The sequence below is a fragment of the Jaculus jaculus genome, chromosome 7 (genome assembly GCF_020740685.1).
Source record: "Jaculus jaculus isolate mJacJac1 chromosome 7, mJacJac1.mat.Y.cur, whole genome shotgun sequence".
Taxonomy (NCBI): domain Eukaryota; kingdom Metazoa; phylum Chordata; class Mammalia; order Rodentia; family Dipodidae; genus Jaculus; species Jaculus jaculus.
The window spans coordinates 132,690,250-132,762,338 of NC_059108.1; positions in this window are offsets into that span (position 1 = coordinate 132,690,250).

Consider the following 72,089-nt stretch of genomic DNA (forward strand, 5'->3'; position numbering starts at 1 on the left):
TGTTACCAAGAAGCCCACTCATTTGTGTATCTGTTGTATTGCCTTCCTGATTTTATATGTTTTTTACCTATTTATTTATTTGAAAGAGAGAGAGAGAGGGAGAGAGAGAGAAAAAAAAAAAAAAAAGCATGGATACACAAAGGACTCCAGCTGTTGCAAATGAACTTCCAGGCATATGTGCCACCTTGTACATCTGACTGATGTCCGTACGGGGGAATTGAACCTGGGTCCTTTGGCTCCACAGGCAAGCACCTTAACCATGAAGCCATCTCCCCAGAAATCTTCCTGGATTTTTTTTTTTTTTTGGAGAGAGAGAATTAAATCATTTACATAAATTATAATCCAAAGGGATCTGAGTGTGGAAAATTTTGAAATAGACTAGTGGGTAAGGTAATAGTTAAAAACCATGAAATTAATCATATTTGCTTGGATTCTTTCATCAAGTAAGTCTTAAATCAATTAATTATAATTTAGGAAAGTTTCAAACTAGTAAGCTTTCAGTATGAAAATTGTCTTGGAGTAATTATGAAGAAAATTCTCCCAATTTAAAAAGTAGGTTTGGGCTGGAGAGACGGCTTAGCGGTTAAGCACTTGCCTGTGAAGCCTAAGGACCCTGGTTCAAGGCTCGATTCCCCAGGATCCACAAGCAGGCACATGCATCTGGAGTTTGTCTGCAGTGGCTGGAGGCCCTGGCGCCCATTCATTCTTTCTTTCTTTCTCTCCATCTGCCTCTTTCTCTCTCTATTGTTCTCAAATAAATAAATAAATAAAAACAAAAAGTCGGTTCACAAAGTATTTTACAGGTTCCTTAGCTGGTTGATAACCATTTTAAAGCAATAAGAAACAATAAAACTCCATGGGTCACAAATGTGTATTTTATTTGATTATTAGTTGAGGGAGCTCATTCCACTCTCTTCCATATTTGGATGGGTCTCTTGTGTGAGCCTGCACCCATAAAAGCCTGGAAAAACATTCAATTTCCCAAACGTCATCAATTTGTAAACCCTAATCAGATATAGTCAAACTTGCTGTCTCATCTACTGTCTGTAGGAGAAATAGCAGAAAGCTAGCTTCTTGTAGGCAATTTCAGTTAGAAATTGAGGCCCAGAGGGAACCAGGAGATGTCACCCCAAATGCCAACATTCCTTGGCACAAATGGAACTCCTGGCCGGAATGCGACTCATGTCTAATCAAGACTCATCTACAACCAGCTGCAGTGCCCCCTCTACCCACAGTCTAGCATACTGTCTAGGTGGGTTGGCTCTGGGCTCTGCCCTCCAGATGTACAAACTAAGTGGGTCTTCCCCTTACGTACCTGAATCTGATGAAAGAGTACGTTTTCTACACTATACAGGCTGACCTCTTCCTCTTGCTCCTTGTGTCTGCTTCACTCTGCTATTGCTATTGCGAGTCTGGCCTCTTCCCACATCCAGCCTGGCTGGGTGGAGGGGAGAGCATGATCCTGTTTCTTGGTCTCTGGGAACTTTTGTACTTGCCTTTGCTTTATAATGGGGGACAACTTTTAATTTTAATTGCATGTATGGTTTTCTTCTGGCCTCTAAATCTACCACTTGTGTATTTCCTGTATATACCAAATCAACCACATAGATGCTTTCACTCACTCTATGCCTGTTACCTGTGAAACTTCTCTACAGTCAGGGTAGCCATGGGTACTAGACTCTTCACTATACATTTCTCATCTGAATTTCTTTGTCTTTGCTTTGATATTTTCCCCTCTGTTATTCTTTCTTAAACTCCCATGATTTGCTCTATTCTTTCCACAGGTAAGCACAAGGCCGATGCTATGTGTGTTTCTTCTAAATCTCCCCACATATACACCTAAGTTCTACCTTCCATGTGCTTGCGATTTTACTCCAGTTTTTTTTCTTTAACAACTTCAATTTCTTTACTATCCTCCACAAGCTTGTGGCTTAAATCCAGTATTTCCTTAAAAACTTCAATTTCCCTTAAATGAACCTTATGAAATATGTAGTGTTTCCCACATGAGTGTGTGTTTCCCACTTGTCGCATGTTTATGGTTCTGATGTAGCCTTCTTCGTGGATCCAAATTTCCCTTAAGTAAATCCCAAAATTTGTGATTTCTCCCTCAATAAACTTACTAATTAATAATTTGTCCTTCTGGGCTATATTGTCATCAATTTTTTGTTGTTGTTAAAACTAGCAACAGGACCACACTGGAGAGATGGCTTAGCAGTTAAGATGCTTGTCTGAGAAGCCTAAAGACCCTTGTTTGATCCTCCAGACGCACAAGGAGATGTAAGTGCACAAGGTCACACATGGACACAAGGCCAATCTATTGGGCTGGCCTCAAAAATAAAAATAAAAATAAAACTGATATAAAATTTGGGTTCATAAACTTCAGGATTTGGGTTCATAAACTTCAGGAGCCTCTACTGAACCCCAAAATCTGTCATCGTGCTTCTTTCTGGATTGACTAAAAGCCACACTCTCTTTGGTTCTCATTTTTTTAAATCATGAATAGGTATTATACCCAGTTACTGGGTCAAGTAGTGTAAATGTTTAAGAGAAAACAAACACACAGCCCTCTGTGAAGAATCACTTAACTATCATTCCTTGAAATTAACATCACCAAAAGATATGTCACTTGCATGAATATAACGCTCATGCAAACAAAAAAATAACTTGCTTTTCTACCCAACCCTTGATAACCTCAATGAAAATGAATGTTTTATGAAGGCCAAATGTATTTTAGCTCTGTTTTGAAGTGAAAAATCTACCATGAAACTAACATTCACAGGTAGCGGTAGCTAATATCCACAGTAATGATGCTGGTGAGTTTAAATCACTAGGTACATTTGGAATGTTAATTGAAAGCAGTAACTAGTAAAATATCTGATTGAGCTGATAAAACATTAACTGTTTAAGCAAGTAATTAAGCGAGTGTAATCAGCAAAACTCTGTTTCAAGAGTGAATGGCCTTCACAAAAGAAACAAATGTACAGTTGTATATTATCTTAAAATGTTTTGGAGCCACATTTCCCTTTTATTTATTTTTGGCTTTATTCTTACCAAACTCATGATGCTAGCAAAGCAACAAGCGCTTGATTCTGTCCCCACTGTTTTTCTCTTTCCTGAAGTCATGATGCTCTCAGGACAACTCTAGTCATCTCCACAGAAATTAACTATGATGTCATTGAAGATCATGACATTAAGAGAGAAACAGGCAGCAAGAAATAGTACATAACAGAAAAGATGTTTTATTATTAAAATATGTACTGTACATATACCCTTCCCTATGTAAGAATGAGATCAAGTAAGAGTCACCAGAGACAAGATGAGTATATTGAATTTTCAGATAAATTTGAGTGTTAAATTATCATGATTCATTTAAGTCTAGATGGCTTTCTAGACGATAATATCAGAAGGATAATGCATGTATTTCATATTTTCTTATTAAGCAGTGCTTATCAAAAATCTTGATTACAACCGTAACAAAATGAAACATTTTGACATTTCTAAACCTCAGCTTCCAATGAGAACACCTTGATAGTTCTGACAAAAGAAAAACCCACATGCTGCTTGAATTGTACTGGGATGAGGTCTCAGCCCTATGGACACCCAGATAAATCTCACTCACAACTGGAGTTGAGGACCTCTGGTCTGTATCATCAGACTTACAGCATACTATCATCCTTGGAATCATTTCTTTCTTCTCATGGAATCTCCAGACGGAATTTTAGAGCAATCCATAATTTTTGAGCATGATGTACCATCTGTCTTTATATCCAGATCATATTCAGATTTTAATGTTGAAAAATAGAGCATCTGATATAAAATGTAGTGTAAAAAGATGCCCAAGTATGATCTTGGATCTTAAAGGGAAAACTTGTTAATTGCCTAAGAATTCTGGAAGTGGAGCCACTCACTGGTCTGGAGACTCCTGCAAATAGTTTTCCTTAGTGGTTTTCAAATTGCCAACTGCATGCAGCATAAGCTGGGCTTCTTTATGACCACGTGAGGGCCTTCCTTAGGAAGTTCCAAAGAGGTATCTGATAAAGGAGGTTTAAGAAAAATTATGAAATGGGAGCACAGCTGAATATTGTTGTGTCACAAATTCCCCTGAATTAAGTATTTTATCATGAAGAGATGAAGGAGGCTCTGATTTAGGAAGTCATGTCTGGGAGACCTGAAACCTAAAGCTCACACAATCACTCCCCAAGGCCATGTTACTTAGAAACTGAGTGATTGCATGGGGGAGAGGATTCTGTAGATTCAGTAGGCTAATAACAAGTCTGGGAAAATGTTGCAAGTCCCCACACCAGGGCTAGATATGAAGGAGAAGCCATTGCTTAGAGACAGACCAGACTCTCTGACCTCCCTGCATGTTCAGTGAGCTCCAGAGATGCAGCTTTCCTGAGTCCTTATATATGTTGCCTTGCCATACCTCACAGCAGATGGAGGAAATAAGAACCTCTTCATCCAGCACAAACACACATTAGGGCCATCAAATGAGGTCCAGAGTTTCTGTATGAAGTATACAATGTACATCTCCAAGGATATTAGACCACTAGGGACACAAAACTTATGTCATGAGGACCATGTGTTACAAAACAGCCTAAGCCTCTCCCTAGTCCAGGTGACCAGTTTTATTTCACAATGGTTCCAACTCTTGGCAAACCTCAAAACTGTGGTCACAAGCAACCAAGTAACCACAGGGCAGAGGCTTTCCTTCTCCACTAGGAACTCTAACCATGGTTATCCCACAACCTAAGATGCAGCTAGCAGTGTGTGCACCCAGGCACCCTGTTCCTCATAAAGCAAGTGACATTATAACAGTAAAACTGAACCGTCATTCTCTCACACACTCCCTCACTTCTTGCTGTGTGAACTCCAATCAACAGAAACCAAATTTTGCTATATATGTGGAATTTATTTATTTATTTTAAAATATTTGCATAATTTCCCTATAACTAATTACTTATATTAAATTTAAATACATTTGTTTTCTATAATATAGCAATGAAGGCTTTTTGAATGTAGCTTTTAAAATTAAAATCTGTTGATCATTAAGAAATAAAGATGGATAAATTGATAGATAAATATGTATGTACGTATATGAATTAGTATCGATAAACCTGGAGTAAACAGATATGTTAGTCCACTTCTGTAATCCCAATGCTCACCGGGGAAGTGAGTCAGGGGATCAAATATTCAAGTTTATTCTTCAATTTATAGTGAATGTGGGAAGTTTGAGGCCAATGTGGATTATATCAAAAACTACTGACTGCTTCTGGAAAAAGATTTCTTTAAAAAATCGAAATTCAAGGTACAGGGCAAGACCAAATCCTTATTACTAGTGCTGATTTACCACTAGTTACATCAAATAGGGTTAGATGGTATGGTGGTTTTATTCAGGTGTCCCCCATAAACTTAGGTGTTTTGAATGCTAGGTTTCCCAACTGATGGCAATTGGAAATGAAAGCCTCTTGAAGACAGTGTTGGAGGTAGTCTTATGGGTGTTATACCAAGTCTCCCCTTTCCATTGTTTGGCACACTCTCCTGTTGCTATTGTCCACCTTATGATGACCAGGGGGTGATGTCCACCCTCTGCACAAGCCACCCTTTTTCTCTGACATCATGGGCTTCTACCAGAAATGCAAACCTGACTGCAACAGTAATGTTGGTACGGAGGAGTGGGATTGCTGCTAGACACCTGACTCGGTGGCTTTGGCCTTTTGGAGCTGATTTCCAAGAGGTATGTGGAAGGATTTGATACCTTGGTCTAAGAAACACCTTGCAGTGCTGTAAATACAGCTTGATGGACTATTCTGGTCAGAGTTGAAAGAACTGAATGCAGTAAGAACTATGGGCTATGAGGTTTGGCTTATGAAGGTAAGAAAAAGCTTTGCTTGGACTAGATTAGAAGCAGTTTGTATAAGAGACTTGCTGTTATGCCCATGCCCTGAGTACTTGTTCAGGGTTTCAGGACATAGAAATTGACTGGTGAGTGCAGAGGGATATGTCACAGAAAGAAATATTTAGGCCAAAACTTCTACCTGTTTATCAGCATTTGAAAGATTACAACCATTGAGATTGGGCCAGTTTACCAGCACTGGGACAACAGAAAGAATGTAGACTCTTTAGAAGGGGCCTGATTGGTCAAGGAGTGGCCTGTTCTTCAAAGTCTGCTTTATTCCCCACTGGATTAACAAATTGGCACCCTACTTGGTATTTTAGAGTATAATAAATATGGGAAAGAGAGGGTCATTGAATTTGCAATGTGGTTTTGTGTTTTGGAAATGACAATGGGCAGTGTGAAGCAGGTTTGTTGGATGACTGCATGGAGACCCAATGGAGCTGTGAGGATGAACCATGGATTTCAGTGGAGACCAGTGGAGATGCTGGGTCCACGAGAAGGCTAATAAGGAAAGCTGTCGGGTCCAGATGAAATTTTCCAGGACTGGGAGTATCCTAGCTGGAGGGGCATAATTGGAACTCCAGAGATTTATTGTTGGTTAGAATTATCAGACTTGGAGACTTTTCACTGACTAGGGTTTTTGGACTTACAGCTACAGAGTATGATGTTTGCCTTGTTTAAATCTTGCATTTGTTGAATATTTCTTGGCTGTGCCCAATACTATATTTTGCAGTGTGAATGTTCATTCTGTATCATTATGGGTTTTGGGGGGAGTTTTTTGGTATGATAACTCAGTTAAAAGATAGTGGACTATGGGATTATTTGAACATCACTGGGACTGATTAAAAACTATGGGGACATTTAAAGTTGGACTGAATGCATTTCATTTTACATCATGGATAGTTATCAGTTTATGGGGGCTAAGGACAAAATGTTGTGGTTTAATTCAGTTGTCCCCCATAAACTTAGGTTTCTGAATAGGTGCTGCAGGTGATGACAATTGCAAATTAAAGAAGGTGTATTGTTGGGGTGGGCTTATGGGTGTTATACCCAGTCTCCTCTTGCCAGTGTTTGGCAAACTCTCCTGCTTTCCACTTTATGTTGGTCAGGAAGTGATGTCTTGCTTTTGTCATCATTTTCCACTGCCATCAAGGAGCTTCCCATCAAAGCTGTGAGCGAAAATAAACCCCTTTATCCCAAAAGTTACCCTTGGTCAGGTGATTTCTGCCAGCAATGCCAACCTGACTACAACAGATGGAATCACCCTCAGTAAAGAGACTCATTACAAGGAATGCGTTATTTCTACAGTAACAATTTAAAGATTGTTTATTTTTATTTATTTATTAGAGAGAGAATAGGTGTTCCAGGGCCACATATAGCCACTGCAAATGACCTCCAGATGCGTGTGTCACCTTGAGCATCTGGATTACATGAAACCTGGAGAATTGAACCTGGGTCCTTTGGCTTCACAAGGAAGTGCCTTAACCACTAAGCCATCTTTCCTGCCCTCATTGTGATAATTTAAAATTATTATGTAGCCTGATAATCTAGACTATCCTGATTTTATTGAGGTCCCCGTGTGTGTGTGTGTGTGTGTGTGAAAATAAGGGCACATGCATCCTACAATGTGCATTTTGGAGGCCAGAGAATGACCTGGGTTGTAGTTCCTCATCTTCCAACTCCTTTAAAGTAGGAGTTTTTAATGTTTACCACTGTGTTTGCCAAGCTCTATGACTGACAGGCTTCTGGAGGATTGTCCTTGTACCTTCCATGTTGCTGCATGAGGCTGGGATTGCAGAGTATTGCACTATTGCCTCTGGTTGTATGTGATATCTGGAGATCTGAAATTAGGTATTCATGCTTGTGTGGCAAACACTCCATTGAGCCTTCTCCCCTAAACTGGAATCATATTTTGTACTTAAGAAAATTTTGTTGGGCCTTGAGAGGCTCAGACACAAGGCCTAGTGGAACTTCCTGAGCCTAGCTAAAGTTTGGTGACCTGCCTCTGTCCAGCTATGACTCAGCAGGGCAACAAATTGCCTCTGGCCTGCTACTTCTGCAAAAACAGTTAGAGTTCCTGCATGTGCTTAGAACCAATCATTTACAGAGTTGCAATATTCTATTGGCCCTTATACCACATCCTTTCCTGAGATCCCCGTCTTCGTTCTCAATGCTATATAAACACCTGCCAATTACAATAAAGTGAGATCCTACTTCAATAAGTCTCCTGACTCAGTTTGTTTCTCTCTGGTGACTAGAAGGGGGTCTGGGATGTCAACACTCACCATCCTGCTCAGCCCCAAGGAGAGATCGGTGGGACCAGCTCTCCTACAGCCCTACCTGCCAGTGAGCCCGGAAGACTGGCGCCCAATGTGGGGCATCTCTCTGATGGAAGAACACTGATGGGACAATCAGTCTGCGGGTGAGTGTACCCTCATAAATTATGGTGCAGTCCTCATCCAACCCAAATCCATCAAGCTACCCTGAGCCCTTGTATCCATCCCTAGACCCCTTTGGAAGCACTACTTGGCCCTCTAAGCATCCTACACCCCAGATCTCCCTACAAATCCTTTTCAGACAAATGCTTTTCAGAACCCCTCTGCACCTCCACCCTACTACAGGGATGGCATCCCCGGGTGAGAAACAACCAACCTCTTCCCTGTCAACATTAACCCCAGAGATAATTGCCCCACCACTTGGTACCCCTGGGAGGCTTATGATCTAAAGTACCTTAAAAAGGCTGTGTTGGAAGATGGACCTAATTCCCTCTGGGTGGAGACCATCCTCCAGGGTTTGGCTCATCATCAGTGTACCACCCAAGATTGGAAAAACCTTGCTAAAGCAGTTCTTTCTTGTCCCCCGTACATAAACTGGTGCACCTTCTTTAAGGATGAGTGTCGTACTCAGGCTGAGCGGAATCAGGCCACTCAGCCCCCAGTTCCAATCACCTTTGGCATGCTCTCAGGCACTGCTGATGCATTTTCCATGGTCCTCCAACAAGCTGCCATCCCTGATCCATACCAGGATCAGGTGCAGGCTTTGGGAATGGCCACATGGAGGAAACTGGAGGAAGGCCCAGCTGAGCCCCCCATCACAGGAATCACACAACAAGCTAGTGAAGACTTGGCTACCTTAATAGAGAGGGTTGAAAAAAGTCTACAAAGAAATTTCCCCCCTGGCCCCCCTGCAAGACCAGTTCATTAAAATACTGGCCTGGGAAGGCATGACAAGTGACAATAAGTTGGTCTGCACTGAGCTAAAAGATCACTCTATGAGTAAATGGATTGTAGCCACCAGAGACGTGGGATCCAGCTCCCATCGGGTGAGGGCCATGGTGTCGGCCTTTCAGAGCACACACCATGAGGATATGGCCGCACTGGTCTGTGCCCTCAAACAGACCTCAGGGGAAAAGGGGAGATCTTGTTTTGGGCGTGACTTTAAAAGGGAGTGCACCAATCAGGCCCAAAATACCTCAACAGTCCCTTTGGCCTCTAATGTGCCACTACTCCCTGCCCCAGGTACAAGAAAGGTGTTCATTGGGCCAAGGATTGCAAATGCAAGTTCAGCCTTCAGAGTGAGCCTTTAAACTCCCCCAGGGGTTATCCCCAGCCCCATTACACACTGGACCGTGCCTCTGATTCGAGGACTAAGGCCAAAAATGACAATGGAGCTGACTGCACTGTCTGTCTTGAGGAAACAATTATGGCTTCTATGCCTCAGTGTGATACTAATTAGAAAGGAGGAAGTCCCTCCTACATGGCAGTTAGTCCCTGGTCCCCCTTTACTTGGTGTAGGTGGACAGTCAGTGTCCTGGGAAGTGGCCAACTGGCAGCCCTGGACTGATCTTGATGGCAACCATCGGGAGGTGCACCCTCTAGTGGTTTCTGGCCTAATGGCCAACCTCCTAGGTCAGGATATACTTGGGGAAGCAGAGGCTTATGTCACCACTGAAAATATAGGAAGCAATCCTCGAGGATTCCACCCTAATCATCTTTGGCAAATTGATGTCACACACTATTCTCCATTTGGAAAGCTTAAATATATTTTTCTTTCAGTTGACACCTTTTCCCGTGCCTGCTGGGTGTTGGCACATGCCTGGGAGAAATCTAAACATGTTATTAGCCGTGTGCTTCAATGCTTTGCCACCCTTGGATTACCTGATCAGATCAAAACAGATAATGGCCCCTGGTTTGTAATCAAGGCTTTCGTAAATTTTCTACAGTTCTGGAGAATCTCATACTCCACAGGCATCCCATGTAACCCCTGGGGTCAAGCAATTGTTAAAAGATATATTCAGACTCTCAAGTCTCAATTACAAAAACAAAAGGGGGAATCCTTACCCCCACACAACCAACTAAAAAAGGCATTATTTACCATAAATATTTTAAATTTTTCTAAAGAAGATAAACAATCATCCCCTTTTCAAAAACATTGGTCCTCATCTGTTACCCACAGTTCTATCTGAGTAAATGGAGGGAGCCATTGACTGGGGCCTGGAGAGGACCAGACCCGATCCTCACAGCAGGGAGAGGGTTTGGATGTGTCTTCCTTCAATAAAAATGCTAGTTCTACACCAATAGATCGGGAATCACTCAGGACTAGTTCAAAAGGTTTCAAGAGGACCTGGAGAGGAGGCAGTGGGACCTCCAGGACAACCCACTGTGAACGGGCTTACATGGCTTCTTTCCCTACCTCCTCCCTCTACTTGGGCCCCTCCTTCTCCTTCTCCTTCTCCTTCTCCTTCTCCTTCTCCTTCTCCTTCTCCTTCTCCTTCTCCTTCTCCTTCTCCTTCTCCTTCTCCTTCTCCTTCTCCTTCTCCTTCTCCTTCTCCTTCTCCTTCTCCTTCTCCTTCTCCTTCTCCTCCTCCTCCTCCTCCTCCTCCTCCTCCTCCTCCTCCTCCTCCTCTTCCTCCTCCTTCTCCTTCTCCTTCTCCTTCTCCTCACTGTCAGGCCTTGTGTAATTAACAAAATCACACAATTCATTCACCAACGGCTACAGGCAATAAAACTCCATCAGGTTGAGATGCATTACCACAGGCTGGACACTCAGGAATTAAGTTCCTCAGATGACCTACTGCCACCTCCTCTGCTCTCCTTGTGGCTGATGAAGGGTAAGATCTCAAACTGACTGAGACAACCTAAGACATTCCTTGGAGTGGGTTCTCAGGGAGCTACACACATGGTACCCAGTGACAGGTAAGATCCTCAGAGGGGGATAACCTAATACAGGGCCATGGTGACTAATGGTCTTACAAAAACAGAAGGGGGAGTTGTTGGGCCTTGAGAGGCCCAGACACGAGGCCTAGTGGGACTTCCTGTGCCTAGCTAAAGTTTGGCATCCTGTCTCTGGCCAGCTATGACTCAGCAGGGCGACAAATTGCCTCTGGCCTGCTACTTCTGCAAAAAAAGTTAGCATTCCTGGGCACGCTTAGAACCAATCATTTAAAAAGTCATGATATGCTATTGGCCCTTACATCTCAGCCTTTCCTGAGATCCCTGTCTTCATTCTCAATGCTATATAAACACCTGCCTGTTACAATGAAGTGAGATCCTGCTTCAGTAAGTCTCCCGACTCAGTGTGTTTCTCTCCCATGACTAGAAGGGGATCTGGGTCATTGACACTCACCAACCCGCTCAGCCCTGAGGAGACATCAGCGGGACCGGCTCTCCTACAGCCCTACCTGCTGGAGGACCCCACAAAATTTCATTTCCAAGATCTGAAAAATATGCTCTTCCTCATTTATTTTGCTCAAGCCTCTTCCTATCCCTATTAGAAAAGGAAAATAAAGTTATCTTTCCAGTTATATTTCCATAGAGCCTAGAACTGTGCTTCATATTAACCATGCAGGCCATGCAGAAGAAATTTAAGATAGAAATCTTGATTTCTAAACACCTGCATTTTCCAATCTCTATATCAGTACTTATGAAGAATGAAAAAGAGTAGGAAAAGATTTAGAGATGTGCATGGAGGGTACCCATTATTCACCTTCATTCTCCTTGAGCCTTATTCTAGACAGAATACATATTTTTTCTACGTTCTGCAGATCCCTTTTTAAAACAACTTTCAAAAAACTGTTTTAAATAGATTAAAGTAGCAAAGGTAGTGTAAATCTACTACTGAAATCAATTATTGTCAAATCTAACCTAGAGGGAGTGCATTTTTCGCCCTCATAATAACAGAAGAAAAAGAGCTATGGATCAGATTTCCTATTAGTGAAAATAAACACTTTAATAAACTGCTCAGAATCTCACTGGTATTATAAATGACAGCTGCCATTAGATTTGGTCTCCATAGTAGTACGCAGTCACAGAAACTCATTCACGTTAATGGGGCTTAAATTAAAGTCATTGAATGGCTTTCCTTTGAAAATGTAGCAGTTTGAAATGTTTTAAATTTCTGTTTAATAATCTTGTCAGTTTTGAGCAATGGTGAATAGTTCACATGCTGTCCCTTCTCACATTTATTACACACAACACAACCAAGAAAATTCTTGGCTCTAATCTTATGAAGTAAATGAAGCAAAAACTCCTGGCACTAGGTAACCTAGCAACACAACTTCTGAAATATCCAAGTGAAGTATAAATGATTACCCAGCTAATTTTATTATCCAAATCATTTCTGTAATTTCAGATAAAATAATTAAGTTTTTAAAAGTTATCTTTTTTTTACACACTGTTCATGTGAACCTGTTTTTGTGTTTCTACATTAATACACCTAACAGTTTATCAACCTTGATTAAGGAACAGTGGGTATTAAATTTGATAGAAAAATATAACAAATAAGAGAATTATCATTAATGACTTGAGTCCTAATTTCCATGTTCTAATTATTATGTTAATATTTTATTGAAGCACTTGTAAGAATCATATCATTAATATTCATTTCCTCCTTAATAATTAGAGTGCATGCAGAAATATATTATATTTACCATAGTATTATGATAAAAATTTGACATATTGAAAATAGATATTGGTCACAAAATTGTCATAGGAATAGGCAAAAATTTCAATGTTTATCTGAATTGGTCAAAAGCTTTACAAAATATCATCCTAGTAGTTAATATTATAGAACCACATTCAGATAATTGAACTCATTAAATTAAGCATTCCTGATGCTGATCAACAAACCTCAAAGTTTGCTCAAAGAATGTATAAAGCTTTCCACAATAATTGTAGTTGTTAGTTATGTACTTCATTATCAAATAACCTAAGTGCATATGATTTAAACTGTACTGAATTAGAGAGAACTGAACTAGTGAAGGAGAAAATTAGAAACTTTCAATTAAAACTGAGTGCTTCTATAACTAGCACTGTTGGAGGAAATGACCACCCTAATCTCAGGTATGGAAGAGAAGGTCCAAGGCTGTCAGAAGCTAAAATATTGACTTGAACTATGTTTGTTTCACTATATTTTAAACTATTTTATCTAGTAGGTTTAGCAATTGACATGATGATAATAATAGTTATTATTATTATTATTAAAATATATAAATATTATATTTCCTGTTTTTCTTGCAACAAGTGTATACACACAGATCTAGGGAAGTTTTGTGGTCAAAGACAAATTCTATAGCAATAGTATATGGATACACCATTCATAACTAAGCTATTATGAATGTATAATCAAATTTATTTCTTACATTTTAAGTTTATAAGGATTTTTCCTTCTTATAATTGTTCTTCATAGTATCTAATCATGAAATATACTTTGGCTTTATCCTCTGACGGGACTGGTAGATTAATACAGTGCTGTCAAACTGTCCCTCTTCACTCCAATTAGGTCCTTGTTGATATAACCTCATTGATTTAATGTGATGCAACTTTTGACAAAAAGATGTCATCAGTTTCAAATTCACTCATCGAGGTAGTCAGCATGACTTTGAAATTCAACAAAAATTTGACTTTTATACAAAATTTGCATTTATGAATGTAAAAACTAGCAGCAGAGGATGCACAGTACAGCACTGTACTCACGTACACAATTTCTAAGGGAGGGTGAAAGGGGGAGTCAGGCTGCACAGCTTTTCATTCTTTGTGGAATCGGTCTAGCCACACCCCTCCACTCAGCCTCTACTGTCAACCCTAGTCTACACTGCGTGCCTGACTGCGCGGCAATGCCAAGAAGTCACACAGTCAGCTTTGCAAATGCTTCTCTTACCAGGTGGTCCTTTGCAGATTTGGACTCTTGTGAAATGGCCTGAGAGCCAAGCTTAGGAAGTCCCAGGGTTGTGGTATTTCTACCTCGACAGCACGTTTTTCAATTCCAGGGGTCATGTTACTCTTCTATTCTGCTAAATCTATTAGCTTTATGGGAATATTTCCTGATAGGGTGCTGCATGTTCTGCCCTTGGTGTTCCAGGAACAGAACAGGAAAATTTGTTTCTGCTTCAGCTGTATTCTACCTCTGAGCAGCCAGGAAACCATGACTCACATCAGAGGAAAAATGAGCATTTAATTTACACTATAATACAGTCTTAAATTCCCCATGATGCACTTCATTTTATTCTTTTCTCCATTGGATGAAGTGACACAAGTCTCATATTTAGAATGAAAAGCTAGAATATATTCTGTTAAGGCTGACAAAGCACAGAGGCAAAAATATAATTCAGAAATGTCTTCTATTAAAATGAGCCTTCACATTGACAGAGCACTATTGTACACCACATAATACAACCGCTTTTATGTATCATGTTAATAGAGTACCTTAAAACCTGACAATTTACATTGACATCCTTTATTAACTTTGCAGTTAACAATTTGATAACAACACACTCCTTGAATCACAGGGTATGCTGGTAGTCTATTTTCCCATCAGCACACAAGGAAATAATTTTTCACTGCACCATTTATTATATTTCAAACTTTTCAGTAAATACCCAAATGTATGATATGATAACAGTCTACATTTGTTGAACAAGTACTGCTATATGGAATCATTTTTCTCATTGACACTCAAAACATGGATATATTTATGGATCAAATATAAAATGTTGCTGGAAAACAGTTGTTGATTTGTATAAGCTCGATAAGCTCTAAAATTTTATCTGCTTATTTTCTGTGACAGAAGTCAGTATTTGATTCACATAGTAAACATTACATTGTGATTTTAATGTTAATATTCTTATGTTTATTTATTTATGAGAGAGAGAGAAAGACAGAAAGAGAGTGAAAGAGAATAGACATGCTTGGGCCTCTACCCAATGCAAAAGAACTCCAGATGTGTGTGTCACCTTGATCATCTGGCTTTAAAAGGGTACTGTGGACTCAAATCTGGCTCCTTTGACTTTGCAGGCAAGTGCCTTAATCACTAGTCCATCTCTCCAGCCATGTTTTTTTTTTTTTTAATTTTTCATTACACTGAGTTTATCACATTTAATTTATTGGAAATGACATCAAAAGAAATGGCTAGTAAAATAAAAAGCAACTTTAGGTCGTGTTTACTTTTTATTTGATTTATGTGATTTTTAAAGCAGGTATGATGCAGATATAGATATCACGTGTTATTTTATTCAAGGTGGCTTTGTATAGTTTTGTTTGATTGAGGCAAGTTTTCAGTATTCCAGGTTGAACTGGAATTTACTCCATAGCCCAGGCTAGGTTTGTATGAACTCACAGTGAGCCTGTCAACTATTGATATTATAAGTGTGAGCCACTACAGCCAGCCTAAGTTCTCTTCATGATTCTACCAAAACTTTCATTAATTTATCAACAGAAAATAAATATAAATCTTATGTTTAATAATGTATTTCCCACAAAGAACTCTATCCTATAAACTACAAAACTGCCTTGATAAAATAATAATGTCCATAACAATAGATAGATAGATAGATAGATAGATAGATAGATAGATAGATAGATAAATTTGGTGATCCTACAAAAACATCCAGTTCACTAAGATCTAGTTCAGTACCTAGTAGAGCACAAATTCTTTCAAATTCAGTACATTTCAACACATTAGTCATTAAAGAAGTTGCTGCAAAACTAGCATATCTAATTGTTTTGCTCTGCAATTAATTTAAGGCTGCATATTCAGGCATGGGGGAGGACAGAATAATGATCTCTGTTGTGGAGCTGCACAATGAGAACTCGGGGAAATGAAAGATCCCATGAAATGAGGGTCTAGAAATAGACTGCAGTAAATCATTTCTGTTTGGTGAGTCTTCACATACATTTTTATCTTATTGTCTGAGAGTCTCATTTTAAAACTCAAGTTCTTAATGCGGGGTTTCCTTCTTCCTGTTCTGCCTACTTTCCAGAACTCTGTCTGCTTCTTCTCAGTGGCCTTTCCTCACCAATCAAGGACATAGGACTCTTCACATACCACACTAGTCTACAGAGGAAAATATTTGATCTTACTTTTTATTGGGTAGGCATATTTCTTTTATATTCCACTCACTCCTTACTCATCAGAGAAACATTAATTTATTATTCTGATGAGCATAAAGCCTAGTTCAATGGAAAGTTACTGAAAGTCTGTGTTTACTGGAGGTGTGCTCATCTTTGACTTGTGAGCTATCTGGATTAGTGGCACAGTTTATTCCTAGTCTGTATCCTGTAATTATCACCAACTGTAAATTATCAGGCATTGAAATGGTTGGCTCTCACATATAACAATTTCTGATTTTTTTACCAGTCTGGCATTATTCAAAGTTAAGTTAAAGGACCAAATATTCATCAACTCTACTCATGCAGCACGTACATGCCACTTCTTAATTGCCTGTTCTCAGATTTTATTCATGGAGGTGGTCCTTTTCCTAAGTGCAGAGTGAGTGCTATGCAAGGCTGTCCTGATGCAACTGGCACTCACCTCAGAGCATAAGGGCATTGCTAGAGGTGTGGCTGTGGAGACACCCAGCGCTGCTTTGTGGATGGGGTAGCTGGGATGGGCCTCCTCAGTTGGTAGTAGGGAGGTACAAGGGCCCACATGCTCTCTGCCCTCACTGGTGTGGCAGTGAATATACAGTGAGTATAGCAGCAGTGGGAGCTGGCAGGCTCCAGAATCCATTCGCCATCTGACCACCTTGAACTGGGCCCAGGTGCTTAAGTAAGCCCATTTTGGTCAAAGAAGCTTTTCTTACCAGTGGCCAATGGCTAAATGAAGACTCATGTATCATAAGACAAGTATTCAGTGCAAAGTGAGGCATGTACCTCACTGTCTTCAAGGCTCAAAGAACATTCTGGAAAAGGCATAGGAAGGAAGGCAACCTCTGTAAATACCGTAAAAAGCTGACATGACATGACTTTTGAATTCAGGCAATCACATGAGTGGCTGACATTACAATACCTTCAAAAGATTGGGTCTGTCTCCCCACAGTGGGCATTACTGCACTACTTTCATAAAATTGGACTTGTTAATATTCCATCATGGGATGGAGGGGGTTCATGAAGCCCTACCTCATTGAGAGATATTGGTAGTTAATGATTGCGGAGAAAGGGTAAAATTTTTTGATTGGTGTAGCCACTGTTATTGTACTCATGCTCCATAAAATACCCCCTGTCACACACACACACAAACACACACACACACACACACACACACACACACACACGTGCGTGCAAGTGTGGGTGCGCACAGGCATGCACGCCCATATAAAGCACGCTAATTAAATTTTGTGGCTTACAAAAAAAAATGACAGTTGAGACGAAGAAGAGATTCAATACAAGTGGGAAATTAAGAGAGGATAATGGGAATGAATATGATCAAAACACATCATTAACCTGTATTTAATTGTTAATAAATACATTCATTAAGAAAGAAAATGAAAATACTAAGTGAGATAACCTAAGTCCATACAGAAAAAAGTAGCATGCTGTCTCTCATACGTATTAGCTAACCTTTATTGTTTGTATATGTGTAGATGAACGGGTGTAAGAAGAGTATAGGCTAATAGGAGGCCACAAAAGAAGAACAAGAGGTGACCAGAAGGGCCAAAAATGCAAAAGGAAACAAGATCCAAGAAGGCAGAATGCTAAGTTGGAGGAGGGAAAGTAGAGCAGTAAGGGGAAGGGGCGACCTTGTTTGAAAACACCATAATGAAGTCTCATTATTTGTATGCAAGTAACACGTATCAGGGAAAGAAAGAAGAAACACAGAACAAAAAAAGAAGGAAGGAAGAAGAGAAAACTAAAGAAAAAAAGAAAACAACGACTGTTTTCCCTGCTCTGGACAGAAGGGGGAGACAGTGAGGTGAATGAAATTCCTGATTTAGGGAAGCTAACAAGTCGCTTCTATCCTACAATTTTAACTTTCATTACGAAACACATTACATTTGTGACCATTATGGGCATATTTTTAAAATAATTGGAAGTGCCAGTTATATTATTATATATCATAGATTTTCATGTGGAGTATATTATTAAACTACTAACATTAAACAATAGAATGTATTAAGGTATTGATATATTAATAAAATATTGATATCACCATTATTAAAATAAATATATTGTTTTACCATGTTTAAGTGATTATAATTATTATATATTTATATATTATATATTAAACTTGTTTATGTTAATATATTTTATCTAGCTGTATATTATCAACATCTTTGAAAGATAAGAAAACATTTGCTGTGCTGGTTAAATTATTTTGGCAAATCATTATGACCAAATCATTACGACCAAGGATATATAAAAAACATTTCCACTTTAATGAAAGCAGTGAGGTGTATCCTTACATTTTTACATTAACAGTCATTGAAGCATCTGCATCATTTTCTCCCCCGTTGGGACATTATGGATATATTTGGTGGTTTGGATGTGAATGTATGCCCCCTTAGCCTCAGGGAATTTTGATTTTACTTGCATTTACCCCAGTATCCTACTGGAGGAAGTTTCACAAGAGAGTGGATCTTTTAGGTTTAGCCCTATTGTGTGTAAAGAGCCCATTTGAGCTCTGGCTTTTGGTTTTTGCTGGTGTTCCTTTCTCCCTCTCTTCCGTGGATGCTGAAGTAAGCTAGCTTCCTCCACCATTGGTGGTGTTTTCCCTGGAATCTGTAAGCCTGAAATCAACTTTTTTTTAAAATTTTTTTATTTATTTATTTGAGAGCGACAGACACAGAGAGGAAGACAGATAGAGGGAGAGAGAGAGAATGGGCGCGCCAGGGCTTCCAGCCTCTGCAAACGAACTCCAGACGCGTGCGCCCCCTTGTGCATCTGGCTAACGTGGGACCTGGGGATCCGAGCCTCCAACCGGGGTCCTTAGGGTTCACAGGCAAGCGCTTAACCGCTAAGCCATCTCTCCAGCCCCTGAAATCAACTTTTTTTCTCCCACAAGCTGCTTCAAATCAGATATTTGTTCCAGTAATGAGAAGGTAATTGCAACAATATACAAATGCAACACACATACTGTAGAAGTCATAACGACTGACATTTTTTTAAAGGAACAAGTCTGACATCAGTAGAATTGAACATAGTGTCTACTGTTTGTTTTGAACCACTGTGGCCAACATATGAATGATGAACATTTTCTTCAAAATTACAATGTTATTCATAGGTTAATCTTTTCTTTTACCATCCCTCCACAAGACTGAAACACCAGTCTCCTCCAAGAAACATCTGCCAACACTTAATTGTCATCTTTCAGGCTATGTTCTATGTATTTTATACATACATATGCATTACCATAGAATAATATTGATACAGTCTTGGATTAGTGTCCAGAGGGCATCTGTGGAGATGTCCACTCTCTTGTGTCCCTGAGCAAAGAAATGAACCAGGAACATGTGTATGGTGATAGAAATAGATATAGTTATTAGGACAGGGAAAGGCATTCATGAGAATGAAAGTAGCTGGGAAAGGTTAGAAGCTCCAGTGGCACCCAGCTGCCAGCATGGTATGCCCTTGTAGATCTATTCAATGCCCACCTTCCCCTGTTTTCCTATACCGGTGAGTTTATCTCTTGAGGGCTCTGCCCTATACATATGGTACTATGGGGGACAGGTTTCCAGTATTCATTGACATTAATTTTCTTCATATTTTAATCTCGATGCTTCCTTTTCATGTTATGCTCTCCTGACACAATACTTAAGTATTGAGCTAAATTTTTATTTAGTTTTTTAATATGTGTACACAGTGCTTTCCTTCCTATATGACTAATTCAATTTTTTAAAAATTTCATTCTCCATGGCAGGCATAGAGAATATCTTGAGTATGTGAGAGCTAATGTGGCTTTTTTCATAGCTACAGGATACCTTTCAACTTTCACCACTGCACTGCCTTCTGAAAACATGTAAAAATAGACTTGTAGGCTTGTAAGTCATGGTCTTCTTTACTTACGAGTTTCTGCAGTGGGTAAGAGTGCAAGCTTACTTAAATAAATGCTCTAATGTTTGATATTTGATATTCTATTATTTTGATTTCTACTAACATAGCAACTACAAAAGGAAATATGTTCTTTTCTTACATTTTTTTGATATTTTTGCATCATTGTCCCACAAACTGATTTTAGAGGCATTATTGAAATTCCTTTTGGCTTGCCTATATTTTCTTGATATTTCAAATGTTTTGTCATCTTTGGGAAAACAAATTTTTGATTTATTTAAATCATTAATATATTCTCCTGATACACAGCTTTACTCTGACTAACTTGTCTTTTGTATTATGTAAACTTAATAATTCAAGTTAGTGAATTTATGATATTTAATTTTATGTTTTGTTTACAATAGCTTTTCCTACCAAAAGTTATATATATATATATTTTTTTTTCTCTTAATATATTTATGGTTCAGCTCTTATTCCATATTGGATTGTAACAAGCAGTGTACACATCTGGTTTTATTCCTTTCACATAAATACCAAAATTTCAAATATTTCTGAGATTATTAAGTGACTAAACAATTCTCCCATCATAAAGATTATTTTTACTCATTGAAAAACTTTTATACACCCCCAACACACACATCTTGACTAATTAATCATGTGAATTATTCAAGTTGCATACAATTTGGCCACTTTCTTAGCAATTCATTGGATTGGTAAATCTGAAGTATTTTGTTGCATAATAGGGAAAGCTTTTACAATGTCTCTGATGACTTATGCTTCCTTGATAACATAATATGCATTTGTGGATTATTTTGTTGAAGTTATGTTTATAATATTTCAGTAATTGGTCCATAACTTATGGTTAGACTATGTCTTATAGCTTTTGTAGTATCTCACTGATTTTAATTTATCATTTTTTTCTTAATGGTTAAGAATTTAAAAGTGTAATTTTAGTTGGGTTTATGTTTATTCCAGCTCTGTAGTGTCACTGATATACTGGAGAAATGGACTCAGTAGGGGTAGCTTTGCATGGACAACTGCAGTGATTCTGTGCAGAGCTCCTGTGATTCTCAGGTTACCTTCTTGCTCTAGGACAGTCATTCCTGTGCCTTCAGTTCAGCCTTATAGAAAAGTTATTCCCCATCCTTTGTTTCAAAACCCAGGTAATCGCCAGTTTCTTCTTCCCTTTTCTTTGATCGGCCTCTCCCTGTTCCTTCAGTTGCGCTCTCTTTGAGGGGTTTCTAAGGAAAGGTCAAGGAAGCAGAACTAAGGGCAAAAGCAAAGTCTTCTCTTGTTCATTGTCACCCAAGATTGGGTTATCTGTGGCACAGCAAATCTGAATTCTGGAGTTTTCTTCCGTGACAGGGTTCCCTGACATGGACTGTCACACTCTCCAGAATGTCACACAGCCATTTAGGATGCAGAAGATGCCTCCTCCTGGCTGGGTCCTAACGACTAGTTTGATACTTGTAGATACCTTACTCATCCAGTGTCCTCCATGAAAGAGATAAATTTCAATTCAAGTAAAACCTGGCTTCTAATCTTTGGTCTGCTCAGTATATACAGAAATTCATGAACCTGACCCCACCAGTTTCTAGAAGTAGGCGCAGGTGTCTGACTCTAGAGTTCTGCAGTGTACAGGATGTTTAACCAAGCTTCAGAATCTGGAGTAGACCAACTCTCTCCAAAGGGGTTCTCATTACGGATCATATCTCACCAACCTACTGAGCTGCAGTCATGAGGTATTAAGCCTGGCGACAGGCTAAACCATTCAGGAGTGTTCACAGTACCTTGATACATTCTGTGGCAATGGCCTAGCAACCATTCCCCTGCTAGCCAGGAGATGCTGTAGTCCCAAAGCAATAGTAAAGCTATCTTTATACAAGCCTTGCAAAATGACTTGGAGAACTTCCAACCTCCCTCTATATCCTAAGCAGTGTTTATAAGGCAGGAGTTACTTTTTTCCCTGAGACCTCAATATCACTTTCTCTCAACTCTCAACATCTGTGTCTATTTAATTTTAGGCAATATATTTTTTATTAGCATTATAATGTATTCTGTGGTTGTTTGTTTTTTTTCAGGTTTTGTCTTTGTGGGCAATTTTGTTAATGTATAGCAGAAGGCTATATATTTTCTATAAATTTTGTTTGGATGTATATAGTACTATTTTGGGTTGAGAAAAATAATTGTCACTTCTAACTATTTTACATGAAAAAAATATTTAGAATTTGTTATACTTGTATGTTTCTGTTAAGTTTCAGATATATGTGTATTTATATAGTATTAGGTGGGGGGTTTAAATCAGGTGTCCCCATAAACTTATGTGTTCTGAATGCTTGATCCCTAGCTGATGGAAATTTGGGAATTGGAGCTTCTTGGAGGAGACATGTTGTCAGGGGTGAGCTTATTGGTGTTATAGCCAGCTTCCTGTTGCCAGTGTCTGGCACACTGTCCTGCGGCTGTTGTCCATCTGATGTTGGCCAAGAGCTGATGTCAAGCCTCTATTCATGCCATGTTTTCCCCTGCCATATAGGAGTTTCCCCTAGAGTCTGTAAGAAAAAATACACCCTTTCATCCTATCAGGTGCTTTTTGTTGGTTGCTTTCTGCCAGCAGTGTGACGCTAACTGCAACATATTGATTTTTGATCAATAGTTACACATGATGATGTCATTCAACCTGACAAGCTTAATGTCAACTAGCAAACAATGTTTGCTTTGCTTTCTGGTTTTGCTTATTATTTTTCTGTGTTTTCATATAGTTGGAGAAATTACTGGAAGTATGTGATAGTGAGTAAATATCTGTATGTCTTTATCAGGTATAGCATCTGAATATAGCATAACACTTTTTTTCTAACCCTCAAGTTTTGTTGTACTACTCTACATATAACACACACACACACACACACACACACACACAACTATGATGTATTTACATGATTGCTTATTTCATTCCTTTTCTTATCAATAGGTTCAGGTTTTTGTCTAGGTAGAGTTCATCATATAATAATTTATTGTGTTCAATAGAGCTGAACATTTCCATCTTGTAAATGTACAATCTATTGTCTAAATGACATCCGTAATGTTGTGCAAGCATAGCCATTGTCTGTATCTAATAATTTGAGATTGCATCTATGGTCAGTAAACTTCTGGGGTCTGCATACCTTAAATGTTTTTATTTTGCTTACTTTGTGGTTGTTGTCAATAAAGTTAAAGTTATTTCCATCACAAATTATAAACTATTGCTCTACTGACCTCATGCTGGCAATACCGTGGGTGAGAGCTTGTCTTAGCTCAAATACATGTCAAAACGTTGTAGAAAGTAGCATATGAAAAACATATTTTTTTCCTAAAAATTCTAAACATTCAAAGTCTGGTGTTAGGGGAACAGCATTGTTTGATCATATAGAAGACAGAGAGATATGGCCGCTCCACCTTCTTATAGTCATATTAATACTTTCCTTGAGTCCCAAACTTCATGAACTCATGTAAGCCTATTTGCTTTTCAAAGGATATCCATACAGATATAAGAAGTCCACATTAGATTTTTCAGTTTCTTCCCATGTCTCTTCTCTCTACCACTCTGCAAATAAATAAATAAACACATTTTTTAAAAAGAATAACCAATATGTGAAATGATCAACATGGAAATATAATATTAATGTGGCATTTAAGGCATTCTGAGTATTTAATTCAAGAACATGCCATGTGTTATGAAGCTCTTCCCAAAGAATTGAATGCATTTATAGGTATGCATATGAGAAGAACATTCCAGTAAATTAAAAAAAAATTATTTTATCTATTAGAGAGAGAGAGTGAGAGAATGGACATGCCAAGGCATCCAGCCACTGCAAATGAGCTCCAGATGCATGGGCCATTTTGTGCAGCTGGTTTACATGGGTACTGAGGAATGGAACCTGGGTCCTTTGGCTTTGTAGGCAAATTCCTTAACTGATAAGCCCTCTTCCCCAGCCCATTTTAGTAATAAATAAATAAGTGAACATAAACTGGAATGCCAAGAAGTGATGCCTATTGTTCTCTGGTGTCTTAAGTTCATTGCTATGGCAAAATAACATAAACATGATAGTTGTATCAACAGATATTAGTTCTTACCATTGAGAAGGCTGGAAATCAGGAATTTCTGTGATAATATTACCAGGTTTTTGGTGATAAGCCATAGCTTTAGTGGCAGATAGGTATTTTCTTGTTGTTTTCACACAGCAGGGACAACTAACTCAATCAATCATTCCATTTAAAATCACTTGGCTCGACTGAGCTGTATGAGCAAAAGGACCTGAGCTCAGGTCGTCTGCACCCACATAAGCTGGGTGTAGCGGCCTAAGCCTATAGGTAGGCAGGGATAAGCAGATCCCTGAGGTAAGCTGGTTAGATAGACTAGCCAAACTGGTGATCTCTGGGCACAATCAATGAGAAGTAGAGCAACTGAGGTAGAAACTGCTTGCCTTTGCATGCATTAACACACACATGTACATGCATGCACTCAAGCACACATGTACACATGCAACAATCCATCCACCCAATCACATGAAAACATGAATATACACTTGAATGCACATCATATATATACACAGACACAGAAAAGAACACACAGGGATACTATCAATCCTCAATCTCTGGGAAGTTCAAACCCTCATAACAATGGAGTACTAATGTAAAGTGGTGTTAGGATGGATTAAGTAGAAAGATGCCTGGTTGTGCAGGACTCATATGTACTATAAATAATTTCTGTTTTCACTATGGAGCCATTAGCTGAGTTTTGAATAGGAAATTTATATTGTGAGGATTATATTGTCAGGACTGAGGATAAATTAGAGAGGGAGAAACCTACAGGCAATTAATTCATAAGAGGTAATATTGCAATATTTCAAGAAAAAATTCATACAAGCCATAGGCAGAGATTGATTATGAAAATGGGGAAACCTAAGGCTTCAGAAGATAATAAAAAAAAAACATAATCAAAATAAGTGATGGAGCGCTGAAGAGATGACTTAGCAGCTAAGGTGCATGCCTGAGTAGCCTAAGGATCCAGGTTGATTTCACCAGGACCCATGTAAGCCAGATGCACAAGATGGCATATGCATCTGAAGCTCATTTGCATTGACTAGAGTCCCTGACTCACCCATTCTCTGTCTCTATCTTCCTCTCAAATAAATAAGTAAAATAAATATCCAAAAGAAGTAATGAATGGGAAATAAGTGGAGTGAAAGGATTGGTAAACAGAATAGCATACATGGGAAAACTGAGAGGACCTCACAGTCTATCACTAATGAAACAGGGAGACAGCCCATTGTTCCTTAGAAAAATATGCACAGTTCTGGGCCATGTATAGGAAGTACCTAAAGTTAATAAGGTAGTTGCAATAATTTGGTACGAATGAATAAATATCATCTGTGAACTTTCCATTTTTCAAATCCAGAAAGTACAAAAACAAACAAACAAAAGACACAGAGATTCTGTGTTTCAGCACTCTTCCTTTCAACAAAAACAGATTGTAATAACTAAAGTGTGCCTCCTGTGTGTAAATTATTCTAGTCCTAATAAACTAGTTTATAAAACTAAAGAAGAATAAAGTTTGAGGGAAGTTTTTATCAAAATTAGATGATTGTGGAATAGGACCAGAGTTATGCAATTTTAGATTTCAATGCAGAAACAAAATTGGGTAAGTAAATGTTTAAGGGTGTTCATGAAGGTAAGTTTACAGCCAGGCATGGTGACTCATATCTTTAATTCCAGCATTCAGGAGGCTAAGGCAGGATGATCATCATGAGTTTGAGGCCACCCTGAGACTACATAGTGAATTCCAGATTAGCCTGGGCTAGAATGAGACCCTACCTTGAAAAACATAAAATAAAGGTAACTTGAGCTGGTAAATTGGGGGCAACAAAAGGTAAACTGTGTTGAGATTACAAACATGGAGGTCATCGGTAAAATTCATAAGGATAGTTATTGTTCATGGACAATGAGAAACACAGACTTGTTGTAATTGAGTTAAGAACTGATTGAGTAATATAAAAAGAATGAATTGAAATTTATAAAAGAAAAGCAGCAACAAAATTTGTGCAGACTATTGGTTACGTTGACATGATGGTGAGCAGACACTTTGTCCTTCCTCCAGTAAAACTTATTTCAGGAGCAGTGGGGGAAATGGGAGCACATATGAAATAGTAAATATGAGGGAGAAGCTTAATGGAAATTTAAAGGTATGTATGAAATTTTCTAACTTCTGTGTGGAGGGATTGGAAAGCTGGAATAAAGAAGAGGTCAGGCACTATGTTCTAAAGATAGGTTAGAAGAAATCTTGTAAATCTGTGTTGGTCATCTTCCTGTAAAAGTAAAAGGGAAAAACAGAAAATAAAAAATTAATAAAATATATTAACACAAATCTGTCTGCATCATTGGAGGAAAAAGGTCAATGGAATAATATAGTAAAGTGTAGAAAAAATAACTGTATCAAAAATATAATTTAAATTCTTCATTTGAATATGGGAATGCAAGAAAGATATTTTTTCATTCACACAAAATACAAAACTCATCATGTAAAAATCATAGTTTGCAAATCATAGTTGCATGTCTTTGGAGAACATAATCATAAAAAGGAAAAATTTTAACAAGGCACAGTCATAACAATAATTTAAAGTGTATATTCTGTAACATTTAATGCACTAACTTATTACATTGTCTCTTCAAAATCCTGAGTCATGAAAGACTAATATAGTAAAGTACATATAGTACTTTATACAGTACATAAAGTCATATAGGTAAGTACAGGAGAACCTAGTGATTTATTTCTTCTAAAAACAGTGACATACACATACCTAAATACTATGTTTTTTTTTCTGCCATATTCTATTTTTGTGGTAAGTATGAAGGTGCATATGTCTATTAAATAAACAAAGTTTCAGAAAATGATGTTCATGTTTTCAATATATGCAGCACATTAGTATTTAAAATCCTAATATGCTAATATCATTGATTTTGATACACTTAATTTCACAAACTATAATGGATTATGGCAATCAAGATTAAGTGAAGATCAAAGACAATTATTGTTTCTTTAATTTATTTTTTATTTCTTTAGTTGAGAGCAACAGACAGAGAGAGAAACAGGCAGATTGGGGGGGGGGGAGAAAATGGGCACGCCAGGGCCTCCAGACACTGCAAATGAACTCCAGACGCGTGCACCCCCTTGTGCATCTTGCTAACGTGGGTCTTGGGTCTTGGGGAATTGAGCCTTGAACCAGGGTCCTTAGGCTCCACAGGCAAGAGGATCATCACTGAGCCATTTCTCCAGCCCCGACAATGATTGGTTTATATCCTAAAATAATATTTATTGGAGAAGTAGAAAATAATTAATACAGATTCTGAAATAATTGTATGCATTTTTTGAGGTAGTGTCTCAGTTTAGTCCAAGCTGACAGGAAATTCACTTTGCAGTCTCAGGGTATACTGAAACTCATAGTGATTCTCCTATCTTTGCCTTCCAGTTGCTGAGATTACACCCAGTAATAGGCTTTTATAAGTTAGCTAATAATGTGCCTGAAAATGCAGTAAGAATTCAAATAAAAATACCACAATATGGCTCAAATACAACAAGAATGAAACAATAAGGGAGAAAATCAGAAGGCATGGGCAGTTTAGTGAGATCTTGTCTCAACAGATGAAATGTGACTGAAAAAAAACAAAACAAAACAACGACTGGACATATACCTCCGTGGTGGAGCACTTGTCTGCAGGCACAAGGCCTGCTATTGTGATTTAGAGCCTTGACCACTGTAATCTGAAGGCATGTTTTGTGTATTTTTGCTGTGAATTTATTTACTTCTAAGTCTTATTGAATATAACATCACAAATTCATCAGCTATGCGAACAGGAGCCTAAGAATTTATTTTTTCCCCCTAGAAAATTTTTATCTCATCACTTGGAATTCCTTGCTTGACTTCTTTCCTAGTCCCATCTCAGACGTTCATAAATTCTTTGGTGGTGTGAGAGATGTCCCCCATAAACTTACGTGTTTTGAATACTTGGTCCTCAGCTGGTGGCAGTGTGGGGAGTAGATTCTTGCTAAATAATGCATGTTTCTGGAGTTTAGCTTAGGGTCGTATAGCCAGTCTCCCCTAGCCGGAGCGTGGCTCTCTCTCATGCTCTTACTGCAGCCTGATGCGGCAGCGGTGGCGTCCTCCCTTTGCTTACACCATGCTTTCACATATGTCATAGTCTTCTTCACATTGCTGGAATGAACCTCCAAACCAGGCAGAGTTTATGGGAGGAATGGGATTTATTGAAGCTAGGGGAAGTTCCATAGTGGTGGTAGAAGTTGGCCCCCTTTCACAGGTCCACACGGAGAGAGATAGCACCACCAGCACCACGGGCAAGCACGTTGAGGAACCCCAGGAAGAGCTCAAGCACGCTGCATTCCTTAGTCAGGAATTAGTTCTGAGTCCAGTAACACCTGAGGGCTGGACCCTAGGATCTGCCCACGGTGACACCTCTTCCAGCCAGGAGACAAGATATATTTAACAAACCGAATCTATTGGGGAACATTCATTCAAACTACCACACCCTGTCACAGTGAAGTTTCCCCTCGAGACTGTGGGCCAAATAAACCCTTTCCTCCTTTCACTTGCTTTTGGATCAGGTGTTTGCTCCAGCAGTGTTAAGGTAACTCAAAGTACCAACCCTGGATAGTTCCTGAACTTGGCTAATTCTGGCTAATCTTTCCTAGCTAGACAGCTGCTTATTTGATGAGCTGGATGAACTACATACTGCCTCTGGAAAGGTAGAGTCCCTTTCTCTGTCCTTTGGATTGTCATGATGAAGCAAAGATCTCCATAGAATATAGAACTGATAAATATAGACAGATTTGTCCAAAGCTGATGAAGGGCAACCTTCTTCTGAGATTCATTAGATTACTTTATTATTTTTAGCATTAAAATGGTTGCCCTGGAAACATATTATTATGGTATATATTCTCATTTGTAATGGAAATATAAATTCAGTAACCTTGAATATGTGAAACTCAGTTTTATGTCAGAGCTGTGCACATTCCCATATTCAAAACATATTTAAAATAAAATTACATAGTTTCTTTTCATTTTATATGATTTCAATAAAATCAAACAATATGTAACTCAGATTACAAAAGGTCAGAGGCATGTTATCAGAAGGAACCCATATATAGTAAACCTTAAGGAAGAGGTGTTTTACATGTCTTACTTGAATTGCAATATTTTCTACTAGGAAATTCCATATTTCAGTACACTTGGCACTTATAAATAGTTGTTTTATTGTTGCATATGTAGTTCTTCTATTATTGGATTTATTTTTCCCCTTAGTTGATTAGTAATATTTTTCAGTGAGGGAAAAATCCCATGATTTTTTTTTTTATTTTTGAAGGAAATCATATTTAGTATATTCTGAGTGAACAAATTATCTTTCTGTACATCGGAAAATAATGGTAATAGAAACAAAATATGTTTAAAAATTACATTGAACTGAAAGTAATATGGAAATGTTTCTTGTAATACCCTTAAAATATATACATTATTTGGCCAAGTTTGCTGTTTGGGTGCTATAAATTGACTGAAAATGAATGATCTTGAAGAATTTAATATGACAAACTTTTAGAACAAGTATATTTGGAAGCAAATATATTTTAAAGTTTCTGTTTGGACAATGAAATATCTGATGATTCAAGAACTTGATTTATTATTCTACTTGAAAGAAAAACAAACCAGCAAATACACCCAGAATCATTTTCTGGGGTCATAAACCATGAAATAATTTTCAAATGCAATGCCAATACTTAATGCTTTGATATCATCCAATCAGTTCTTTTCTATAGAAATTCACAGTAGTGATTCTGGGAAAAGATGGCCACATGTGCTTTAGAGATCAACAATGTGGAGGCTTCTGTAAGAGCTGAGAGCCAAGGCATGCATTCTTGTCTTGGTGCCAGATACTGACTGGTAAAGACATGCACAGTCTTGCACATTGGTTTTCCTTATGTGTTGACCACAAGTCTAACCTCATCTGTGGGGTGCTTCTAAAAGTCATCTTTAGGAAGCCAAACATGACAAACTCCATCCACATACTGTAGACACTGGGTTCATTTGTTTAGTAGTTGTGGTTTCTCCCAGTATAGGAACAAATATCTAAGTTCTATTCTTTCTGTGGATTGTCTGTAGTTGCTTTTGTCCTTTGTTTCAGACCAGGGTAGATTTATCTTTCATTTTCTATCAACATATACTGTAGGTCTGTAAAAGAAATTTGTTGATGGAAACTGCTCATAAGTCGAAGAGAACCTGGGTGGATGTGTGTGCAGATTTTTACTTGCTCCAATGGAGACTCTAGGTTAAAGACATGCTTATGGTTAACCTTAGAGATTATCAAAAACTGTGTACTTCCATTAAAATTTGAATTTCTATTATGAGCAACCTATGCTATTATGTTGTGTATATGACATTAGAAGTGTGTACAAGGTTAGAGAATGTACTGAATATTTTGTATGCTCTGATTGGACAATGATTACCTAAAATTCTTCACTTAAATGACATATAATCTATGATTTTACCCCATACTCATTTCATTTTCTAAAAAAAATATAATAAAGAGAAATTCAATGGAAAACTTATTCAGTAGAAAATCATTAGAGTTATATCTCAAAATCATGGGAAAAATTATCCTTCACTGAGTGTGCAGACAGAAAGCTGTGAATATAATAAGAAATATTGATCCACTTATTCTAACACACAGACTATATAGGAAAGAAAAAATATCATTACCTAGCAGGGAATAATCATATTGAAGGAGTTAAACCTTAATAGTGAGCAAGTCCAGAGGTATCACTGCTAGTTTCTGTAACCAGCATTGGTGACCAGGAGTTTCTCTACTTTGGCAGACTGAGGAAAAATGTTTCTCAGCCTGGAAGGGTCTAGATGGGACAATAAGCATAGAGGAAGGGTTGCAAAAATCTGCTGTATCCAGTCCTTTTGTCTTTCTCCATCCTTCATGTCATAATGTTGATGGGCTTGTATCAGTAATGACTGTGTGGTCATGATTATAGCATTTGTTTTTTGTCAAGAAGACAGTGTCCCTACATTCCCTGTGCCTTTTACATTTTTTTTCTGCTCCATCTTCTATAAAATTCCCTCAGGCTTGGGAGGTAAGGTAGATATTTCATTTCTTGTTGAGCTTTTGACAGCTTCTTATTTTGTAATTTGAGGCATCTTGGGTCTCCTAACTGTTTACCACCATCTCCATAGAAAACCTCTCTCTAGCTGTAAGAACAGAACTACATAATTCCTAGGCCTACCTCCATAATGCTCCCCACTCTTTATCTAGTTCTTGTTATTGTGATGTCTTAGGTTTTCCTCTTATTTCCTGTCATCTGTAAAAAGAAGGTTATTAACCTAAAAGGGAGAAGAGCATTGCTTAGTCAATATGATTAAACATACACAATTAGAAGGATTTTTGATAAGGAATAACATTTTTCTTTAGCCAAAGGGCAATGGTACCTCACTAATGGGGTTGAAGAAGTTCAAACCTTGGAGTTTTGACTGGATTCTGGATACTAGGCATGGGTTTCCACCCACTGAGAAGAACAAAAAGAAAGACATAATAAAGTAGAAGATGGAATAACTTGAAAGAAGGTCTTCAGGGGATGGAGGGTAAAGGAGAGGCTGGATAAAAAGAAGCAAAGGAGGGAAACATGTTTAAATTACTGCATGTCCACATATTAACATAATCAATAAAAAAAAAAATCTGCTTCTAGCTTCTAGTTGAAAATGGAGTAAGGACAAGGGATCAAACGCAGAGACAGAGATAGTCTGTGTTCAGGTTTTCCAAAGGATTCAAACCAATAGAAACAAAGACACTTCAAGGAACTGGTTTATGTGAGGGCAGGTCCAATTCAATTTTTGTAGGAAAGGTTTCAGGTTGATTTTTCTTTTCCTTGTTCATAAGGTCTTGTCCCTAAACAAATGAAACTCTTACACCTTATTAAGCACCATCTAGTTAGGGCCCCATGATTCTACAGTTTCAGCACATTTATAAGATTCCCCCATAGTCATCCCTAGAGTTCTGCTCTAACTGAATGACTGTTTACTCTTGCCTAATCAAGTTGATGCACTAAATTTAAACACTTCTGACATGTTTCCATTTTGATAAATAACTATGTTATTTAAATATGGTAAAGCAACCACAATTTACCAATTGAAAACAAAGTCTGGATCATGAATAAAATAAACTAATTAAATAAGTTTATACAAACTTAACATACATTGAATAGTTACATGATGTGTGAATATGAAAATGTCAGGCTCACATATCTCATTATCATTCAAATAAATATATTTTCTTCTATGTAAACATATTCAGAGACAGGAATATTAAAATGTTGCATACAGAATAACATAAGAAAAGAAAAGCTCAATAGCAATTACTTTTTGATATAAGTTCAAAATGTATCATAGATAGGTAGGGAAACTAAAATATCTCAGAAAGTGTTCCTACCCATTCAATTTGTTTAGTACAATGCTAATGAAAATTCTTACTAAAGGAGTCAGGTAGCCTGGTTCTAAAATGCCAGTTGGTAGGGACTAGAGAGATGGCTTAGTGGTAAAGGCTCTTGCCTGTGAATACTAAGGACCCAGGTTTGATTCTCCAGGACCCACCTAAACCAGATGCACAAGAGGGCACATGCCTCTGGAGTTCATTTGCAATGACTGGAGGCCCTGGTGGTCACTGTTTCTCTGTGTCCCTCTTTCTGTCTCTAATAAATAAATAAATAATAAAAATAAATCAGATAAAATAAAATAAAATAAAATGCCAGGTGAATGCTATGGTCAGTTACTTCTGTAAGCACAGAGAAGGAATGGAGATGCAGAGAAGGACCATCTTCTCCAGACAGCTACTGATGTTTTCAGCAGATGTCAGACTGAGGGCAACATGAACATAAAAGCAGAGAAATGGAACAGAGTCACCCTCCCAGGAGAGTACCACACTTACGTGTGACAGAACACAGGTATTCACAGGACCAATAAAAACGACTCCTGTTTAACTTCTGGTGCTAATGGAATTTGTTATCCACCTGGAAATAAGTGAACACCAGACCTAAAATGCAATCCCACGTGCTCAAATGGTAAAATAAAAATAAAGTAAAAACATAAACCTTAATAGAATTAGAGATCTTTCAGATAGGCTCACATACTCCAACTACAGGTGAAAGATTTTATGAGAGACAACCCATGCAAACACTGTGACACTGATGTTGAAGAAGTCTCCTCAACAGAAATATCAAGTGCATTGAAGAATCCTGCATGTAGTTGTCCACCCTGTGTGTAACTTAAACTTGCAAACAATGTAATGCGTCAGCGAAGATAAGTTCTTCAGGAAATATGCATATCTGCATGCATGTGTGAATTTGTGTGTGTGTGTGTGTGTGTAATAAGCAAAGAAAGAACAGGGAGTACAAGGAAATAATACAAGGTACTGTTTTGTGTTGGGAAAAAAGTTCCAAGGTACAATGGATGTTCAGTTCATTAAGTCTGGCAGTTAATATTCTAGTTGCTGTACTTTAACCTTCTGAATAGCATAAACATATGTGCATGCAACATTCTCTTGTTTTATTGAGTTATAAGATATATACTGTGAGATACACAGAGCATGAATATGAAATCTGAAGAATCTTGGCAACTGCATATATCTGGATGTTCCACAACTGTATGAATGTATATACATTTGCATCATTGCAAGGCCTTATCATTTTCCTTCCCAATACACTATAACCCACCCACCCCAGGCAAATAATGTTCTGATTCCCCCTCCTGCCCAGATTAGCCACAGATTTCTAGAAATTCATGTAAATGGAATCATCTGTGCTCTTCTACCTCCCGGCTCCTTTAGTTCAGCATGGTATTTTTGAGGCTCAAACCCCTATGGTCTGTTGCCTTTCCTGTCTGGTAAGTGTTCTGTTGTATAAAATCCAAACTTTGTTTACCCCTTCTCTTATTAATGGAGAGTTTGCTTCAAATTTTGGGCTAAATGTTTTGGGTTGTTTCCAGTTTGGTTCTCAAATGAAAATGCTATGAACATGTTTATCTTTATGAGAAATAATTAGACAAGCTTCCCAAGTGGTTACAGCTATATTTATCTGAGCCACAATATCAAGTGTGAGAGTAAGAATGAAACTAAACATGTCTTCAAGGTTCTAAGAATTAACACACAGAAGGTGGCTTTTGCCATTTATTTCTTAGGAAAAAGGAAAAGATTTGTTTTTGAATTTTCACATTAATTTGCAATTCCTAACATTTGAATGGAAACCTAGAAGATTCAATGGAATACACATTCATAGTGTTCAAAGCAGAGCTCAAGACAGTGAAGAAACTGGATTACTGATGGATATCCTCCAAACAGATATATTTGATTAAAAAAGCACCATATATTTCAAGATTGTCTATATAAACATGTATCATGTCATAAAAATTACCCGTATGGGACATGTATTATTTATGGCCTTACCTAACATGTACAAGGCCCTGGATTCAATTCCTATCACTGCAAAAAAAATGCACTCTGAATTCTGATTCTAAAATAGTTTCTTGAGATCATAGCTAAGTCTGTATCTCCAAATAACCTCACTTACCTAGAAATTAGGAGGTAGAACTTTGACAGGTTTTCATGAGGCACAGTTCAACCTATTACAATATGTGAGTGGTATCAGTTTCTATCCACTTAAATATACTTTCATTAAGAACACATACACACACACACAGAGACACATGCTGGAGAAATGTCTTAGCCGTTAAGGTGCTTGCCTGCAAATCTGAAGGACACATGTTCAACTCTCCTGATGCTATGTAAGCAACATGCACAAAGGTGAGGCAAGTGCAAGGCTGAAAATACACACAAGTGTCATATACATATACACACCATATCTACCTATTATCTATCTATCTATCTATCTATCTATCTATCTATCTATATATATATAGCTGTCTTTGACCTGGCTATGTACCTGAACTTCCTAGGCAGCAGGTTTTACACCCTTTTTACATGCCTCCATCCTCCCAAGGACTAGGGTACACTATAATCCCTGGGTTATTGTTTTTCTTGTTTTGATATGTCCAGAAAAATACTTGAAAATCAATAAATATTAACTATAAAAATGTTTTCAAGTGTATTTAGTATTCAATGATATAGCAGTGATTTCTATTGTCATAGTTTATATTCTTGTCAGTATAAACACTTTATTCTCTTAGATTAACATGCTTAAATCTATTTGCTTAAAAATCATGTGTATGTCATCTTTAGCCTTCATGTTCTAAGTAAGAGTTTTAGATTTATCCTCAACTTCTCAATTTTTCACACACACACTCACACACACACACACACACACACACACACACATACACACACTTATCAAAGTCATATACTGTCATCAGTATAAAAGGAAATAATAAGTTGAAATAATTACCTCAAATTTTTAATAATACTTCACTCTTTTATCCTAGCAGTGATCATCAGTCCACCTAACAAAGGACCAACCATCATGATGTCCCTTTCATTAAGCTCCTTTTGTCACAAAACATATTGCGTGGTGTGCTCTGTTGATTTATTTCTTCCTTCTTTTGAAAAGTTCTGTTTCATTTCAGTAAAAGATAATAGTGAGTTTTCTGTAACATTCCATTCCTGTTGTTAGGTAATTATTCTGTCTGGAAAAAATATATAATAGATTTTTTTATTCATAAAGAGCTATTCAACCCTTTACTTTTCACTATGGAAATCGATGGTCTAGGGAAAAAATGGGGAAATTTTTAGGCAAAATGAACACATTTCTAGCTATCTGGTTCTCTGCTATATTTCAAAAATCTAACCCATGAAATTAGTTAAGGAAAAAATACACCCAAGTTTTATGAGAGAATGAAAGAACATTTCTAGCTTACCACAGTTGAAACAGAATGAATGATAAAATAATGTCCTGTAAATTACATCTTTATTCTAATGTATAGCTATTGTCCTATGTGAGATGAATCAGTTTATATGATGGGTTAGTTATAATGTGCTTCTTTGTGATAAATAAGAAAACAATGGAAATAATAGTAAGCCTAGTTTTCTAGTATATGTAATTTCCTTTCAATTCATCTAAATGACTAAGTAAATTCCAATCATAAAAGCTCTATGTAAAATGATGGAATATGCATGTTTAATTTCATATGAAAATTAACATTAAATATTACTTAAATTATTTAAGTAAATTATGTTTGCATAAACATCCCCAAAGTGCTAAGGTGATACTATTTACTTTCAATCTGTTTTTAAAAGTTATCATTGTAGGTAATTGGATAGTCAGGATATTCTAAAGGAAAACAATGTACAGGATGAGTATATATTGCATAGGTAATTAATTTCTTTGGCTTACAGGAAATGAGCTGGGTGATTTAACAATGGCTGTCTGCCTGCAGAGGAAGAGGAGATCCCAGTGGTTGTTCAGTTAAGAAAGCTGGATGCCCAATCTGGTGTTCTAGTCCTGATGGATTCTTGGAGAGCTGATGCACTTGATATTATATTATATTTATATCATATATATTATATTTTATTGCAGGTGTGGCGGATTGAATGTGAAATGTCCCCATAGCCTTGTGTGTTAGCGATGAAACCTCGGATTTAATCCCAGCTAGGAGAGCCTCTGGGAGTTGGAAACTTGCTGGAAGAGATGTGTAACTAGGGGAAGACTCTGGGATTTTATCATCTGGGCCCTCTTGCCATTGCTAAAGAGTTCATTCGTGTTATTTCCTCCCTGCTGGTGTGTAACACGACAGGATGCCCAACTGTCTACTCATGCTACACTGTTCTCTCTTGCCATTTCTTTATCAAAAATATAAGTTGAAATAAAGCCTTTCCTTGATTCTGATCCGGTGGTTGTTCCTGGCACTGAGAAGGTGACTGATGGAGCAGGAAGGGCAGATGACTCACCAGCGAGGAGCGCTGGTTGACAAGCAATGGACCTGTGCTTTCTCCTCAGAGCAGGAGCCCACCAGGCCCTTATTCCTCTCCAAGTAGAGGCATTGCCTATGCTTTTTGACAAAATGGAGCCAGCAGCATTACTTGTCCCCAATTCTTTCATTCTTGGGCACCAAAAGGGTCATCAAGGCCTTTTTAAAGATGTGAGAGTTATCTGTCTTCAGAGGCACTATTCCACATAAAGGCACATTTTCTGTTTTTAGGTAAACCCTTGCAAGGATGCCTCATCAAATCGAGGCAGGTAAGAAGGGCCCCAGCCATCAGTACCAACAAGAAGATAATATTTAAATCATTTTTTATTTACAAGGGAATTTCGTTCTGAGAAATTATTTGATATTTCCATAGAACTAATTATGATCTGCATCAGCACTATTTAATTTATGTAGTGTCACCAACAGTGACGGTTCAGAAGGTTGAAAGAGCAATGGATAAAGGTACCCTTCAGGGGAACACAGTGAAAACAGTTTACGTCAAGTTTGACTTCTGTAGAAGAGCCAGCACATACATTTCCAGAAAACCTCACATCTGGTGAAACCCTATTATCTTTAAAGGGGGACAGAAGAAAAATGAAGCCAAGAGGGTTGTTAAAGGAAAGATTTAAAACGATCTTGGTTACTGCAGATCCTAGTTACAGGAGCAGGACACTTGAAGAGCAATCAATAGATGCAGGATAATGAAATCACTGGGCTTATATGTTCACAGAAAGTAGCAAATGAGAACAAAATTCCCTAATTGTGTATGCAATCATTTAATTTTTTAAAGTAGAAAAAAAAGTGTGTGATGTAAAAATAACACATAATTACATTGTTGATAATTAAAGGAGAGTATTTGAATGTCATTTGTATCTAACGTCGTCTTCTCCAACATTGTTTAGTTTCAGACACACACACACACAAATACCAGAGACCTTCAAAATCAAACCAAGACATATCATATTTATAAGAAAATTAAAGACTTTGATCATATTAAAATGGCTACTGAATCCAGAAAAGAATGTGGGAGCACACGCATTACTATCATCAGGACTTGACCAAGTTAATATCACTGTGCCTGTTTATTCATCGGTGGAACTGGAGAATAGCTATACTATTTTCATGGGTTGTTGCAAGGACCACAATAACGCTATTACCTCCAGATTTCATTATATTAACATAATCTTTGCTGTTACACTGAGGTAAAATATATAATTTTATATTATCTTGATAAAAATAGAAAATAAGTACTAATACCTATGGAGAGATTTTACTCACTATGAAAAGATTATTTCCAGAAAACATTGGAGCAAGACTAGGACAAATTAAAAATCAGAGGGCACAGGTCTCCTGAACAAAGGCTTTTTGGAACATTTTAGGTAATTCCTCATACAGGAAAGAAGATGACTGATTTGTTATGTGATTAAAGATGTTTTGAAAGATTTATTGCTCAGGAAGTTTAGTCCTATCACTTGGTAAAGTATTGGAGCTATCAGGATAGACAGGAAAAAGGTCTATAGGAACACACATCCTGTCCTCCTTCAAGCAATCTTCACCGTGCCAGGTGTCTTCTGAGCTGCCCACCTTGGAGGGATTGGCTTTGTTCGAGTGTAAGATAGAGAGACCTCCCCAGTCACTGGGAGCCCAGTCCATGAGGAACAACAGACTTGGCTAATGTGCTACTATCATAATCTTGAAATTCATATCATTTGAAAAAAAAAATAGACTCTACATTGCCATTATGTGTGGGGATCTATACATTAAAAAGCTAATAATCAGTCTCTAGGGGACTGAGGTACTATGTGGGAGTGAAAATTCCTAGGCATTTAGAAAGATATATTCTATGTGAATTATTGAAAATATTGTAATTACAAAATATCAAACCAAGTTTGGGCCCAGACATCTGATCCCAGAATTGGAAAAACTGAGGTAGCATGATTGTATGACTGTATACTTAAAAGTCCACTTTACTTCCATAGAGAGATCCTCCCTAAAAGAATTAAAACTAATGATAAATAAATTAATGTATCATATTTTAAGAGCTGGTTTAATATGTTTAAATTAGATATTCTGAATAAATATTTTGAATTTATTCTAATGGCTAATATACATGTTCAAATATTTAGACAAATCTAAATGTGAGGCATAAAGTATTTTACAGAGAGCATCCTGTGGGCATATAACACATGCAATTACTCTATCAACAGCCTTACTAGAAATTCCTCAGGATGGCACATCCATTACTAAATTCCAGGTGACACCAGCAGAGTGGGGCTGGTTGACACCATCATTTACTTCCCTAACCTATGTTGTTGCTTCCCCATACATGTTGAGATACTGGAATTTCTCTTCTACATCACCCATGTGATCTGCAAAGGGCCCACATTGCACCACACTGAGCACTGGTTAGTTTAATGTGGTCCTGATTGTTAACAGCATAAATAAGTAAAAAGGAAAATATCCACAATGAGTTTGAATTGTTTCTCAAATAAATTCTTCAGATTTAAAGTGTAGGGCCATAACCTTAAAGCAAAACAGCTCAATGAGTGAGGTCCTTAACAACAAAATGGCTGCCTTGGAAATGCAGCCCCCGGATCATGAATTTGTATTCTCCACAGTGACTGCTAGGTCTAGAGAAATGGCATAGAAATGAAACTTGATAGCATGGAAATAACTGACCATGAGTGGAGGTTTAAGTTAAAATTTTGTTTCTTCATTTTCCTTAGTTTGTGATAACAAAAATAACTTCAAAAACCTCAGTAGATAGTGCTTGACCCACAAGTGTGTTGACCTGAGTGTGGATACTCCCCCACTACCTTCCCTGACATGAACCTGGAAGCTGAGGGTGGTGGCATGCATCTGTAATCCCCAAACTGTGGATCAGATAGAGGAGGCTCCCCAGGATTTACTGTGGCTAGCAAATCTGGCCAAATCAGTGAACTTTAGGTTCTGTTCAAGACTCTCTCTCAAAAAAGTAATTTGAAGAACAATTGAAAAAGAAAAATCCACCTTGCCTTCAGCATGCCAATGACCATTATACACAGGCAAACAAAGACACAGACAAACACACACACACACACACACACACACACACACCACACACCATTCCCTATCATCTATCTATCTATCTATCTATCTATCTATCTATCTATCTATCTATCTATCTGAACGAACAGAAGGGGAACCAGCAGTCTCTGCCATCCACAAAGTAAGTTTACATCAGTTTCTTGATATTTTTTAAGTACAAATTTATTGTGCTTTGGGAATGACAGATATTGGCATCTCACTTCCCATTATTACCATCTTTCCTCATCCAAAAATATTCCCATTCTTATATTTGTGTTTCTATTGTTAAGACTTTTAAAATGTCACTACTATGTCTTTCATTAATGTGCAAAAATTATAATCATTTCACTTTTTCAATGTCTATCTCTTGAACCTCCACAAATATAATGAAAACTTAGATGCCTGCATTTGATTTTGTTTAGTTCTCTTCACATCTCCTACCATTTATCTGCAAATTATTATCTATGGAAGATAAATATCTTTCATGTTCTATTATTTTTATTTAAATAGGTTGAGTTTGGCAATCAAACATTATTACATTCATGTTAATGTTTATTCAAACTGCATATACTTATTATGTAGAAAGAAGTTCAGTGTAACCATGAATGCCTTTAAAATATCAGATTGGACATGTGTTATATATGTTAGAAATTGAAAATGATTTTTAAAAAATTTTGTTGTGTATTTTATGGTACTTTAACTATTTCTCTTTTCAGCAAATACCTTTTAGCACATTACAAAAATCATCTGTTGTCAAAACTATGTGTTTATTACAAGAATTTGTGTACTTAGAAAAGCGTATTTGCTACAATTCAGTCACTTAGCTCCCTGGTCCATTAAACATAGGATACAGAAAACCACAAATACGTCATTTAACTCTATGCTGCTTTCTCAGGTCTGTGATTCTAGCCTCTCTCTCTCTCTTTCTCTCTCCCTCGTTCCCTCCCTTCCTCCCTCTTTCTGCATAAAAAATTCTTTAAATATACCATCTCTTCCTAAAACGTTCCTCTTCCTCTTTCAACTGGATCTCATTGTGGCCTCAATTACCTCCATAGATTTTTTTTTTATTTTTTTATTTTTAGCTTTGTACTCAGTGAATATAGGTAAGTGGGTACCTTTGTTAGCCTTCTCTCTGTCCTCCCTGGTCCACACGGTCCCTCCTTGTTGGGGTATATGGGTCATGCCTTATAGGGTTAGCCGTCAGTTATGGGCAGGAGGCAATGTCTTTGTGTATCATGACCCAACGTGTGGCTCTGACATTCTTTCCATCCCCCCTCTTCCGCAAATTTCCCTGAGCCATGTAGGATTCATTTTAGGTCTGCTTCAGTGATGAGGTCTTGGGACCCTCTATGTCTCTGGATATCTGGTTTGGTAGGAGTTGATTATTCTCTGTGTCTATCTCCTTTACCCTTGTGCTTGTATCAGGTTCACAGCAAAAACAGCACTCTTGCTTGTTTGCCCAATTATTCTTAGTTTCAGCTGGGGCCCTTTTGAGATGTGATGGGGAAGTTCTCTCCTTAGGGTCTGCGTCAAGGTCTCTCATAAGTGAATGCAGATGAGCCACACAGCCTGTCCTGTGGAACATAAGCACACTTGTAGAATACAGTAAAGTGCCTTCACAGGATGTGAGAGTGGACAATGGCCAGAGAACTTTATGCTGATTTGTATTTTAGGCAATATTTCTAAACACTGGAGAAAAAGAGTGTTGGCTTTTTATTTTTTTTATTTTATTTATTTTTTTTTGAGGGATTTTGTCCTGTTGAGAGGGTTGGGAGTGACTGACTGATATAGGAGGAAGCATTGCATTCCATGTCTTCATTCATTATCAAAACCCTCCTGCTATTTAGTAATCATACAGGGCTTAGAGATCCTAGAACCAGGTTTAGATGTTTATGTACTAGTGGGCTTCAAGGCTGTTCTGGATGATTTGCTTTCCCCATCCACATGCCCAAGGTAAAGATCTTGTGTTCCATTAATTAGAGTCTTGCAGTTCTAGTCTTTGATGTTATAAACTGGTCATTATGTAAGAGGGATCAAATCCCAATGTACTTCAAGCCTACCAATATTTAACAAGCCATTTAACCTTGTTTCTAAAATAAATTATTTCTCAAATATATTATTTATTTGATTCACATCTGTTCTTTTCAAAATATTTTCCCTTTTTCTGTGGGATTGAGAACCTAATTTAATGATAATATTTCTTATGCTGCATTCATTTAAAGTAAGCTGTCTTAGCATTTTCCCAGTTTCCCCTCTGTAGAAGCTCATGTGGAAGTCTGTGATTTGTCTGTCTATGTTTCTGTTCAATGAGACCTTTGAATTTGAAGACATTTTGCCTTTCTTTAGTGCCTTAATGTCTTATTTCCCTATTGCTGTTCTAAATTCCGTTTATTTTCTCCTTCCTCATGTTTTATGAAAGTCCTATAACTAAGGTATTAGCAACATTTTAGCTTTTTATATACCTCTTAACTGCCTTAAAACCCTTCAATTGTATCTCAGCAACTGAATTCAGGCAATATGCCAATAAGAATACTTTTTAAATTTACAAATAATTTTTTATTCCTTTTGTCTATGCCTCTTATTAATTTGATAGATATTGATATCTTAGATATCTCTAAAAAGAATAATCAGAACATATTTATTTACCCACAAAAAGCTAGGGATGTGTTTCAGTGGTAAAGCACTTACCTAGCTTGCAGAAGGTCTTGGCTTTGATTGGTGGCACCATTAAAACAAAACAGGCAAACAAACAAAATCTCTTTATCATTTGTGTCCTACTTACTTTATCAGTCTTATCCTTCTCTTTGATGTCCTGTGTTATCTTCCAAAGGAATGGCCCTTTGTATGTCCTCTGCACTTAACTAAGACAGCCCTAATGAACAAACTACCTTTAGGTGGCCTTTGCTACCATATAGTCAAAGCCATTCCCCCAGCTTGCCTTCCTGGGAGATCAACTGCAGGCAGATTTGACCCAGGAAAGAAAGGTAAGACAACGGAACAATACTTTAGGTGGTCGGAGCCAAGAATAACCAGAGTTGTCTTTAAATGCCAAAGGGGGTAAAGTGACCAGAGGAACTCCTACTACCACTGCAAAGGCAGACTTTTTTTTTTATTATTCTTATTCCAGGGTCTTTGGTTAAATATCTAATGATCTCCACTCAGAGGGAGAATAGGAATGATTGAGGGATAGTCAGGATGAAGCCTGATGTCATAACCTTTCCACAATCAGCTCCTCAGTTTTTCTTTTCTATGATTAAAAGACGACTTCCACTCTCCAAGGCAGCCAGTTTGGCTGGCAACACCATGATCCTGTTCTGGGAACATACTCCACCACACAGACCTCCCTCAGTTACAGACTTCTTTGGTTCTTTTATATACATACATATTCTCCTTCTTTTTCTAACTTTCCCCAAACCTAGCAAAAGACTCTGAGTTACCAATGAGCTAAGCATTCCCACAAAACAATCAATTCTCTTTATGTTGAAAGTTTCTCTGTTCTCAAGCATACAGTGGATGCATAATCTAGTGGAAAGTTGTGATTTTGGTTTGACCACATAGTGGTCCGTTTTGTGCTCTGATCACAAATACAAACTGATCTAGTATATGTGTCCATGTAAATATCTATGCCTACACAAATATATACCAACTTAGTTGTGCAATAAATAAATTAATACATTTGATAAATTAATAATTTATTTTATTTATTAATAAAGTAAAATAATTAAATAATATAAAACTACAAAAGACACTTAACATTTGAAATTGTATATACACACACACACACACATTTCCATATAGAGCACCATAACAGTTGACAGTGTAGTAAGATGGCCACAAGTGGGTGGTAAACATGCAATTGCAATTAAAGTTTATTTCTTGTTCCATTGCTGATTCTGGAGTTTGTTCTTAAGCAGGAGATGGCTTGCCTCCAGAAGGTGGTTCAGCTGCCCAGATTTTCAATATCTTGGCTTCTCCATTTCCCCAGAGAAATACCACTATGTATCCAGCAAGGGAAAGGAGACATGGCATGTTAGATTACAGAGAATACATTTATTCTTACAAGTTTTGACTAGGAAGCTACATATATTGTTCCTGACAAATTGTCACTGGTTTGCATAATACTAGTAATTCAAAACATACTCTTTTGTACTTTTTATTCTTATACTTTTTATATCATATATCAAATGTTTATACATTTATAGAGAAAAATATTTTCCTTCTTATGTTTTTTTTCTTTTTCTATTAAGAGCAGGGAGATCTAATGACGAACACAACTTTCTTCCTGCCTATTTTACTTGCTAAGACAGAAAAGGAATCATGGGATTTCTCAGACCTGAAAAGAACATGAATTGAATGGAAGGGGTATATAATTATGTAGTAGAAAACCAAACATATTGTGGCAATGGATACCTGAAATCTTAGTACTCATGAGGCAGAGAGAAGAGAATTGTGCATTAAAGGTCAGCCTTAAGTACAGAGAGAGATCCTCCCTCTCTGTAAATAGAAAGAAAAGAAATGAAAGAGGAAGAAAAGAGAAACTGAGAAAGGAAGGAAGACAGAAAGAGAAAAAAAGAAGGAAGAGAGGGAAAAAGGAAGGGAAATGAAAGCATAAGGTCAATAAAAATCAATACAAATATATTATTCAGTTGTAACTGTTATTGGTTATGAACCGCTTGGTGATCACTACATTACAATGTTTTTATATTTGTCTTTCATCCAAATATCTTGAAAATAATTATGGGACAGTTTGTACATCCAGAATTAATGACCAAGAGTAAGAAGATTAGCCACTTGATTTACATATTTTAAATAGTGAAAGAAGAACATATGGCATTCAAAGGATGATGTGTGTGTGCACACGTTGAGTCTGTGTGTGTGTGCGTGTGTGTGTGTGTGTGTGTGTGTGTGTGTGTGTGTGTGTGTGTGTGTGTGTAGGACAATGAACAGGAGGAAGACTGAGAAAAGAGGATAATGATATACATGTTCCTGTTGCAGAAACATAATATCTGACCCAAGCAACTTAAGGGAGGGCAGATTTGTTTTGGTTTACATTTCCAGGGCATAGTTCCTTTTAGCAGGGAATGTGTTATGGCAAGAGCAAGAACATGAAGTTTGGCTGGTCACACTGGATTCATGATAAGGAAACAGGGAGCAGTAGCAAGGAATGCTGCTACTCAGCTTTCTCCTTTGTACAGCGTCAAGGGAGCACACACAACCCACCATGGAAGGTCAAGGCCTCCACTTAGGGTGGATCTTTCCACCTTTACTACCCTAATCCAGAATGGCCATCATAGGCATGCCTAGAGATTTGTTTCCATGGTGAACCTAAATCCAGTCGACTAGACATCATAGATTAATCAATACATGCCATGAATGTCAAAAGGGAGGCTGTTAAGGAGGAAGAAAGGAACTAGCAAAAGACAGGTGTCAAGGCTGAGGGAATTTGGGAAGGATGTCCAAGGAGAACAAGTATAATAACATACATGTGTGGTAATGTAATAAAGCTATTACTGTCTATACTAACTTTAAAAGTTAAGTTAAAAAGTGGACTCAAGCAAAATAGGAATAGGATAATGTTTGTTCTATGGTAATATGATATTTTTTAAAGTAGAGAGAAAATATATGCTAATGAAGCTTCTTAAATAAAGGAAATAGTGCTATATATTATAAACGATATTGCTTATCCTTGGTACTAGTGATGGGTAATACCATCAACTTGACATGATGTAGGAATAATTAGCAGAAAAACCTCTAGACATGTCAATGAGAGAGTTTCTAAAGTGATGTGGAATTACTCACCTTAATGGTGAGAACCATCATCTCTTAGACTGGGGTCCTGGGCTGAGTAAAAAAAAAGTATCGGCTGACCAGCCTTTGTTATTTGAAGCTTTTTGACTGAAGATGCAATGTGACTGCTGCCTTAGCCTCCTGCTGCCGTGGCTTCCTGAGACGGGTGACTGCGTCTCCTGACACTGTGAACAAAAGTCAACCTTTTCTCTTCCTTAAGTTGCTTTTGTGTGGCATTTTGTTGCAGTAAAATGAAAGTAACAAATATAATCCTGTTTACTGTTTACTTACTGTAGTAGACAACTTCAGGTTCCCTGGGATGAACTTACAAACTAGACGCAATTATGGAGGAACAGATATTTATTGACGCTTACAGATCTAGAGAAGTTCCATAATGGCAGAAAAAGCGGGCCTGCTTTCACTGGCCATAGCAGAAAGGGCGGGGGGGCACAAGCTAAAAGCCACACAGCACACTTCAGGAACTCCAGGTTGCCCTTCATAGCCACCACACCACCTCTAGTCAGGTGGCTGCAGATCTAGGCTACAAACTAATAAAATGTTGTATATATAGGGGGCCATCTATTCAAACTACCACCCTTGCTAATGCTTATTTGAAACTAACTACAACTTTCATGCAGCAACAAACCTGAAAAGTATTTAAAATAATTTTCACACATAAGTTAAGCTGCAGTTTTGAGTACACATATATGAATGTCTTGTCCATCATATATTAACATTCAACAGTCTAGGATCTGAAGGGTTGATAACCATACATCAGTTAGTGATTTCACACAGAAGACTGTATAATAATTTGCTACAGCCACTAGCAGATTCAAAGATTTAGGTAAAAGAAAAATGACTATCAATTGAAATCAATCAAAGTATTGGTATTCTCTGACATTGAGCCCACATATATATTACAATTTCTCATACTTTTCTTTTTTTTTAATTTTTATTAGCATTTTCCATGATTATAAAAAAATCCCATGGTAATCCCCCCCCACTTTCTCCTTTGAAATTCCATTCTCCATCATATTACCTCCCCATCACAATCATTGTACTTACATATATACAATATCAACCTATTAAGTACCCTCCTCCCTTCCTTTCTCTTCCCTTTATGTCTCTTTTTTACTTACTGGCCTCTGCTACTAAGTCATTCTCATACTTTTCTAACCAATGCCATTGGGCCTCTCAATTTAAACTACACAGTCAGAAACATAAATAATACCTAAAAGCAGACTCCCTTAAAAGATTTCTAAAAACAAATCTCACTTAAGAGTTTTCCATTTGAAACATATTGCTTTAGATGTGAGCAAAATGTGTTTTAGCTGAAAGAAAAATGAATCACATCTGATGACTTGGTTGAAAGCTCAACACAGACACCATTTATTTCCCTGTGAAAGAGGATTCCAAGTTTAAGAACTTCAGAGTCAGCTGTTGTCACCTGAGTTCTCTGAATTCAATGGTTTCTGTCAGGAGACTAGAAACATTCAAAGTCAAAGAGAAACACACAGAAAAAGAAAGAAAAAAAAAAACAACAGGGAAATAGGAAAAAATTGAAAGAAATTAAATCTTTATTTTCTCAAGGACTTTCCTTTTATCTCCAAATACTTTGTCCATCATATCTCCAAGTACCCTGCAGACTCACAAGACATAGTTTTTTTTTTTTTTCTTCTTCTTTTTTTTTTTTCTTTTCTTTTTCTCTCAAGGAGCTGTGTCTTGGCTCTATGGTACTCAGAGGCCCATCTTTCACTATTCTTTCTCTATTTCTTGATTACAGGAAATACCAGGAGTTAAACTCACCTCTTCTAACTTTTATAAAATGGACCTTCCTCACTGCTACTGCTACAGATTTGTCTGTATTTCACTAAGTTGTCCTCTGTCATGAGATAATTACTTTTTCACTAAGTTGTCCTCTGTCATGAGATAATCTACTTTTTTTTAATTATATGCTCTGATGAATTATTTAGATGATGAAAAATTTATTTTGAATAGTATCTGAGCAACATAGGTAATATTCTGCTAAAATCTGCAATTTTCTCAAATATAATTGTGGAATATTTGTTTTGCTGCATTTCCATAAAGTTATATGTTAAATTCAGAGCTATTAATTGAACATAAAAAGAACTACTTAAAGGAATTTTGTGAGTAATAAAACCACATTGTGATATTAAATTAGTCTATTTTGGCTATAGCTAAAATTTAAAAGTATGGCTTCAGATATGACTTGAAAACACAAATAGTAAAGTTCCAAAATTTAACATATTTTACCATACAAAATTGTATGCTATCCAGATGAAACACTTAATATAGTTTCAATATATTAAGTGAAGGTTGATATGACCTAATAGGAACTATTTGCCAATCTGATGAGAGCTAAAAATAGAATGGTACTGGCAGTTATCTTCTTTGAGCCTCAAATGCAAGTTTGACTATTCTCTGCGACATTGAGAGTTAAATAAATTATTTGTAATAAGTACCTGTTGATAATCATCTATGTTGCACTATCAAGATATCAGAACAGACATATAGTCCCCAGTTGCCAATGTGTGACAAGGAGGTTTGGACATTCCATAGTTCTGAATGATGGCTTCATACCACAGTACAACATCTGCTTTTACTAAAGTTCTTGTACTCTTATAGCCCATATGAGATATTTTACAAGAGAGAGAGACAGAATTATGGCCAAAAGGAAAATATCAGTAATTTTGATGAAAATTATGTTATGTACTCAAATATTTTCATATTAAATCTCCAAATGTTAATTGCCTATGTAGGTGTCCTATTCCTCTGTGAACTGTTTCCTAGGTTAGTTCCACTGAACTCACAGGCTATTGATTGCATTTACTAGTAAACAGATCATTACAATACTGAGTGACAATGTTATATACATATATATTCATATTGATATGTATATGCACATTTGTGGTACTTTGACATCAGACATCTCCAGAAATGCTTAACAGAATAATATATTAACAAAGACACACATCCAAAAATAAAATCTGAGTTCAAGGTTACCTTTGGCATTATCATAGATGAACACTGATATTTCCAATGATAACTTTATGTTAATTAGTGAGGTAATTGATGCTGTTACGGAGAACTTTACCACCAACTTAGTTCTTGAAGCTATCCATGCTCATTACTTAATTTCTTGACATTGTTCTGCCCAGGCCTAATTTCTGGGAAAGTCACCTCCTCATGTACTGGTGTCTAGTCCAATTACTGATGGCCATTCCTGGTTATCCCAGAAATGTCAGGAACCAAGCCTGTGATGCAGTACTGAGAAAGGATATGATGAGCATGTAACATATGAAAGGTTTTACCACCACAAGCATCTTTTAGAACTTTTAAATTACAAGTGAGTCTTCATAATAGGGTAGATATGCCTAATGAAAATCTTTCATAAAATGCAGAGGATTCAATCTGAGAGGAAAACTATCACTGCATGAATAGAAAAATATTAAGTTTGTACAGAAGCCCTGGTATGGCTCATAGGAAATATTACTTTGCTTAACATATTTGCCTGTAATTACTCAATAGAAGGGGCTGCAAAAAGAAAAAGAAAAGCATGCAAAGATTAAAGAGTGTAATGATATTTTAACAGTCTAAGAAAGTATTATACCCTTTAAATAGAAGTGAGAGGAAGACAAGTGAAAGTGGCTTCCAGCTTGTTGGAACCAAGAAACAAGGTATAGTAGGGCAATACCATCAGAAAACAACCTCTTCCACAGGCATTGTATATTATCTGTACATGTATAAGAGAATAAATGAAGATGATTTACTGTGCAGATGTTTGAGACTATTCAAGTATCATATTAATGGAACTTAATAGTTGAAAAATTATATATCTATATATATATATATATAGAATATATGCATATATATATATATATATATATATATATATATATATATATATATATACACATACATGTATTTCTACATCTCCAGGATATCTAAGAATCAACGAAATGTCTTTTCTGTAAATTAAATAGTGATTATCTTGTATTATATAACAGAATAACACACAAGTAGATGCTATTTATTATGACAATTGAGAAAACAAACTATATAGAACCAGTTATTCTAGGTATTTTGCTTTTTGCATTAGAAGGCAATACCACAAGATTTTTGTAATATATATGCATGCTTGGGGCTGTTTTTACAAAGGAAGAAAAATTAAGTCAGGTTGAGGGTAAGGTCCTTTGGATACAAACAAAATTATTAACCCTGAGTCTGTTTTCTTTGGGGTTTATTAGCATATCATGCTCTTAGCAACTAAGCAGCATATATAAAGATTGTGTTTTCAATTTGTAAAGTTTACTCTTTATTCATTTACTATTTATCCTATTTTGCATTTCTTTATTTTTCATTCGCCTTCTTTTTCTAGAGGGTAAAACAAGAGACTGCAATGGCAAAGGAATAAAATGGAAAAGGGTTTTCCATGTTTCTATGTAATGATATTTTAATTCAAGATATATGCCACTTGCTAAGTGGCATTTAATGTTTGCAGGTGACAAATATTGCTTGTTATTGTTATTATTAGAGAGTCTATATATCAGAATACTGTGAGGGTTTTCTTTGTTCCTTTTCCTTTACAGATGTAGTATTCCTATCATTCCTGTCTCTCACATCTTAATAGTGAAATAGAAAATAGATTTCAGGTACTGAAGAGATGGCTCAGCAGTTAAAGCATTTTTCTCTGATGCCTAATGACCCAGGTTTGACTTCCCAATATTCATGTAAAGCCAGATGCCCAAAGTGGTGCACACATCTGGAGTTCATTTGCAGTGCCTAAAGGCCCTGGTGCACCCATATTTCCCTGTCTCATCTTGAAAATGAATAAATATAATATTTTAAAAAAGGAAATGAGGGCTGGAGAGATGGCTTAGCAGTTAAGCGCTTGCCTGTGAAGCCTAAGGACCCCGGTTCGAGGCTTGGTTCCCCAGGTCCCACGTTAGTCAGATGCACAAGGGGGTGCACGCGTCTGGAGTTCGTTTGCAGTGGCTGGAAGCCCTGGCGCGCCCATTCTCTCTCTCTCCCTCTATCTGTCTTTCTCTCTGTCTGTCACTCTCAAATAAATACATAAATAATGAACAAAAAATATTTAAAAAAAAGGAAATGAATTTCAGTCACACATGAGAGATGTTGGACGTGGTGAGTTGGACTGCTGAGTGTGCAAAAAGAAGGGATTGATGGGCTGAGGAAATGGGTGAAGGGAAGGATAACGGAGATGGCCTGAATGCATGAAGAGTAACAAATATCTGGGACTCCTCTGCTATTATCAAGAGTGTCCTGTAACTCTGCAAACAAGCCAGCTAATGATCAAGATAGATGCTGTGTCAAAAATAATGTAAGAGGTGGAAGATGGGGAGGAGTGATGTGGAACTCTAGACATAGGTGTTGCACTCATGAACTCATAGATGCTATGGTTACCAGCATAAGACCTGTAAATGATGGGGTCAGTAAACATTGTACTATAGATAAGAGAGGGCTTGGGGAGGATGCTGCCTTCCCTGAGGAATTAATGATGGTTGTGGTATGAGGAGGAGTCTTTCCTCATGTCTTGGCCACTGGTGATTGATGAAAAGTGATGAGAAAGGGGTGAAAGGCATAAGAAAAGGTAAAATGAACCACATAGGATCAAAATAGAATGTGTGTGTGTGTGTGTGTGTGTGTGTGTGTGTGTGTGTGTGTGAATACACCCCTTCAAAACAGCAAGCAAGTTAAAAACAACTAACTGCAACATAAAACAGAACACTCCTGTGATTTCTATCATCTATCTATCATCTATCTATGAAACCATCTATCTATCTATCTATCTATCTATCTATCTATCTATCTATCTATCTATCTATTTATCCATCCATCTATGTGTCTATCTATCTATCTATCTATCTATCTATCTATCTATCTATCTATCTATCTATCTGTCTATCTATCATCTACCTAGCAATCATCTATCTATCTCCTCTACTATTGTATGATTTTTATGCACACAGACAGCACATACATACAATCACTAGCTCATGAAATTTTAGAAATGAATAAGTTTTTTGACAACTAATTCAAAATACATTTAATATATTACTCTGTCTGCTTAATACACCACCTCTTTAGTGATACAAACAGAATTTGTAGAACTTTTCCCAACTTTATTTTGTATTTCTACCTATTTATCCTTGTACACAAGAGGGTTTGGGAAAGTGAGTGACAAAGTTCAAATCTACGTAGTATCTGAGTTGAGAAATATATATGCTCGCCTTGATTTTAAATTTTGATAACTATTATTTTATTTTAATATGAGTAAGGAAAAAGAACTAACTGTAACTAATTGAGTTTCTTACAAGTGAAGGGGTATTGTTGGTAATAAAATTTTCAAGACACTATGGAATCTAACTGTCATAATTTATTTTTCAAGGTTTAACCTCTGACAAGACAAATTATTCCTTAAGGATCTTTGGAAAGACTCTTAAGTAGATGTCATTTATGGCCACATAACATTGGTACATTATACCCAAAAAGTAAGAGTCAAGAATGGAATTTGACCAGAAGATAAAATGTTAAATAAAGAAAAAAAATAGTATTTTTTGTACCTCTCTGTCTGTGATCTAAATAAAAAGGAATCTTATACTCAACATCTAATTTAGGCATGCTCAGTTCCAATTTCAATGGCTTTCCCTGTTGTGATTCAAACTGCAGCTCACATTGAAATGACATTTTCCCTTGCAAACCAATTCCATTTTCTTCCTCTACACATGAGTTTTGTGACAGGCTGGACTAATTAATCAGTGTGGTTCATTCTAATAGTCTGGCTGTATTCCTTGTGCTACAGAACTGACTATACACCTCAGTGACAGCCCAGCCTCTCTGGAACACATGTGCCTTTGCATCTCACAAATACCATGCATGATGTGTAGTGCAGTCACTACTGTTTTGACCAAATGGATTAAAGGCTCATAAATAGATACCATTTATGTCCACGTTGCAAAAGTCTCCATGCCCACTGTTTAAAGTTATCTAGCTATCTGTAGTTTAAAAGTACACTTTCTCTGTAAGGATTCTTTGAGTGTTTCAGCTTTGAATAATCCTTTTGTAACTGAATTAAATTTGGTTAATGGATTCTGTGGAAGATAATGCAGAGACGAGGATAAGTCCAAGTGACTCTGTGAAGGGTAAATGTTTTGTATGCCTAACGCCAAAACAAGTGGAGTGAAGGAAAGATGAGAACATGTACATGGCTCCCCTTCCTGTTATGCTGCTTTTTTCTTGTTCTTTGTTGCTTCCGCTATGAAGACACCTCTACTGCTAGTAAGATAGAGACTCATAAGGCTTTTGTTTTCCATGCTTGACTTAAAATATATTCTTACTTCATTGTGGTCCTGGAGGAAAAAAAAAAAAAACAAAACTTGAGACATAACTCATGCAAAGCAAAGATTATTTCAACTGAACTACATCTCTAACCTTCACACTTCGCTTTTTACCTTTTTAAAAATGTTTTATTTATTTATTTCAGAGAAAGATGGAGGCAAATGGAGAAAAAAATGGGCATGCCAGGACTTCTAAACACTGAAAACAAATGCCAGATGCATGCGCCATCTTGTGCATCTGGCTTATGTGGGTACTGGGAAATCAACCTGGGTCCTTAGGCCTCATAGGTAAGTGCCTAAACCACTAAGCCATCTCTCCAGCCCTCATTTTTATCCTTTTATTGATAACTTCCACACATGTAGAAAATATCCCATGGGCATAATCCCCTCCTATACTCTCCCCTTTTCCTCTTCTCCTATCCCTTGTGATACCCTTCTTCTTACCAACTACTCTCTCTTTTATTTTGATAGCATCACTCTGTTGCCCCCTTGCTTTTTTGTAGGACTTGTGTAGGTAACATCAGCCACTTAGAAGGTCATGAATACTATGACCTCTTTGTGTCTGGAAGACAGTATTGCAAAACATTCCTCCCTTCATTCTGGCTTTTGCATTTTTTCTGTCATAAATTCCACATTGATCCATGAGTTTTGAAGGGTCTGATAGAGATATCTCACTTAGTGTTATTTCTTCTCAGCACTTTGATGAGTTTTCATTCTGCTCAGTGGTTAGCACCTTGTAAAAAGAGAAGCTTCTTTTTTAAAATTTTTTTGTTTATTTTTATTTATTTATTTGAGAGCAATAGACAGAGAGAGAAAGAGGCAGAAAGAGAGAAAGAGAGAAAATGGGCATGCCAGGGCCTCCGGCCTCTGCTAATGAACTCCAGATGCATGCACCCCTTGTGCATCTGGCTAATGTAGGTCCTGGGAAATCGAGCCTCGAACCAGGGTCCTTAGGCCTCACAGGCAAGCACATAACCGCTAAGCCATCTCTCCAGCCCAAGAGAAGCTTCTTTAACCACAAGTGAGAGTAACATTAATGTATGGGCATAAAGAAAAGTATTTAGAAGGCATTTTGTTGGGCACAATACAAAGTTGTAAGTAGCAATGCATCATAGCAGAATAAGAGGTTTATGCAAAGTATGCACTTTTACATTCTCAAGTTGTTTTTGAAAATTATAATAGGGAATATATAAGATCCTCCAAAATTCTAGCATAATACATATTACCTTGTATGTCTTTAGAAAATTAACACACACGTGCGTGCACGCACACACACACACACACACACACACACACACACACACACACACACAAACACGGTGTTCAGATAGCACTTCCCTTCTGTACTGAAGTATACTTAAGACTCTTTGATGACATCTTCTGTTGATCAATGTTCTACTTCTCATTTATAGGATGATAAATTGGTCTGTACCAATCATTTATAACCTCCAACTTTTCCTATTTGAATCTCCTTTAATGATACACATTAGATGCACCATGTATTACCAATTTGAGGGACACAGGTCAAACCATACATAGTACTATTTGGGTAATAAGGGATAAGAATCATATTTCATTCACCTGTTGTGTTTATAGATAGTTTCTTACGTAAATGCATGAGATGCTTCCCTCTAGGAGAGCCATATCCCTGGAACAGGACTGAGAACAAGCTGCACACATACACTTAGTCTGAGTGCACGATCCTTTTCAAGCATTGTTAAGCAGATTTTGAGCATCAGATAATATTTTGAGATATCTCATTTTCTAATCCATCAGCAATTATCCAAATGATACTGCCAGCTTTCTGAGACAATGAAAGCAAAAATGAGTTACATGGAAGATCTAATAGTGAGTAGATCTTTTGAGCCACCTGTGCTGTTTCCTTTTTATTTGGGGGGGGTGAGTCTTAATGATTTATTTCTTCTGAGCTGTGTTTATGGGAATGCATTTCCTCGGATAGATTAAATTGACCAAAAACTAATGTAAGCAGAGTGAAGAATTAACAGTCTTCAAATCATTCCATTTATTGGTAGTGGTTAGTAAATTCAGAAGTCAATTTTCAATTCATAAATCAACAGAAGGTGAATTTTGTTTTACTTTTATGAGTGCCTAGTGTGAGAGGTACAAATTACAACATTCAGTAAAAGGTACTTATATTAAGTTACTCTCACATTATTCCTGATGATTTATTTTGACATCTACCAATAGTTATTTCAATGTATGAAATGTCGTAAAATAGCATTCCTATAGTAACTTGAAATGATTAAAATAGATGTGTAGAAAATAATATAAATGGTTTATACATATGTATTTCTCTATATACATACAGTGCATGCATACCATAACATGAAAGGATTCAGATTATGAGATACAAAACCTCCACCAGGCCCTTTAGAGGGAACAACAGATTCACAAGGCCCTGGAGAGGGTACAACAAAAACTGTTCATTATCTCCTCCGATTTCTGCTTCTCTCTCTCTCTCTCTCTCTCTTTTTCCTTCTTCGCTCTCATCTCTCTATATCTTTTATATCATTTATCTGGGTCTTCCTTCTCTTTTTGTCTACTGACCTATAATTCCTTGTACCAGCAGGTGGTAATCATCCACAATGAGATTTTGATCACAGAGACCTACATGGTTTCCCAAAAGAAGACAGATTTTTGTCAGAGCAATTGAGGATGCACCATTGGTTAGTGGTAAGACCTTACTGCTGAAGACACAATACACTGTTGGTATGTAGCATGGAGTGACATGTCTGGAAGCAGGAAGGGTGTCAGTCCCTAGACAGTTAGTGTGTCTAGTGCCAGAAGGTGCTACATGAGCAACTGGGGGATAAAGACCAATATCTGCCCAAGCAACACATAGTCTATCTTACTTAGCAGCAAACAACCTGATATGATGCTCATACAAGTGCAATAGTGGCACACAGCCATGGTGAGAAACCAACTGCTCTCGATTTGGATAACTGACCTGCTCAGTGGAACAGAACCCATAGCTGGAGCTGGGAAACAAGTCAGAATCATATCCAAAAATGAACCCACTCTCCACTAAACTATCTCTAAGAAACAATGTTTAACACATCTACTTGGTGTGAACGTCACTCTCTGTTGGAGTTTCTGCTTCTGTTTTTCAGACAGATGTAGATCCTAAGGAAAGAAGCACCCCATCACACCTCAAAAGGGCCCTAGCTGAAACTAAGAATTATTGGGGAAACATGCAGGATTGTTGTTTTCTTGACAAGCTAGGAACCAGCACAACAGTGGAGGAGATAGACACAGAGAACAATCAACCCCATCCAAACCATATATCCAGAGACACAGAGGCTCCCAAGATCTCAACAAGGAAACAGAACCCAACATGGCTCAGGGAAATTTGTGGAAGAGGGGGTGGAAAGAATGTCAGAGCCACATGTTGGGTCATGACACACAGAGACATTTCCTCTTATCCCAAACTAAAGGCTAACCCCACAATGCACCGCCCATATACTCCAACAAGGAGGGTCCCTGTGGAGGCGGGAGGGGGGGCAGGGAAGAGGCTATCAGTGGTTCCAACATCAATGTATTCACTGACTACAAAAAAAAAAAAAGAAGAAGCCAAAAGAAAGAATGTTAGAGCCACACATAAAGGAAGAAAGAAGGAAGGAAAGGAAGGAAGGAAGGAAGGAAGGAAGGAAGGAAGGAAGGAAGGAAGGAAGGAAGGAAGGAAGGAAGGAAGGAAGGAAGAAAGAAAGAGCAAGCAACTGTCATTCACCCAGAAACAGGAAATATTCTGTTTTATAATTGCTAATGGGTTGTGAAGATGGTTCACCCTTCAATTAATGAGAATTTCAAGATGATGAGATCTTTGTACAAAGTAAATTATTAGAATATATTCACTTATACTTTGAATCAGAAGGAAGATTATGCCTTATGTAAAAATGGAAGTTATGAATAGACTCACATTTATAACAAATTTGTAACATTCACATACAGTGTAGACTGTCTCATCATAGGCTACACTATAGCTAGAAGTGCTGGCTGGGTTCTGTGGTAGATACAAAGTTGTGGTCCAAATCTATGATCGTATGTACATATTTAAAGAACTACAAGAAGTATTGGGTCTGGGTTTGAAATTTTCACTTATGTTACATGCATTTCTATTTTATTGGAACAGTGTCATCATCTTGTAAAATACTAGAAACAGATTAGAAAAAGAGGAAGCTGTATAAGACAGTATGATCTCTAACAGTGTTGTCTCAAGCAATGGCATATGAAGCAAAAGATGGAGAGAGCAAGGTGCTTCTTAATCTCTCAACCACAAGACAAGGTAGAGGAAGATCTTCCAGTTTTCCAGAAGAGACATAAATTCATAGCTCATTGTCTTTTCACTATAAAAGTTAAATCTAGAAAGAGAGAATAAGATTACTCACATATGTATTTATAATAGTTCTAGCATCCATTAAAAGCATTTTCTAAAGGTGATTTTTTTCCTAACTTTTTACATGTATGTCTGTATGTATGTATGTGTTTTCATGTATGTGAGTGCTTGTGTGAGCAAGGGTGCACATGTATGTGTGTATGTGAATGCTTAGGACAGAGGTCCACCCAGAGGATTATTCTCTAGGCATGTTTTCCACCTCTCTCCAAGACATGATCTTCCATTGTTCTGAAGCTCACCAACTTGGCTTTACTGGCTGGACAGGGAGGCCTAGGTACCCTATTATGTTTGCTCCCCCAACATTGGAATTATAAGGGCATATACTATGCCTAGAATTTTAACATGAGTTCTGAGAATTGAACACAGTTTATTATTCTTATGAGACAATCACATTTCCAACTGAGCTAATATATTTATTTCATGCTAAAATATTATTAGAACCAAATATCTCAAATGAAACCAATATAAAAAGCCATAAATAAAATTTTTATATTTCTTCATACTAATTGTCTTATAACTGGTATGTGTTTTACATTTACAGTGAATTCAATCTAGTCCATGTTAAGTGCTCAATAGATGCATATGACTAACAGCTTCATGCATGAAGTAGCTAAATATTAGGCAGGCTTTTTATAATTAACAGGGAAACATGGGGAGGAAGTTTGGTTTCATTCATGTATTCAACAACCCAACATGGTGGAGCAAAGATAATCTAATAATAGGGCTGGCCCTGCTTTTGTCACCTTTATAATTGATAGGTACAAATTATATTTATAATTGATAGGTACAAATTAAAGGCATGGGACATGATAGAGGGATGAGGAAATATCACTGAGAATGAAAAACAGTTGTGTGGTTAGACATGAATAAGAAACCCGAAAGCCAGAGGAGGGCTGTGGAATCTGTGGCTGAAGCTATGTTTGTATGCGAAGTGTACACGTGGGCGTACATGGATATGACCAGCACTGGAGAAAGAGCCTCGGTGCTATTGACAGAGTGATTTCGATTCAGAACAAATGGATAAGAAGGACAATTAGCAGAAATACTATTTTACCCAAGATTTTTTCCCTGTCAAAATTCTTTTTTTTTTTTTCCACTTTAAATGTGTTATTGTTTGAAAGTTATATGATAGGTTCATCGTGGAGACAAATCCAGAGGTAAGGATTTTAGGACAGTTAAAAAAATTCTGTGTCTAGATATGATCTAAAGAGGACAGATAAGCAATGCCACAGTCAGCATAGATGTGAAAACTTGAATGGAAAGCCCAAGATTCATTAATTAAAAAAAAAATCACAAGAAGAAGGAATTAACATGACTTTTTAGTACCTATGTTGATTTATTTCAAATGAGATTTCTTTTTTCTCTTGGCTTTCCTCTATGTAATTATATGTCCATGTGAATCACAAATTTGCTATTGTCTTTAATAAAATTGAGGAGCTAAAGAACACATAGTAACACCGTGGCTCTGCTCTGTCTCTTCAAAAATTCCTTAATGTTTTCAGAGTTATTTATTCCAAAGTTACATTTTAAATATATTTGCAGGAAAATGGGTGTAAAATGGTTTATTAAACTCTTGCCTTGTAGTCTTTTTAAAAAATTAATTATAAATCCTTCTTCATTGACCTTTATATGGTATAAGCTTTAGGGGGAATTTCAAATTTTCAATTAACTTGGATTCTTACTAGAGCTTTATAAATGAAGAATGATTTAGGTTTAAATTTATGGCATGTAAAAGTTTATAGTTAACTGTGTGGTAATGTAAAAAAAAATAAAGTCCTATCTGGAAAGTATCTGTTTATAGAGGAACATAAACAGCCTGCATTAAGGGAATTTACAAGAAAGTGGAGAGTGATCAGAATGTATCTAATGCATTTACATGTAGATATAAAATATGTAATTTCTTGTATTGATCTTCCTGCTATCAAAGATTCTGCAAGGGTAACTTTACCTTATTTTGTAAGAAATCTTACCAAGATTTTTATTTTATAGTGTATGCATAATGACTGCATAATTCAGGATGATTGGAATTTTATGATATTTATTTACCATTGGTAAATTCAACAATAGACAAACATGGAAAAGTCTCCATTGTCTATGTTAAGTTGAAACCATCATCTGCTAAAGAGAGGTATTATTAAATGATGGTATATACATATAACTACACAGGGATTAGTTATTTATATCCATCTTTACTCACAATTGTGAAGATGACTAAATCAAATCTTTTATCATGTTTCTAGAGAATGCAGGCCGTCATTAATAGCACATTCAACAATTATTTCATATTTAGTATATGCACTGAAGAACTAATGAATACATAGTTAGTTATTAAATATTTTATATATTTATTTGCAAGGAGAGAGAGAAGAGAGACTGAATGGGTGCACTAGTGCCTCCTCCTACTGTAAAGAAACTCCAGACACATGCACTATTTTGTGCTTTTGGGTTTATGTAGGTCCTGGAGCACTAAACTTGGACCACTGGCTTTTCAAGTGCCTATAACCATAATCCATCACGCTAGCCCATAGTGACTTTAAGTAAACATGAATCTTCTGAATAAATTCTTGTGATCTTATTTAGATTTATGCTTGTTTCTATCAAACTACTTAAAAAATAGTTACCAAGAAGTAGCAAGGAGTGTGTGTGTGTGTGTGTGTGTGTGTGTGTGTGTGTGTGTGAATTTCCTATTAACATGTTATTAGTTACTGGTGAATTTTGTGCAGAACCACTTATCCATAAGGTGGTGTAATGTGTATGTAAAAACATAGACTTTCATAAATTACTTGAAATACTTCTTTATGTATCTGTGTGTTTAGTCTGTGTGATGCATGCATGAATGTTTGTGGGGGAGGGTGCACAAATACAAATCTCTCCAGCAGACAATGCTCTTCCTTAAGAAACAAGCCAGAGGAGCAGCATGAAATGGCTGCAACCAGTTCACATGGATTCAGGAAAATTGTTGGACTTAAATAGAATATTAGACCAAAGCAATGTGTTACTGTAGTAAAAATCAACCCCTGCTTCAAATACCAACAAACTTGTTCTTAGGAGCAGAGGTTGCATACAGATCTAATCTAATTTGAAATCAATCTAATGAAAGTGGATTTACAGCATGAGTTTGTATCTACCCTAGGAAGAATCTAAATAGTTGACTTGCTATCCATATTAACAGGTGAAGGTGAAGGTGTTGTTCAGGGAAAAACTCAGTTACACAAATAAGGTAGTGAGTCACTGTTTCTCTTTTCTTTGCAAAATCTAGAAGACATTCATTAAGTTGCAAAAAGGAAAGCAATAACAGGAAGTAATAAGAATAACCTCTGATTCTTCAAAATATGGAAATATTAAATTATGTGCATTCATGTCTGTAGTAGACATAAATGCTCCTCAATAAAATCATGATAAAAATTCATGCAATTGACAAGGTACATTAATCAGTGACTTAAAATTATCGACGTTTATTTGCTGGGCAGTCAATGGCTCTGGGAGAGCTGGTAGCTTTTCTTCAAGCAATGCTTTGTGAATTAAAGCTTAAAAATGTCAAATGACTGCTTTTATTTCACCAAGGCTTCCACTATCTTCAACTTGTTGCTTTTAATTTTTCTATACACAGTTCCTCCTAATTAACAACAGGTAGGCAAAGATGGCTTAAGATTAGACATCTCTTGTTAGCAATGAGAAGTAGTTCTCAACAGTACTTCATGATTTTAGTTGTCTAGGACTAAGGTCCCTGGTCAATTTATGACCAGGGACACTAGGAATCTTTTTCCTGTGTGGTCAAGAAAAGAAGAGAAAAGCTAGAATTTAGAAAAAATAAAAAAAAAGTAGTGGAAGCAATTTGGTGTCAGATAAAACTTGGTAATATAGAAAACAAATATAAATTAACAATTTTTCAGTCAAATCCCTACGGGTTTTTTTTTTTTTCCTTCTTTCTATTGTAACAAAAAGTGTGTTAGCCACTCATCACTGTGACAAACACCTGAAAGAAATGTTTTAAAGCAGAAAAGATTTATTTTGGCTCAAGGTTTCTGAAATTCCACAGCATGGTTAGTGGTGGGTTCCATTGTTGTGAGCTGGGCTGAGATGGAGCACTGGAGCCACTGTGAGCTCTGTGTCCTCAGAAGCAGCCCACTTCGCAGATGGCAAGGAACAAGGAGCAAAGAAGGAGAAGGGGACAAAGTAACATCTTTGCAGGCCATAACCTCTGGTTACCTACTTCCTCCCACGATTAACTCCCACGATTCACCACATCCAAATAATGCCACCATGATTAATATGATTAAAATTACAATAACCATGATTAGGGGATTAATTGGCTATATCATAACTCTCAGAATCCAATGACTTTCCAAAATCACATTTACCAACCACCAATACAAATCATAGCCTAAAATTATTATGTTCATATTAAATTTAGCATTAAATTTAAATATAAAGTATTTTTTTATTAATTAGTTTTGTACTCAGCAAATGCAGTCAGTTTGGTACCATTATTAGGTTCATCTGTGACCTGCCCCCTCCCCTTGACCCCTCCTTGTTGATGTATATGGGTCATGCATTGTGGAGTTAGCCCACAGTTATGGGTAGGATAAATGTCTGTGTGTATCATGACCCAACATGTGGCTCTGACACCCTTTCCTATAAATAGCCTGCATTGGGTACCCCATCACAGGATATGTCTCAGCTGGGACTTGAATACTGACAGAAGATTCTGGCAATTTCTCAGATTCCATTTATTTCTAGCTATCTGCACATAAACCCACCTGTATTCTGAATAACTATCCACTGCCTTAATCTAGGGGCATGTGTACTTTCTATTCTAACAGACCCTCTTCCTTTTTCTCTTTGTATATGACTTCAGCCTTTCCCAGAGAGACACAGTTCATACTTAAGGGTTTACTTTATTGAAAATGATCTGAACTTTAAATGTTAAAGTTTTATTCTTATACTATCTATCAGGATATGGCAACCTTGACATTTGCATAGAGTAATTTTTTTCTTGTACCTTATGAACTTATTGAATTTCAAAGATGTGTGCACAAATGAACATATGACTATGTTCTGGGAATCTTGTTGGGTTTTTGACCATGATTGTTTTTCTTCATGAAGCAAAATCATAACTATTTTTATGTAGCATATATATTCAAGCCTGTTATCTAAATTAGTATCTACCTTGGATAGACATGAAATATTTAAATAAAATACCAAACCACTTTTAATATTCCAAATCAGTCTCATCTTTATATACAGAACAAACTATGTTCTGAAAACTAAGTAAAAATAAGTTTAAGATGATAGAGTATGGAAGAGTATCATCAATGACAATACACCTCTGATATTGATAGGTATGATTATTTTCATGCATATATCAAAGATATTTATAGTAACATACAGAGGACTGAGACATTTTTGCTACCTACATAGAAAAAAGTTGATCACAAAATTCGAACCAATGTCTTCTTAGATTCAAATATTGTCATAAACAGCTACACATTGCTGGGATAAACTTTTAGCACATAAAGTCTATGGGAGGAACAGGATTTATTTCATGCTTACAGATACAGGGAATGTTCTATAATGGTAGAATTTGGTGCCCTTTCACAGATTCTCGCAGGAGACATAGCAACCACTAGCATCATTAGAAAGCACACATCAGGAAACCTGGAAGAACTCAGACTTATACTGGAATTCAGACCTACCCCAAACACACCCAAGAGTGGGATGCCAGAATCCACACACAGTGACACCTCTTCTAGGCAGGTAGCTGGAAATCCAAGAAGCTTCATTAATACTGAATATATTGGGCAATATCCCTTCAAACTATCACATTCTGCCCCTGACCCCTAATACGTTCATAAACATCTCACTTTATAAGCTGTATTCTGTAAGTTCAAAGGCACGCCTAGTCTTTTCAACTTAAGATAGTTCCAAAGTCCCAAGTCCCATCTGAGATTCAAGACTGTCTCTTAATCATAAATCTTATAAAATCAAACAAGTTACATATTTCTTACATGTAATGGCATAGAGTAAACATTTCTAACTGCTATAAGGCTTAACAAGTAGAGACTGCATCAATGCAAACTCAGGTACCATCAAGCAAACATCAAACATCTACAGTTCAAGTCTGATATCATAATCAGTTACTAACATTCTCTGTATTTTCCAATTCTATACTTCCATCTTAGCTGACTAGCCAGGTTGTGGGGAGGACATCTATCCTGAGCCAACAGCACTCCATGATAGCACTTACACTGTCTTAATATATCCAAAAAATGTTTGGGTCTCCATAAAAACCATGGTCATTCTTCCAATGGCTTCACCAGCCTCTTTAACAGGGGCATCATGTCCTCCTCATACCATATTTCAGCAGCAGCTGCTGGAACTGTGATCATTTCATGTCCCCTCCACGCATTTTTCATGCTTATAAAACTCATACTAGGTGTGATGACACAGCCATTTTCTTAACTCAGGGACAAAAAATAAAAAATAAAAAAATCATGATCTTGAAGAGCAATTTTGTTTCTTTCAGTCAATTCCTTTCAAAACACTCTGCATTTCTATCATTCAGTCAGGTATCCTTGCCATTGTTTCAATGTAAATTAGATGGGCCATCTTCCTTCCACATGCTAGTGCATGTGACAACAGCAGCTTCAGCAACCAGTCTAGGTGCCCACAATTTTAAACTCGTTTGAATTTTTTCAACTATAAGTCTTAAATTTCTCAGATCAATGTTTTTAGCCAAACACATCAGTCCATTACAAGTTTAAACTCAATCAAAGTCTCTGGACCTGGGAGTTGTAATGCAGCCAGCCCTTACGCCAGTAGCCCAGCCAAAAGAAAATTCTCTGTGATCTTTCCTTCTCTTTAGAAAGTTCATAACCAATGCCTCCAAATATAATTCTCTCTGCACTTAGCATTTTCAAAATCTCACCAAATAGTCCAAAGAACTGGCTTACTACTATGGAAGGCATCTTCTGTTGCAAATATAAATCCATGGCCATTCTTCTGAAACAAAGTTTCCAAAGACCAAAATCCACATGGTCAAAGCCATCACGTAGTAATATCTACTCTCTGGTACCAATTCTGTTGTAGAAAGTTTCACAGATCAGCCAATTTATGGGAGAAAAGGGATTTGTTTGAAGCTTACAGATACAGAGGAAGTTCCATAATGGTGGTATAAACTGGCCCCATTCCACAGGTCCACACACAGAGAAATACAACTACCAGCATGAGAAAGAAGAACAAACACTCCAGGAAATCAGCAGAACTCAGACCGCTCTACATATACAAGGATTAAATCAGATCTGACCCCAAACGCACCTCAGGGCTGGACCCTAGGATCTGCCTATAGTGACACCTCCTCCAGCCAGGCAGCTGGAAATCTAAGAAGCTTTAATAAAACTGAGTCTATTGAGCAACATCCATGCAAATGGCCACAGAGATATAATGTCAATATAGTACAATTACCCTAGCATAAAATACTGAATTATAGTATATGGAAAGTAAAGTAGTTGTAGAATGATATTTTTTAAAAAAGATGAAGATGCCCTTACTCCATTTTCATGCTTAATTTTCACTATACATTAGTTTCAAAGGATGGAAATAATTAAAAGTATGCCTAATAGCTGAGGACTTTTCAAATTTATATCTGAACAGACTCCTCAAATAGGCACTGCTGTTGCCTTTAAAGTATTTATAACACTAAATACTTCTGCATTTTATAGCAAGCAGTGGAAAATAGCTCTGATTGCTAATAACTTTCTTTAATGTACACCAGACAAGGGGGAGTTTCAACTCTTAAGTCTCAGAAAATCTAGACTTACCTTTGTGCCAGAGAACTCTATCTGAAATTGCTTTTAAAATAGAAAATATACACTTAATTCTCTCACATAATTCCAAAAAGAGTTCAAAGTTATATTTCTCTAAAACAGAAAAATGGCAAGGGAGCTGCAATAAGGTGTTTGCAGTTCATCCAGGAAAATGCAATTCGAAAGTTTTGCTATTGTTATATTCCTGCCTCCTTGGAAATGGAAGGATGTAAGGAACAAGTATTTGGAGAAAGATACCTACAGTCTCTGCTGCAATTAACATGCTTTTGTGATCTTTGGGGGCCCTGGTAATGGCAAGATGAAATTGTAGAGTGGAGCGAAATGTAATAGGCCAAACAGTGCTCCATCTTGAATGGCTGGGGTCAATTTTGCCAAGGTTTCTATCACCCTTATGCTTAGAACCCTTCAAGCAATTCTCCTTGACTTCATGAAGTGAATTAGAGCATCATTTCAAACATAGCATGCATTCATACTTTCCTAATGAAATATTCTGCCCCTTCAGTGGTTTAAGGCATAGAAAAAAAAAATTATGGACTCATCATTAATTCAATGGCAGGAAGAGTTACTTATTTTTACAAAAACATGTGGTCATGCAGCTAATTTTTGACCTGGAAATAGGAAAAGGTAAGAACTGAGGAAGATGAGGATGCAAATGCTTCAATTATTTGGGAGAAAAAAATGTAAACTGACCTTTTGATGTTGGCTATCCTTATTGGGGTAAGGTGGAATCTCATAGTTGTTTTAATTTGCATTTCTCTGATGATTAGGGATGATGAACATTTTCTTAAGTGTGTGTTTGCCATTTGTATCTCTTCCTCTGTGAATTGCCTGTTTAACTCTGTGCCCCATTTTGTTAGTGGGGTATTTATCTTCTTATTGTTTAGACTTTTGAGTTCTTTGTAAATTCTAGAGATAAGGCCTCTATCAGTGATAACCTGCAAATATCTTCTCCCATTCTGTGGGTATTCTATTGGCTTTGCTTATTATATGCTTGTCTGTAAAGAAACTCTTCAGCTTCATATGGTCCCAATGGTTGAGTGACTGTTTAAGAACTTCAGCCACTGGGGTTTTGTTCAGGAAGTCGTTTTCCATTCCTATATCATGGAAAGTACTTCCTAAATTTTCTTCCAGTAGTTTTCGAGTTTCTGGTCTTATGTTGAGGTCTTTGATCCATTTGGATTTGAGTGTGGTACATGGTGAAATGTGTGGATCAAGTTTTAGTTTCCTGCATGTGGTTATCCAGTTTGTCCAGCACCATTTGTTGAAGATGCTATCTTTTTTCCAGTCTATATTGTTTGGGCCTTTGTTGAATATCAAGTAGCTATAGTTGCTTGACCCAAAATCCGGGTCCTCAAGTCTATTCTATTGGTCTATACTCCTGTTTTTATGCCAGTATCATGCTGTTTTTTATTACTATGGCTTTGTAATATAGCTTTATATCAGGTATGGTGATGCCACCAGAGGTATTTCTTTTGCTGAGGATATGTTTGGATATGCGAGGCCTTCTGCCTTTCCATATGAAATTTGAGATCATTTTTTCTATCTCTGTGAAGAACACTTTAGGGATGTTAATTGGAATTGCGTTAAATCTATATATTGCCTTTGGTAGGATTGTCATCTTCACAATGTTAATCTGCCTATCCAGGAGCATGGGAGGTCTTTCCATCTTTTCAAGTCCTCCTCAATTTCTTTTTTGAGAGTTTATATATTTTCGTTGTATAGATCTTTTACTTCCTTGGTTAACGTTATTCCAAGGTATTTTATTTTATTTTTTGTTGCTATTGAAAATGGGATTATGTCCTTTATTTCTTTTTCTGTGTTTTTGTCTTTGCATACAGAAATGCTACCGATTTTTGTGCATTGATTTTGTATCCTGCTACTTTGCTATAGGAGTTAATCACCTTCAGGAGTTTTGGGATGGAGTCTCTTGGGTCTCTTACATATACAATCATGTCATCAGCGAATAGAGCTAACTTAACTTCTTCCTTTCCAAATTGTATCCCTTTTATTTCCTTCTCCTGCCTTATTGCTTGGGCTAGGACTTCCAGAACTATATTGAAAAGCAGAGGTGAGAGAGGACATCCCTGTCTTGTTCCTGATCTCAATGGGAATTCCTCCAGTCTCTCTCTATTAAGTATTATTTGGGCCTTTGGAGCTTTATATATTGCCTTTATTATGTTAAGATGTGAACCGGCCATGCTGATTCTCTCCAATGTTTTGATCATGAAGTGATGTTGTATCTTGTCAAAGGCCTTTTCTGCATCTATCGAAATGATCATGTGGTTTTTATGTTTAAGCTTGTTTATGTGGTGTATTACATTGACAGATTTTCGTATGTTGAACCACCCTTGTGTTCCTGGGATAAATCCCACTTGGTCAAAGTGGATAATGCTTTTGATGTGTTGTTGGATTTGGTTTGCGAGTATTTTGTTGAGGATCTTTGCATCTATGTTCATTAGGGAAATAGGCTGGTGGTTTTCTTTTCTTGTGGCATCTCTGCCTGGTTTTGGGATTAGGGTGATACTAGCTTCATAGAAGGAGTTGGGTAGCTTTCCCTGTTCTTCAATTGTGTGGCACAGTTTTAGGAAGATTGGTTTGAGTTCTTCCATGAAGGTTTGATGAAATTTGGCTGGGAATCCCTTTGGTCCTGGACTCTTCTTTTTTGGGAGGTTTCTTATTACTTTTTCAATCTCCATGAGTGTGATGGGTTCATAAATGCTGACGAGGATGTGGAGAAGCAGGGACATTCATTCAATGTTGGTAGGGATGCAGGATGGTACAACCACTTTGGAAAGCAATATGGAGACTCCTGAAAAAGCTGACTATAGAAATACCAACAGACCCAGTTATACCATTACTGGGCATCTACCCTAAAACCTTCAAACCAAAAGCCAGAGAGATTTGCTCAACCATATTTGTAGCGGCTCAATTCGTAATAGCTAAAAGCTGGAATAAACCCAGATGTCCATCATTAGAAGAATGGATAACAAAGATGTGGTATATCTACACAATGGAATTCAATACAGCAGTAAGAAAAAACGACATAAAGAAATTTGAGGAAAAATGGTTGAACTTGGAACAGATCATTCCCAATGAACTTACCCAATCACAGAAAAAAAAAAAAAAAAATCGACACATAGTCTCACTCATCTACAACACCTAACCTGAATCTACCCAAGATATCTTACATACCCAGCAAGCACCTCATGGATTAGACAATAGGATGGATGGGAGGGCGGGGAGGGTATCGAAGGGTGGAAAACAGTAATCCTGACCCAAACGGCAATGGTACCATAAAATTCTACTTCCTAAAAGACAGACCAAATGGCTGAACCTTCACTAGACCCTTATAGGAAACACCTGAACCACAAGACACTGGAGAGGGTAGGATCAAGACTGACCTAAATCTCTTCCCTCCCTCCCTCTCCCCCTCTCCCCTCTATCTCTCTCCTCTCTAACTCTTGTATATTAGTTATCTTTTTCCTTAATTTCTTAGTGGACACTGACCTGTAACCCCCACTTCCAGCTTGGGCCTACCATCCACAATGAGCTTTTGATCAGAGAAACCTACAAGGTTTCCCAAAACAATGACAGACTTCTGTCAGAGTACTTGATGACCCACCAAAGGCCAGTGGTAAGACCCTACTGCTGAAGACTCCATACGCAGCTGACGCGTAAAATGGAATGACATGGCTGGAAGCCAGGAGAGAGTCAGTCCCCAGACAGTCAGCTTGTCTAGTGCCAGAAGGTGCTACATAGGCAACTGGGGGAAATGACCAAGCTCTGTCCAAGCAACTCATTGTTTAACCTAATTAGCAACAAATAACCTGATGTGATGCCCACACAAGTGCAATAGTGGTACACAGCCATGGTGAGGAACCAATTGCTCTTGATTTGGCTAACTGATCCACTCAGTGGTACTAGACCCATAGCTGGAGCTGGGAAACAAGTCAGAACCTTACCCAAACACAAGCCCACTCTACAATATCAAGCTACCATCAATCACGGGGTATAAGAGGGCCTATAACTATCATACTCTCTATCAAAAAAGTAAGTGTTATCTCAGTTCTCCAGGTGCTAACTTACTCTCTGTTGGAGAATCTGCTTCTCCTGATGCAGATCCTAAGAAGAGAGCTGCCCCAACATACCTCAAAAGGGGCCCAACTGAAACTAAGGACAACTGGCGAAACAAACAAGGGTGATGTTTTCCTGTGAACCGGATACCAGCACAAAGGGGAAGGAGATCAACGCAGAGAAAAATCAACTCCTACCAAATCAGAGAACCAGAGCCTCAGAGGCCCCCAACACCTCAGCACTGAAGCAGACCAAAAATGAACCCAACATGGCTCAGGGAAATTTTGTGGAAGAGGGGGCGGAAAGAATGTCAGAGTCACATGTTGGGTCATGATTTGCAGAGACATTTATCATACCAATAACTGGGGGCTAACTGCACAATGCACAACCCATTTTCATTAACAAGGAGGGTCCAATGGGAGGGGGTAGATCACAGATGAGCCTAAACAATGGTACCTAACTGCCTGTATTTACTGAAAAGAAAGCTAATAAATTAAATTTAAAATAAAATAAAATAAATATTAAAAGTTTTTAAAAATATGTAAACTGAAGTTACATTTTTTGTCATATCACAAATGGAAACATGAAATATAGTCCATAAATGTTTATTTGAAACTTATGTTTATTACACAACAATATAGATTTCATGGCTACAATGGTAATTGTTCCCTCTAGATAATACATTGAAATTTAATCAATGGTTTGTTAATTATTTTGATATTAATGATATTTATTTGCTTAGAGATAAGATGTCACCTTGGATAATCAGACTGACATGGAAATCACTCTCTAGACATGGCTAAAATTAAATGTGAGATCCTCCTCTTTCAGAATTTGTATTGAGATTATTTATTCTAGGCATTCACCACTGTGTCAAGGTTTAATGTTTCAAAATTATGTTGTTGTTTATTGACAACTTCCATAGCTATAGACCATAAACCTTGATAATTCCCCATGCCATCATACACCTCCCCAATTACTTTCTCTTTTATTTTGATGTCATCATCATTTCCTCCTATTATGATGGTCTTGTATAGGTAGTGTCAGGCACTGCGAGGTCATGGTTATCCTGGCCATTTTGTGGAAAATTATGTTTGGAAAAAAGCATCTTTGGAGTTAATTTGTTTATAATAAGTCCATATACACATAGATTTGCATATATATATATATATATATATATATATATATATATACACACATAATACACACTTATATATAAAATCATAATATTATGTAACAATCTTAGAGTGTGGGTAAAGGAGAGATTACTTCTACCTGCAAAGAGCTATGAGTTGTCCTTCATAAAAGAGATGGTTTAGAGCTTACTGGAAGAGACTCACTAGACTGAAGAAAAATACTAGGCATTATAGGCAGGAGACAGGGTTCATGCAAAATGATGGGAGTTGTGAGAAGGCATGCCACACTCAAGATCTTAAGAAGAAACCAATTTTCTAAGTCCTAAGTGTAAAGTTTAGGGAAAGGAGAGGCAGATGGAAAATTCAAAGTAACAGGAGTTTAAGGTTCTCTTGTAGGTAAAAACTGAAATAATAAATTATATGCCTTTAAACTGAATGTCTTTAATGATCTTTAGAGTGTCATGGTTCTGTGTGGAAGAAAATTTCCATCATAAAAAAACTGACTGAAGAACAATTAGATAGGAGGTTCTCTTGCGGGAAGTAGAGTACTCATCAAGCCACAATCTAGATTTTCAAATAGAACATTGCCAGTGAAGCATTACAGACCAATTCATATAACCTGTGTTCAAATGCCAATACTTTGTTTTGTCTCTTTCCAATTAAAAGGCCAAATGATGGCAATTTGATTTCAGAGTATAGACCACTCTCATCTTAGATTGATTTCACTTAATAACTCCAAGTTATAGATGGCACAATTAGTAAAAAATGGTTCATAGAAGTTTGAATTTCCTAGGATGAAGATAAGCAATACATTACACTCTCATGGCACTGGGAAGCTATACCTGCATGGAAACACAACTCTACATTGTACAGTATTGCTAAGTGACTGAATTAAAGAGGTTGAATGTGTTAAGTGCATTTCAACTTACAGCTTCAACTTATCACACCCCATAGTAAGGCAAGGGACATCTACATGTTGTGGAGGAAACATAAAAAGGAAAGGAGCATCCCTGGTACGGTAGTATGACATCCATGGAGGGAAAGAGCTGAACGCTGGCTTTGGCTATGTGCTGGTGTAGTGAAGCATAACAGTCGGAAGGAAATGCATGCATGATTTAAGTTTTTCCATGTGTACTTTCACATTAGATGATGGATACATATTAGATACCAGCCAACATTTTCCATGAAAACACTTATTTTGATGATATTCTGGAAGACTCACATTGATAGAGCATAAT